Source organism: Orbicella franksi, chromosome 10, assembly GCF_964199315.1.
Source record: "Orbicella franksi chromosome 10, jaOrbFran1.1, whole genome shotgun sequence".
Classification (NCBI taxonomy): domain Eukaryota; kingdom Metazoa; phylum Cnidaria; class Anthozoa; order Scleractinia; family Merulinidae; genus Orbicella; species Orbicella franksi.
Window position 1 is genome coordinate 9,682,939 of NC_138154.1, and position 60,948 is coordinate 9,743,886.

Sequence of the window (60,948 nt, forward strand, 5' to 3'; positions counted from 1 at the left end):
TCTGAGGCTTATGTTAAGGCTTTTCAATATCAGGTACCAACTGTACATTATATACTACTATCAAATTATCTTAGATAGGAGTTTTTATGGACGATATAGAGTGAACCAGAAACCCTCTAGTACACCTCTGTTTCGACCGTATGTACTCAAGATTGTTTAGCAAGATTTTGGATTTTACTTCTCTTTTAATAAAAATAGATTTCATCTTATACGCCATTCACACCAACTAGACCAGTCTTTTTGAGAAGACAGAGGTCAAGTCACCTTGCTAACATATGTTATTCAAACAGGTTTTTGCCTTGTAAAGTTGTGGGGTGTGTATGGTCTGAGCAGCTAAATTTTAACCTTGTCTAGTTAAACCACTTTTAAACATGTTTAACGGGTTGACGTGAATGGGGTATTAGTTTACAAGACGTGTTAATAGGCATTAAGCTTCAGAATCTCCCTTGCTAGATTTTAATTCTTATTGATAGCCAAACTAAATATCTATGGAATTGCAGAAGATCTCAAATACTAAAAAAATGCTTAGGTGGGTTGAATTTTAAAAATATACCTGCGCTAATGAAGAACAAAACTTCAAATCATTTAAATTAAAAGAAGGGCGATAACTAGTCTTATGTAACTTCACGTATATTGGTCATAAGATCCTTTTATTCCATGGTGTACCTTGGCTGAAAATAAGTAAGAAACAGGGAAGAAAGGTAAGCAGTGATTGTATTATATTAAGTATAGTATTTCTTTCTTTGTAACTTGCAATTGCCTTTGCGATTGCATTTTAAAAAAGAGCTAGAGCAGTTTTCACTTGAGTGTCGAAAATTAATTGGTTTTTGTCACTACGATACGCTATTGGGGTAAAAATCTCGTGCCACTTTTTAATCCAATCAAATGTAAAACCAAAACCTTACTGGCACACGTTTTCCCGCGCGTCGGGTTAGCTACGTGCATTTTGTTCAAGTTTTGATTGGTCCGTTGGATTGTCTGTGTCCTTTGTGATTGGCCAGAGTTATTACTGTGGTTTTGGTCTTAGGTCGACACTCAATTGAAAACCGCTCTATTGGCTGTTTATTAAGTTCACTTGGTGTTGTAAGTTAGGTTACGATATTTCAAGTAATGGGTAATAGTGCTTCGCTAGTAAGCGATATTAGCATTTGTTAATTAATATCCGGGCTTATATCGTGTCCAGTTGTAAGTAGCTGTAGCTTGTAAGTAGTGTCCATATTGTATTGTAAGCATTGTAAAGTAATAAAAAAAAGTTTAAAAAAAGATAAAAAAGTTTGTCAAATATTAATTGATTAAACGTGATGTAGATAGACAGCGCTTGTTCGATGGTATTAAAGTTTATCAACAACTGCATTAGATGATATTAGTACTCAACCTCGTGTCAATGTGTTTGTATAGCTTTCTGATTGGCTAATTGTAAACGACCTCAACTTATGGGCGAAGAGGCTTGAGGGCGAGAGGAAGAAAACAGGACTAAGAGTGTTTTTTTTAAAATTTACTTTTTTTTTCACTGATCTTACCGAAAAGTGAGAACTTTAACAGGTTGATAACTTTATCATGAGCCCCTGACTCGGGCGATTGTGCAAGCACTCCTTGTGTTTGACATTAAATTTGCATTTACATTTACATTAACATGGGCGTAATGGACGAAATCAATGCTAATGGAGAAAATGGGCAAAAATAAGATAAGTGCGTGCCTCAAAACGTGAGGAAGAAAACAGGACTGAGTGTTGTTGTTTTTTTTTTAATTTACCTTTTTTCCACAAATCTTACCGAAAAGTGAGAACTTTAACAGGTTGATAACACCAGAGAGTACATTACTGCTATGAAAACCGGTCCACGATAGCACTTTCTCTTCCATATAAGGACTGAATTTCTCATGCAGTTTGAAACACCTGCCGATTTAAACAAATAAGCATTGGATATCTCAAATGAGACTGCGCTTGGATGATAAAAATATTGGAGCTAAATTAGAAAAAATAATCCTTATGAAAACGTCATGCTCGAATATTAAGCAGAACTTGTCGAGTATTAATTTCTCACCTCAAACCTCAGAAAAAAACAAATATGATATCAGAGGAAATGACCTCTTAAAACTGCCTAGGGCCAATACCACACTACGTAGGGCCTGAAATCGGCCAAAACCTTGGAACTCTCTGCCGGACTCTCCAAGAACTATTAAAACATACAAGGCTTTTAAAAATAGTATTAAAAAACAAGATCTGACAGGACCTAGATGGACATAGTGCGGTGTATATAAGTTAATTATTCTGTCGATTTATTAATTAATCTTAGGCTTGTACATATGTAAAGGAAGTTTTCACTGTTTTTTTTTTCCTTTTACAATATTTTAGCTTATTTTAGCCAATTTTTGTCACTCCATATTCAATATAGTTTAATATTTCTTTTCTAGTGATATACCTGTAAACTAGCTAGTAAACTTTTGTAGTGCACCACCATAGCTAAGCCTATATTCACATTAAACCAGTATTGTATTTTGTATTTTTATTTTTTAACGTAAAGCCAGCCACGGTTTATATTGGTGAATATCTAATTCTCAGAGTTTTTCCAGGAAGCAGAACTGTACGCGTAAATTGCAGGAAAAAATTCTGTACTTAGGAACCCGAAGAATCAGTTAAAACGGATAATACTTTACTTTGTCTCGGAAACTATTTACCAAAATTCACTTCGGCGAATCATTGTTTAAAAGGCCATTCGCATTGCAACCGTTCAAAAGAGTCGCATGAGATGTCATAATGATCTTAAGCTGTTTACTTAGCCATATTAGATTTGGAAACACCCAAGAAAAGATGAAAGACATTTCTCAACAAGAATTTTAGTAAGCAGAGGGAAAACTCGAGACCCAAGTGTGACACTTACAGTCCAATACTCTTTTCAGCAACCGAAATGTGAAATATCATTATTCATGGCAAAAAAATTTGCCTGCAAGAGTTCCTTCTTCTAATACTTTAAATATTGCTAGGTCGTAACAGTGATGATGTTCTGACCGGAAGTGTATCGAACCAAGAGACTATGGTTATATATTTAACAAATTGACGTCAGTTTTTCATGCGTCTGTCCTGTTATTAATCATGAATTTCGTTATAACATTGTCAAAGAAGCTGTGACTACTTTGACAATATTATGACGAAATTCATTGTCAATAACAGGACAGACGCATTAAAAACTGACATCAATTTGCTTTTTACGATAACAAATTGTTAAATTGTCCGCTCTCACTCGTTGACGCATCGCATAGATTATATATTCATGTGTGTGTCCGCTTATTGACAATAAAAATTAGCCAATGTGCGCGCGAGAATTTCTGCAGTTATCGTAAAAAGTCTCTTGATCGAACTTAAATCTCATTTGAATTTACGGACACCAGTTAACTGCACATTGTACTTTTAGGTTATTTTAATTATTTTATTATTTCCGAACTTTTTTGTACCTCTGTTTTAAAAATAAGCCCTCGTTTAAAACCTTTCATATGAAAACGAATTTGATTTACATGAAAATGAACCTATCAGGGGGGGAGGGGGCAGGGAAGGGGAAGGATTTGCAGTGGTAACCATCAAAATTAGAATCCCACGTTCGTTGAAAATAAAAGAACGCTCTGCGTCTTCGCGATGGGCCTCCAGTTAGGTAGACCATTATCTACAATAAAACCTACATATTTTTCAGGTATTCTTAAATTTTCCGTATCAGAATAGACTTCGTCACGAATGTATTGCCATCACACACACGAAATATGACAAGCATAGCACTGTTGCGCTTGGCTATCAACATGCCAAGAGCATGCAGTTTGTCAACACTTTCTTTCTTAAGTACATTTCCGTGCAGCATGCAGCTTATACATACTGGTAAAGGCCTCCCTTGACCTTTGACATGCCGAGTGTATTCTTCGGATTTACGGGTGGGCGTCATGACTGGAAGTACAGGTTAGCGTTTGTCTCGCAGGGATCGTGGTTACCGATGCCAGCAAAGTCTGGGTAATTATTTTTATTCCTTTTGGCAGTTCTGAGAAAAAGTTCCTGTGGCTATGAATGATCTATTGCGCCTTTCCTTACGTGCTATGCTAGCTCTACGTTCTAAATTCACCATATTGCCATTGTTTTCCGCAAAGGAAGCGTGAAAACACTATTCATCCTATCTCTTCGTGAAACACTAACAATACCTCTTTAACTTGGGTGTCAGCAGTCCATAACACGCGTAGAGTGTACAAATGTATCTCTTGCTTTTCTGCCGCCATGCCTTTTGCAAAACTCCTTTCTCGAGTCCAAGAGCTTAAAAAAGGGTAGTTCGAGACTGTCGCAGTTTAGAATTTTGTTTGTGGGAAATCAACTAAACTACAGTAATAGAGTGGCATTTACGTTTTTCTTTTTTCTGATGACTTTCCTATTGTTATGTCGTCGCGCGCGGTTGACCAGCGCTGAGACGGCTCAGATGATATTTGGCTTCAAGGACAATCATGTCAATTGTACTTAGCGTAGATATTAGATTCAAATGGCAAAACTCGTGATCAACAGATCAGCCGCAGGATCGGAGTCAACAACCATTGTACACGCCTCTCTTCAATCGACCTCAGTGGTCGGTTCCTTCCAAAAGAAACATACTGGAACATTTTTGCTGTCTGGAAAATACTTCCTGTACGTTTGCTGCTTCTTTGGCCGCGACAGTTTCCTTTTAGATATGTGATCCATATTGGTTATGTTTGGTTCTGTCGAATTCGACGAGATTTATGCCAAGTGACACGTTGAATTTCAAATGTCCGAGCAATTCCATTGTCTCCTTCAAATTTTCCCAAATCAACCAATTTCTTCCTTTACATGTTCAAGCTCGCCATTTTATCTTTCTAACAATGGTTTCTTTACCTATTTGCATCCAATTGCAGACACAAGTTAGAATGAGATGCCGCTCCTGCCATCCGAACCAAGAGAAAGTGTTGCTGAAATGTAGAGAAAGGGCAGCAAGCCTTGCCCTTTCTCTACATTTCAGCAATACTACGGAGAAAATGCAGACTTACGCAAATTAAGGCCTTCATTCATTTGATTCTAGAGAGCTTAAGCATCGGACGTTTTTCATTCACGGACGTCAACCGGAAGTTTGAATTTGGGCTTCGCAGTCAGTACGCATGTGCAAAGGTGTTTGACTTGAGGTCGCAGACGTGAAAGCGGGATGTTTGCCGTGCCTGTTGTTTTGCTCTGTGTATGCTTCATAAGAAGTAGTGTTCTAGAGGTACTTAAACAATGACTTTTTAAAATACTTTTCACCGTAGAAAATTCCGTGAAATAGGACAAAATGTGTCTTACTGTGCGTTTGGTCCAAGTTGCCTCGGGTTCTGTTACTTGATTTTGTTTTACTGTGAATTGGTTTTTGTATGTGGCCGTTTAGTTTATCTTGCTTTGTGTTTGTTTTTGCCGTTAGTCGTTTTCTTTCTTGTCGAGAGTTTTATGCCGTTGCCATGTTCCACGGTCAAGAAAGTGCATGAATTTTCACGCCATTATATAAGTTTATTTTAAGTGTTTAAATATGACCGATTATTTTATACAGCTACTACCTATAGTAAACACTCGCTTCTATTTTTTCTTTTCATGTAGTGGGCCCATGGAATGGTCTGAACAGCACGACATAGCACTAATGAAAGAAGTCAGAGTGCAGAATCCGTTTAAAGCAAAGAAGAAAACGAGCAACCGAGCACAAATATGGCTGTCGATCGGAGAGGCGCTAAGTGGATTAAAAGATCCGTTATTTAAGGATTCAATGACAAAACGATCAGTGCAAGATCGGTACGTTTTGTTGGCAGAGAAGTATTCAATAAGAATGAAGAGGGAAGCAAAAGCAAGTGGAACAAGCCCATCTTTTTCAGAACTGGATCAGCTAATAGAAGAGTATCTCGAGGTAGAAAAACTCGAGGAGGACCTCCGACAGAAAGCTATCACGTTCGGGGTGACGCGGGTGTCCAGCTTAAGTCAAAAATTTCGCGCCGAAAACGCCTTTGTCGATCCAGTCTTCCCCGGTATTCTGATGTCGGTGACATCAAAAACGTCCAATGCTTAAGCTCTCTACTATTAGCGGGAAACTTACCTGTACTTGAAGTTAAAATAAGGAGAAAAAATAGCTATTCCAGTGATACGTGCATTAAAAACATAAAAACGTAAGGTAAAAACGTGAATCAATTCTCGAAAAACAACCTGAACAATAACTTCGCGGAGGGTCTAATGAATAAAACTCTAATTATCGCTAACTATATGGAATTAGAAAATTGAGCTTGGCACTATATCAGGAATTGATCAATAAGGGAATGTACATTTTCCTACAAAGTTTGGTGCTTGACTGTATCAAAAATCGCACAATTCAAGAGCTATGTCGCCGGACTATGACAAAATCTTCTACTGTCAGACTATGAAACGGTTTTGAACATTCTACTAAATGCGCTAATTACGATGTAATGCTACTGAACATAACTAGTTGTGTTAGAAGCTCCAAGAATGTTCTAGGATATTAACTTATTGTATATAAGGACTCAGCTAACTAGCGTGGGTTGTTGTTGTCGGCAGAGACCAACTGGAGTAGCTATACCAAGAGATCTGGAATCGTAGAGAGCTATTAAGGAACTTCATTTAAAGTCGAGTGGATCGAGAGGAGATTTCTTTGGAGACAACGACGTTTTCTGAATTTGTGTCAGTGGTGACTGAAATTGTAGCAGTAGGCGTAAGTTAGTTTGATGGTAGATTGCATTGTTTAGAAGTTGCTTCTCTGTAACTAGGATTTCACTGCGTATCGCTAAATAAAGAAGTTGAGTTCGAAGAAGAGTTTCACAGTGTATCTTTTCTGTCGTTTGAATGATAACGTAACAATATACATTATGATTATTTTCTTTCTTTTACCCTTACTTTGAAATCTTATTTTCGCAATTTGGAAGGGTAGCCAACTTATAGCAGAGTATATAAGAATAGAATAAACCTACGAACTAAATATGAAGTCTGCTTCCTTACCTGAAGCTATATTGAACCTTATGACTATCGGAACCCATGTTGTTACAACTCTTTACTCAAAGGATGTCTAGCTATTGTTTTTCATTAGATTGTATCACCAAGCAGAGATATATATGTTCAAAGAGAAACAAGCGTCTGTAAAAAGCGCTCTTCTCTATCAAGCGTCCTTCCTTGACTACCAGAAGTAAATTAGAGTCCCGTACTGAAGGCCGCATGCCTCCTTTCGCCGAGTTTTTACTCGTAATCGATAGAAAAATGCTCAGCTAGTGTTGGGTTAAGACAAAAAATAGTAATAATAATGGCTCTTTGTGTTTTCGTGGATGTCCACGAAATGTTCATAAACCGTAAAGTCCTGTGTAAACAGTACGCCAGTTCAAATGGCTTTTCTTGTAGTTGAAATACTGAACCAAAGACTGGTAATTAAGACGGATTCCTCTCAAAGTTCGAGCGATGAGTGTAAAAATTATTTACTACAAATCTACTCACAGCACGGCAACTTTTGGAACGCTATCTAAAACTACTCACTTTAGTTCATTTCTCTCAGTGACCCCGCGATTAAATTCTCAAAAATTCTCGTGAAAGTTAATGTCAACCTCGTGAGAATGCTTAAAGCGTGTGTTATTGTGTTTTTGATTTAAATATAACGCAAAACGTCTGTTTTAAGTGAAATGCATATATGTGATAACTTCAAGTTCAATTTTCTCTCGCGGGGCCAGCTTGAGAGCTTAAGTCTCGATAAATTCTTCTTAACTGTATTCAAAATATTACCATGCCATGAGGATTTTTTGGTACCTTAATTTTGCCATTATCGCTCGAATGTTGTGCGGAAATCATTTTAATTAGCTGCGAATTTATGCTAAATGCATAAATTAGTGTCAAATGGCCATTTTTGCAAGGGGTCCTCGTAACTTGAGGGGAATAAAAGATTTTGACTTACTTTTTGCCACAGTCATTTACTCACCAAACCAAACATTTGTGCCAAGTTTGAGCGAAATCGGTGTTTGAGCTGTATCACCTCTTGCTTGGTTTTCCAATGGACACACTCTCAAATAGGGGAAGTTGTGGCTCAGAGCATCCCGTAGTTGTGGCCACGCGGAGCTTGAAACCTAGAAAATAAAATGCCAACGACTCAAAAACAGCATCAACATACAACATCAAAGGTCTACTTAACCTCACAGACTTTCTTATCGCACTCAGCAAAAGCTACCAGGTCCTTGCAGGTCTACACGATGAAGAACAGCAACAAAGTATGGAAGACATGAACAGAGCAGAAGCAGGCCTGGATGGACGCGCCTAAAGGGATCCTTGACCAAAAACAAAACCAGCAGCACAAAGAATGGGTCATCATAGAAACCCTGGGAAATATTGAAACCAAGAAGAAGCACAAGGCCACGATTAATAACAGCAGAACAAGAGTAGCCTTAAAGAAAGCACAGAGGTAGTATGATGAGATCAATCGGGAAATACAAAGAGATATCAAGCGCTACGGAAGGAAGTTCATGGACCACCTGGCAAGGAAAGCAGAAACAGCAACAGAGCAACAGAGCAAAGCAACAATATTGTACTCAACACTAAGAACTATTGAATATTAAAATAGATGGATTCCAAAGTAGGCTGGGGTAAAAATTTGATTTGTTTAAAAACTGCTAATTTCTCAAAAAAGCTCGGCCTAGATATTATCATTGCTTCAGACTTCGGCTCGTGGGCGGGTATTCTGTTTGCTGTGCACCATGATTGGAACTAAAATCTTCATCGATGCAGTCTGGTCGTTCTTCACTGATTTTGTTTCGACTCTTTTCCAGCGCTACTACCTCAGCGATCGACTCTCCAACGTTACAAACCTGATCGACTCCCTCTTCGACCTTGGATGCCAGCCCGGAGGATCCCTGACGAGCCTTCAAGTTTTTCCTTGCTAACTTCAGAATATTGCATTATGGAGGACTACGATGATTCTACTGAAGATATTGAGAGCGAAACAATCTAAAGCCATGGCGTTCCTTGGAAGAGCTTTCCCTCAGGTTGAATGTGGATAAACCACGTCCCACCAAATGGTTAGCTAAACTCCCTAGCCACTGTCTTGGCGAGCAACCCATCATACAGTGTACTCATAATTTCCTTCGCATTTTAAAACCGGACCCAGGGATGAGTATTCAACAGCAACAAACAGTTGTGCGACTAGAGTATCAGATATGTAACTTTCCATCAACAGTCAATGACCGGCTACAGAGAAATTTTTGTAACGGGCCCCATTGACACCTTCAAGCACTTTCTGAGCTACCTCATTTCTCGGGAGAATCTGCCTTCCCTAACCTAACAAGTCATTAGTAAGACTCGTGACTTTGAAGCTGGCCTGAAAACTGAATCAGCTATCAGTAAACAACAGCTTGAGGAATCAGCTCACCTGGTCACACCCCAGCGCCATAAATGAGGACGCACCTGACGTAGCACACAAGATCACACCCAGTGATGTTAAATCCAGAACTCGTCGTCACCCCTTCAAACAGCAAGGGCTCTCAGCTTCACAGTATTTGAGTCTTCTACCTGCTTGTGGTGCAGCCGCACACCACATGCTGCACGTCGTGACTGACCTGCAGCCAATGATATCTGCCACGGCATGATATCTGCCACGGGTAACAAAGTTGCCGAGCACTCAATGCCAATGCAGTGTCTGAGCTCGGCAAGGGCTTTGAGCCAAGCTCAAGGGCTTTTGAGCTCAACTCACTCGTCTGCATCAGAGCCCCGTTTCCGATTTCAAGTTGACTCTGTGTTCTTTACCCCAAACAATCACATAAGCGCTTGCGCCGATCAGTAATTTCGGCTCGGAACATCACTCTTTTTCAAAAAGAACTAAGGAGCACGCTTGTTGATTTATTGCTTCATTCTCGCAAGGTTTCATAGAATGGAAATGGTTTATCCCACTAGAAAGCAGAAATTCTGGATTTACTTCGAATCCTTTGGGATATCGCGTTGGACAGACCCATCACAACACAGGCTGAGAATAAATCTACTTTATATGTAATGCTTTTTCGCGGTAATATAGGTACTTTTGTTATTCGGTGAAAAGTTTAGAAAGTAATGCAAATTCCTTTACTTTCACAATTCTGACGGTTTTCGTTTTCCTTGGGTGAAAGTGCGAATGAGTTTTGGTTTCGTTTTTGTGTCTAAAACAGCTAAATTAATATCATGAAGGTTTTTAATTTCATTTATTTTATCCATTTATTATTTATTATTTCGAGAAAAGAAACGTGTTAGAGGACTCAAACATTGTTGGAAAGTTCAAACCTTCACCAAGAACTTATCCATCTTACAGGAGAACGTTTTGCATTTGAGCTTTCAAAACGTTAAATTCATGTCACATATAAATTGCCCACGAGCAGTGAAAGTGATTCATATCTTCACTGCGCCTTTCAATAACTTGTTGACTTTAAATTTTAGAGCTCAACCGACAAATGCATTTTTCTCTACCGTCAATCACGTTTTCGGCGGCTCCTCCCAGCTTCATAACCAAGTTGTAATGGCAATCCGCATAATCGGAGTACGGCCCTTCCAAATCCATACATACAACACTCCTGGGTTCCTCTGATATATATCAGTGGCCTTCGGGCTCCTGTCAGTGTTGCTTTGTGTTCAGTTCTTTCATACCGTTCATGGTTCAGAACCAGTATTCCTCTCGCAATATTTCAATTTGGTGGTTGGTTTAAGGTGACATGCAGCTTTGATATATTACCTCCGTGGACTTGCGGAAATGAACGAAGTTTTGATATATTCGGCTATGCGCATGGACCAAACCTTCGACGGTTTTTATTTATTTATTTAGTTAGTTTAATTTAGGTATTCTGACACTCAAAGCGGCGCCGGTGGACATTTACTCCTTTAGTTAACATTTTAAATTACAAATGGATCCCTTTCCCACGGTAATTTCTTGTCAAGAACGGATTCATAGCTTTTACTCGAATAGATAGCAGCATGGCTCTCTTTACACATTGGATAATTAACTAGATTTTCACAAAATTATCCCAGTCGCATAGCGACGGAGGCAGTTTTAACAATTTTGAAGCAATTGCTCTAGTTATGTAAAGCAAACTGATCGCATCCTTTGTAGCTTATTCTTCAGTATAGAGAGTAATATTATGAAAGGAAATGAACAGCACGCAGAGGTTAAGATTGGCTTGGCAACGTATCATCAGTCAAATACGCATTATTCGACTATTTTACATCACAGTGAAAAAAAATCCATCGATTTGAAGACATCTTACTTTCAAATCAATTTATACTTGATCAGAATCGCCACGTTTTTTAGCTGTTGTATATACCACACGCCGCGTTTTTCTCTTTGGCTTATTTTTTATTTTCATTTTTTTTTTATCTAAGAGGAAATAGTCTTCAATAATACGAGAGGATATACATCTTAAAAACTAAAAGTAAGTGCAAGTGTGGCCGATCGGATATTAGAGTCAAAGGACAATCATCCCAAAAGCCTGACGGTGAGGCCTGCGCTCTTTAACTTAGCAAGATACGATCATGTATTTTTTTAAATTTGTATTTGTATTTCTATTTGAGAATTTAGAAGCATTTCTAGTCAACACATTTTACTCTCACAGTGCTGCTTCATCACCGTATGTTATTTCTCCGCACATCTTTACTTATCATAATAAATTGACGTACACATCATAGACCTGTTGACGAATGCGAATACCGTTCCCTTTTCCCGTCGAGGAAAACACTGAAACAAACCGGAAAACTAATGGCTATATTTGCGCTTTCTTATTACACGTAGTGGCCAGTGGATGTGATGCTAACAATGAAGTTGACTAGTCACAGCATAATTTGGCTCATCCTGCTAGGTTTGGGGATCGCATTATTTTGGATGAATTATTTCACGTTGCCCCGTAGCAGGAACGATTTCTCTGCCATCGACCAGCGAAATGATTTAGGTAAGTTTTAAAAGAAACATAAACTGGTATTTCAGTGTTAGTGATGCTTTTAGTACACGCCATAATTTTCTCTCTCTTTCATGTTTATCTATGCCATTCTTTCTCAATGGAATTAAAATCGTGCGGCCTATCGCTGGCTAAACAAGATCCTTTGTTATTATGCACGAGTCTAAGTAAAACATGCAGAGGAGACAGAACTAAACGCGACCGGAAGAGTCCAGCGGCACAATGATGTTTGCCGCTAATTCATGGACTATTCTTCAACCCACGATTACATAAGAGAGCCATGGAGTTACGGGTTTCCCTGGCGGGAAAATCACTCAGGATCCAAGCCTGAGAATCAAGTTAGGTTTTTGCGTTTTTCCTGAAAAAGCGCATAGCCTTCGGATTCCTTAATTTTCAAAGAAAACTGGACGCATTTTTGCCGATGTCATTGCTAACAAATTGCCTGATCATCACCCGATTTAAAGTATAGAGAAGGCATCGAGCTAGAAAAATATCTTACAGGACACCACTTTCAAACAGCTTGTGCAAACGTCAGTACTTTTTTGAAACGTATGAGGCCATATTCCATTCTTTGAAAAAAAAAAAAATGTTTACTACACTTGCAACGAGCCAAAGTTTCTTGCGTCAGTTAGTCCTTTGTTAAAGAAGAAAAATTGATTATTTTTAAAGAAAACTGTTTTGGGAAATTCTTGATGGACAAACTCCGTAAACATTTCATTTGCATGTGCTTGGAATAAAATTATCTAAATGAGAACGTTTTCATTAAGGTTCGTAGCTGGTGTTATTTGAAGTGGAATGGTTATCTTTATTTAGGTTTATTGTAATGACCAGGTAAATTGCTAAGATATGTTGTACCTGACCATTTTTACTGGAATAATCTATTCTTAATTTATAATTTATTTATTGTTTTGTTATTAATGTAAAGTTTTATTTTCTTCGATGTAAAAGCACAGCTAACCTTACTTCTTATTGAAGGTTTCAGATGGACAATTTTAGCTCATACTAGACATCGCCTAGTAACACGATAATTAAAAAGAAAAGGTGTTACTCGCGGAACACCGTCTGTAAGTCGGTTTCATTAAAAGAACTTGGCAACACGTACGTTTCTACCGATGGCACCTATGTGTATGGATTCCTGTTATTGAAAAGTTCTACCGACTACTTAAATATTAAAATGTGGAAAAGGCGTAACCAGTAACGCCGCCTTTCTTCTTCAATAAGTAAGCCTGAGTTGTTGTTTGACAACGATTGCACAACAATCTTTATTTGAGTGTTGAGTCTATACATTGCTGTAACGTATATTTTCATTCAATTCTGAAAAGATCATTGCTGTAATTTTTATATTGCTCTCATTGTTTTATTTTGGCCAGACTCTATTGGAATCATAAAGAAAATGTGAAATGAAAAAGATTTCGACTCTGGTATTCGGTCGAAGGAAAATATGGTAATGCTTCTCGTGCGCAAGCGTAGTGCCGTTATGCGTGGGCTGTGTAAGTTCTTATGCAAGCCTAGATGTCAGTTTGATGCTTGATTGACAAGTGTCGACCGGGTCGGTATAAAAGAACGAGAGCAGAATCTTAAGTTGAGAAGTGTAATAGCTGTTGAAAGTAATGGAACACCAGGTGTAATAAAGAAGACGTTTTTAACAGAAAAGAACGCGTTTGTCCATATGTAAAGGAGATCGTTTCCCCCCGAAAATCTTCCTTTTACACCTTACGCCGTATTCCTCAATTGTTCGCATTTCATATACATGATTCATTCATTTTATTGGTCAAATATTTATTTCTGTCCATTAATTTGCTTATTTTTTTTTTCAAGGGAAACAGAAGCTGGAGCATCATTCTTTGTACGATAGCGTTGAAACATTCGTGTTGTTTGTTGGTCTTGGAAGAAGTGGCCACAGTCTTATAGCCGCCATTTTGGACTCTCATCCAGAGATAATCATTGCAAATGAGCTCCATATCCTGGCAAAGTTTAAAAGCTTTTATAAGGACCCAAATGAGGAAAGGTATAGTCGAAGACTCCGGATTTTTTCTGCCTTGCACTCACGTTCGCACAGTCAAACCATACAAGGAAACCGTTCCCCAAACAAAGGACATGGTTATTCCTACTATATTCCGGGAAGCTGGCAAGGAACATATAGAAATCAAATAAAGGTAAGTAAAGGTATAGAGCATGCATTTTATTACCTTTACAATTTTTCAACTAAAATTAGCAGAATTAAATAGTTTGGATAGTTTTAGTGGCTTCACTTTTAGAAGACTTGATCAAACCATGAAAATGGCTCAAAACTAATCAATGAAAGAAAAAAAAAGTCTTAAAAAAAATTAAAACAACAACAACAACTGGTGACCAGTAAAATATACATTTTGCCTATTGGGACAATAAAAGTCGATACTGGAAAAGCATTTGAATAAAAATACGGTTGTTATGGATATATAAAGAATTGAGCACATCGGTTGTATGACACGAGGCTGTGTGACTCAACAACAATATAACCGAAGCAATATGCTGTCCACTAGCTACAGGTAACCTCAAGACTCTTAAGAGCGTCATTTCTAGATTGATTGATTGATTGATTGATTGATTGATTGATTTACAATAACTGTCTAATTTCTCACGCGCTGATTAACTCATTTTTATCATCAATAAGACTACAGACGGATAAAATTTTACTTTATGCAAGCTTTCAAGTTCAAATTTTAGCTGTCAAACTGCCAACGTTTCACCAGTGAGATTTTATGGACTTTTTTAAGTAGCAATCAAAAGGCGAGAAAAGCTATTGACAATGTTGGCGTCATTTTGAATAAAATTAACTTATCTTTGTTTACGGCAAGTTTACGGCGTCTTTTCCCCTCATTTATTCCCGGCATTTGACTATTTTGGGGTCTTGTTATTGTAAAAAACAAATAGATGTCAGTTTTTTTATGCGTCTGCCCTCTTATTGATGATAAATTTGGCCATAATATTGTCAAAGTGGCTGTGGCTGTGGTTCTGCTGCCTCTTAGACAATTTTATGAAGCAATTTAGCATCCATTAAAGGACAGATGAATAAAAATTGATGTCAATTTGTTAAATGATGCATGGACATGGGGATAAGAAAGGCTGATATGATTTAAAAGAAGCAATATCGAAGAAGAAGCTTGAAGAAGCAAGAAGTAATCAATTTCAAGAAGAAATTATCCTTAAATTGAGTTATGACAATATATAACCAAAAAAAGAAGGGCTTTCTTTAACAATTATTCCACGAGCGCACGTTGGATATATAAACAACAGCCTCCATTTGGCGCGGAAATATGCTCGGATATTTGTCCGCGGACATTAGCTGTTTCGAGAAGCGAACAATTTTCCAAGAGCGTAGCTCGAGGAAAACTGTGAGCTTGGATGAACAGATAATGTCCAAGGGCAAATATCCGAGCAGAGTTTTGCGCCAAATGACGGCTATTGTGCTTATCATCTTTCAAACATTTTTCGCAATATGCGCAGTTTTGAATAGCTGGGGAATATTCGGTCAAGTGATGTTTTGGACCAATCACATGCGCACGAAAGTATTTGATGGATTATAAGGGATGATAGATAGCCAACGAGGCGCCTAGCGTTGAGTTGGCTATGATCATCTCATATCCAAGAAGCGCGAGTGGAAAAATTGTTTTATTAAAAATGACCCCAAATATTTAACAATTATTCCATGAGCGCGCGTTGGATATGAGATGGTATAACCAATCTCATATCCAACAAGCGCGAATGGAATAATTGTTTTATTAAATTTGGTGCTCTTGTATTCTTGGAAAGATAGCTTAATTCTATTGGATTTTAATTTTACAAAACGACCGGAAGTCGATGTGACAAAACCAACAACAAATGGGAAACCACATGACGTGCGCGGCGTTTGTAAAAGTAGTTGAATGAAAAATTTGAAAGCGAAGCAAGCGAATTTGCTGAATGAAATGACAATCACGTAAAATTTAAGGAAAGTCCATCAAATGAAGTAGATATAACCCTGGTCAGAAAGTTTGAAAAGCGTTCGAGTCATAGAGAAGAGCCGAATAACTGTGCACTTGCACATTGCCGTTGTAATAATGCCGCGGAAAACTTTGATCGCAATGTGACACAAACGTTGTGCCAAAATTAATCTCGACAAGACCCCTTTCAGGATTCCCTTGCTTTGACAGCCTTGGCATTTCGAGCTGTATGTGTGGAGCTCATTGTTGGCCAGATTTAGAGTCAAGGACAGAAACTATCTTAGCGTCAGATTCATCTTCAGAATCTCCGGTTTTTCGTGGCTGGTCAAGAACCGGGCTCGCTTCGGTTCAGCTCAAAACACTCAACTCCTTGAGGTGTTTTTCGCAAGGACAGAATTGTTGGCGCTAGCTGTCGTTGATTCTGTCGTTGTGGTCGGCCAAAAAAGAGACTGAGATGAAACTAGGTCGTCCTCTGTAGCTTTGCGGGATTTTTGCTCTCGGCCCATCCAAGCTTACTCAGTCGAACAGTTTCCTCATCTGCTCATTGGAAACTGGTTTCTTATGGACTACGCCGGCAATTATCCCTGTTTTCCTGCGGCCTTTTACAAATGCATATGCTCTAACAATTTATTTGCCTGATCAGAGATAATGGAAAACGGTTTGTTGTGCGGCGGCGTGCAAAGGAAATGATCAACCAGCGGCTCTAATGGATTTAATCAATGAACTTTTGCAATACGTGTCATCTTTCTTCCTCGCAGACGAGTAAAAACACTTCAACTTAACATTCAGTCCTTCTTTTGACCTTTCTTATATCGGTTTCGAAAATTTGGTGCCACCAGGACCAGCAAGCCATTCTGTTAAGGTAGACATTGTTTTTGTGACATAATCTTCATGAATGCGTAAAATCTCGCCGGTCATAGTTTGATTTTGCAACTTTAAAGGAAACTTAACGTATACGTACCGTTAAAAAAATCTTATCTCGAACTTTATGGCTTTTTTGTTGTTACTGGGACGGCATTGTCCATAATTTTCTGTATTTCCTGTGTAGATAGCTCACCGAATGTGCTTTTTTTCATCAATTTTTTTTGTCGACGAAACTTCGCTTCACGCGAAAAAGCTCATGCCGAGTGACATTTCCCGCTTTCATTTCCATATAAGGTCAAACGCAGGTATAATGGCTGGTAACCGAGATCCAGTGAACCAATCCGAGAGCTAGAATTTTCCAAACCGATATAAGAAATGTCAAAAGAAGAACTGAATGTTTGTCTAAAGTGTTGTTACACGTCTACGAGGAGGGAAGATGGCAATTATTACAAAAGTGCATCCACGAAATCTATAAGAACCGCCATTGATCATTTCCCTCGCACATCGCCGCAACACAAACCGTTTTCCATCAGGCCTCAGGAAAACAGGCATTATTGCCAGCGTAGTCCATAAGAAACCAATTTCCAATGAGCAGATGAGGAAACTGTTCGACTTAACCGAGCTCGGATCGGTCAAGAGCAAACATCCCGCAAAACTACAGAGGACGACCTAGTTTTATCTCGGTCTCTTGTTTGGCCAAGAGGACGAGCAATTCAACGACAGCTAGCGCTCTTGCGAAAAACGCCTCAAGGAGATGAGTGTTTTGACCTGAACCGAAGTAAGCCCGGTTCTTTACCAGCCACGAAAATCCATCAGGGTGGCCTCGGAGATTCTGAATATGAATCTGACGCTCAAACAGTTTCTGTCCCTGACTCTGGATCTGACCAAGAATGGGCTCCACACGTACAGCTCGAGATGCCAAGGCTTTCAAAGCAAGGGAATCCTGAGAGAGGTATTGTCGGGAATAATTTGGGCACAACTTCTGTGTCACATGGCGATCAAAGTTTTCCGTAGCATTATTACAACGGCAATGTGCAAGTGCACAGTTATTCGGCTCTTCTTCATGACTCGAATTTGAACGCTTTTCAAAGCTTCTCCTTTATTCAATCTCCCACATTTGATAGACGTTCCTTGAATTCTACTTAATTGTTATTTCATTCAGCAAATTCGCTTCCTTCGCTTTCAAATGTTTCATTTAACTAAATTTACAAACGGCGCGCATGTCATGTGATTTCCCGCTTGTTGCTTTTGCCACATCGACTTCCGGCCGCTTATTAAAATTAAAATCCAAGAAAATTAAGCTATAATTTCCAAGTATACAAGCGCACCGAATTTAATAAAACAATTATTCCTTTCGGGCTTGTTGGATATGAGATTGGTTATAGCCAACTTGGCCCTAAGGGCCCCGTTGGCTATTTACCAATCTCATATCCAACGCGCGCTAATGGAATAATTGTTAATTATCTCCTATTATAAACGTAGGTAATTGGAGACAAAAAAGGAGGTGGAACAGCTGGAATACTGGGAAAAAGAGAAGGCCTTCAAGACCTACAAGAACTACAAAAAACAGTGGTGGTTCCAGTTAAACTGATTCATGTTATCAGAAACCCGTTCGACAACATCGCTACAATGTGCACAAAATCTCCAGGGGTGCGAGATCAGCTAGCAAGAAACAAAGTAAGCCAATTATCGAATAGCTTGTTTGGTAAATTCAAAATTGTATATATATATTTTTTGTTTTTACATTACCCCTACCCCTATCCCCCCTTTATACTTTATACTATATAGCTAGGACCGAGCTGCACTAAGTGTAAACTTCATCACAACGGCCGCTTTCAAGCAGCTAGTAACAGCGTTGTCACAGCACTGGCCTCAACAGTGCTGTGACAGAATAGCCAACGCCAACAGCCAAACAAGTTTTTTTTTTCTTTTGTATGTTTGTTTGTTTATTTGTTTGTTTGTTTGTTTGTTTCTTTTGGCTTCTTTTCAAACAAGGAGCAAATGGACTTAGCTTTTGTACGCATGCTCAGGCCAGAATAAAGTGGCCGTACGTAATAAAGAGGTGACCATGTTAACGGAGTATACGTAAGGAAGATTTCACTGTTATTGTGACGACGTACGAACTGGGGATTTTCTACCTGGTTCTCACGTTTTATAAATCGGAAAGGAGACTGTCTTTTTGTATTTTTCCTGCACCCAAATGTGAGAAGCTCACTTGTGTTTACCTGACAAACTATATCCTATTTCACTTTTTCCAGGTACCCAATGCCAAGGCCTTAGACTTCTGCATCCAAAAATACTTCAACCATGTTCGGACAGTCCAAAAGCTTCACGAGATGTCCAAGTATCCAATCCTTGATGTTTACAGCCGCGACATGATAGCAAAGCCGAGGGAAACTCTGCATAAATTATGTGACTATCTTCATGTCACGTGTTATGACGAGTTTGTCAACTCAACGTTAAAGATTCTATATTCTAAGCCATCTAAAACCAGGTACTCAGTAGAGTGGACAGACGAACAGAAAAAGAGAGTTACTAATGAAATCAACAAACTTGAGTTTTTGAAACCTTACTTTTCATTTAACAGTGATTAGTACGAGCTGGGGTTCTCAATGGAGGTCATTTGTATGTAAAAACAAAATATGGGCATAGGAATAGCTAAGAATACTTAGGACACTGTAAGCCGAGTAATTATCAAAGTGACGTTTATTTCAAGCAGTGTCTAGAACAAATTTAACCGTGAACAAGAATGGATTAAAGGATAATAGAGTTAATCCCACGTATATCATAGTGGTTCCGTTTTTAGTTGATGCAACACCGTAAAAAATGCCCAATTATTGGCAAATAGGTTACAGCTCTTTGTGTGTAGGAAAAGACTGCCGTATCAACTTTGAAGCCCGTAAAAAACACCCTTCATTTTAGTTCTTAGGTTTAAAAACTCAAAAATTAATCAGGTGACCTCCATTTATCATTTAATTATTGAATTGTGATTTAGGTGTTAATAGTATTTTTGTGCCAAGGTTTAACAAATATATATGGGAGCGGATTCAGACCCTCCTTAATTGATTTGGGAATTTAAGATGAGTCTCAATCAAACTCTACAAAACGCAACACATATCAAGAAAGTGCCTTATTGGCCGAGCGATAGGGAGACAAATATGGCAAGGCCGCGGTTTAAGATTTCTCCGGAACATTCAAGGCCAATAAGTTGTCTTTTACATGGCTTTTTGTACTATTTCTGTAGCCGTGCTATCAGTCCATGGGTATGACGGGAGAACAATTTCCTAGATTTAGCAAATCAGAGCTCGCGTTATGTCGGCTGCAAACACAAGTTTTAAATTCACTCTATCAGACGCCCTTGCAGGGAACCGTGGTAGTTGTATTCAATATCTTGGACAGGGTGGTTGTTTTTATGAATACAAATACCATAATTATTCCCTGCAGGGCGGCTCATGGAGGCATTCATCTGGAAACTCGTATTCACGCACGCATTTTGTTTTGTTTTGTTTTTCAATTTCGCCAAGGAAAAAGAAACAAAACGCGATTCTGTGTTTACTTAAAGATTAAAGATGTAAGTAGTACATCCTATATAGCCGGCGCAGGCGTAAACGGGGAAGGAATTGGGAAGGCGAAAAATCTGAGGAAGTAGGGGAAGGAACGCCTGCTATAAAGACTAGACTTTAAATATAAAGCCCACCAATTTCCATGTAATCAGAGCCCAGAAACTTAAGCGCGCTTCTGAGCATAACCAGGGCGGAGAAAGGTCCTCTGTAGACTTATACAGCGTGAAATATATTAAATGCGCATCGACGAGTATTAAGAATCTGTTTGTCGACTCAAAATAAACATTTGCCAAAAAAAAAAAAAATGTAAACAGCACATGGACAGCTCTTAATAAACAGACATTAAAGGGAACGACTGATTTCTGCTGAACTTTCTTTGTGCTTGTCACTGTTTATCAAATATTTGCTTCTTGTTTGCTAAAACAATTAATAGTGCTCGAAATAAAATGGCAAACAAGAAAGATAATCGTTGAAAAATGACACACCCGACAAAGAACGCTCGCCTGCAACTGCTGCTGTTGACTTTCCTTCAATGCTAGTAAAAATAGAAGAATTGTCGTTACATATTTCCGACCAACATGAATGCCGCTTGGCAATTTCGTTTGTCTTCTGTGGTTTCCTTGCGAACGTAAATTATTTCAAAGAGATTTGAAAGGCACAGGCAAAATAAATAGTTAGTTTACAGAAACCTTCATGTGGTTTCCTTCGTGGCCCTTCCTTTTTTTTTAATTGCCCATTTTTGTGTGACAAGTGTTTATTAAAAAGTGTTGTCAACAGCCAATCATCTTCTGCAATAGTGTCGCAAGGTACCAATGGAGATTATTTACTGATAGCAAGGTTAATATGTTGTTTTGGTATACTGGTGCTGACAATAAAAGCGCGCGATAAAGCCCAAGTCCAAAGTGCGCAGAATTTTGATTTTGCACATGTGGACAACCCAAGCCACCTTACAAAAAAAAAAAAAAATCCACCAAATAAGTCTAATAACATTATCATCAAAAGAACTTGAGAATGATTACCTTAAGAATAAGGCCTGTTTGTGGGAACCACTTATCCTTCATCTCGTCTTGAACTGTGGCAACGTTTAGCAAAACAAAGGAGAAGAAAAACTTTTGACATAATCTTCAACCGCATAGGCCCTCGTTCAATATGTAAGAGATACTTTTACTGATTGCTTGAGTTGCGTGGTGACGAGGAGAATTGGATAAACTACTGTTTTGAAAATATCCTTTCCCGGGAGGAAACGTGTAGCACATACATATGTTATTGGCCGTAAAAGGAAAAACTGTGGCCGAAGTCTTGAAAATGCTGCCCACGGCCGGGCAAATGGTCGTTAGACCTGTTAAGTCTCCTTCCTCTTCCGAGTCGGGAGGGATTTCGTGATTTCTCCAATGTCATCAGATTCCATTTCACGCTCTTCTAGGCAGTCTGAAAGGATCTTGCAAAACGTTTCTTCAGCAAGTTGCAAGCGGCTATCAAATAGTCTTACGCCCCCCTTGTCTATTTCACAAAAGATGTCACTTTTCTTGCAAGATGTAAGTGCTGCTTCGCCATGAACTTTCGTCCATGACAACATATTCAGTGCCAAAGATATCAGTTTGTTCCATTTCGCTTGAAATGAATACGGAGAAAACATGGGATCTTCCTCCAATGGCATATATTCCAGTGTGTGATAGACGCACCTCATGACCGCTTTCATTTCCATCTTCGGGTTCAGGTATACCATCTAAGTCACTAACATCACCGTTACCTGTTGTAGATAACTGGTTATCTCTCCAGCTTCCCGATTTCTTAGAACTCCCGCTTCCCGCCCTTTCCTCTCCCGCCTCCCGTACCCCTCCCGCCCCCTAGGCTCCCTCCCAGGCTCCCTCCCCCCCTGTTCCCCCCCTCGAATCACTCGTAATCAGAATTTTCAACCGTAAATACATTGAACTCACTATCCCATTTCTGATTGGCCGAAAGCGTACAGTGAATTTTCGAAATCAGCGCCTGTGACGTCGTAACTGCAGATTATACAATAATCATGTCAAGGACACTCAAGGTCACGGGTAATCATGGCATATATGACCGCGGTGCACGATCTCTAAGGGTAATCATGTCAAGTTCGCCCGCTTTGTGGTGCTTGCCGTCAGTGAAGAAGCAAAAACATGACTTCTAGGCTTGCTTCGTTGACCGAGCAAGACATCGGAAAAATAGTTGAAGACAAGGACTCACAAAACACAAAAAGGCCGATGAAGGTGGCAAAGGAGCTGTTTGCTGATTACGCGAAAGAGAAAAAACTGAGAGAACCCGAGGAAAAGAAAGAGTTGGCACAAACTTTGAAAACATTTTATGTCGAAGCGAGAAAGAAAGATGGTTCGTTTTACTCCATGGGGAGTTTGGAAACCCTCAGATTTGGCTTGAACAGACATTTTAAATCAACAAGAGGGATTGATATTATTAATGACGTCGAGTTCAATGAGGCTAACAAAGTTTTTACAGCTCAATGTGTCCAACTAAAGAAAGATGGTCAAGCTAAAGTACAACACAAACCGCCGATACTCGATGATGACCTGAAGAAAACTGTATGAAAGCGGGGTTTTCAATTCAGACCATCCCAAGACGACTCAAGACGCTTCTGAACAAAGTATTCTTCGAAATCATGCTGTGCTTTTGCAGACGTGGTCGTCAAAATCTACCACAATTGAAAAAAGCTGCCTTCAAAGTCCACACTGATGCAACGGGAGCCAAATTTGTGTCAAAAGTCCGCCACGAGTTAACTAAAAATAACAGAGAAGACGATGAAGCTGAGGAAGGAGGAGTTATGTATGCTACTGAAGGCGTGTGGTGTCCTGTCGCTTCTTTCGAGAAATATTTGCAACATCTAAACCCGAAAAACGAGTTCTTATTTCAACGACCCAAAAAAGAAGTGAGCTCAGATGCCGTAGTCTGGCACGACAACATAGTAGTTGGCGAGCGCTCGTTGGGCGACATGATGAAGCGAATATCAAAGGAAGCAAACCTGTCAAGTATTTATAGAAACCATTCTATCCGAGCTACAGCCGTCGCTATTCTCGATAAATCAGAGTTTGAAGTTCGTCACATAATGACTGTCAGTGGACACAGAAATGAAAGTTCAATCAGGGCCTACAGCAAAACCAATCAAACCACCAAGAGGAGAATGTCAGAAACGTTAACCGCTGCCAGCGCTAGCAACTCTGCTCCCAATGAAGACTCTGCGAGGTTAGAAAGCCTAAGAGCTGAAAATATCAATTTGTCTCCCCTTTTAACTCTCTCACAGGAAGAGCACGTTATGCGAGATTTACACTTTCAGACAACTCACTCCTAAGTTTCCAAAATTTTCGCTTTTTATAACTGTAATGTTTTCTTTAGTTAGACTTATTTATTGCTATTTACTTTCTCAACCAGCTTTTATTCAATTTTTCACATATTGTCTATTAAATGCTTAGAGGTTTTTGTCAAGCGAATTATGTGCCGCTGATTTGTATGTGTTTACACGTTTAGAAATAAATTACCAGTTCCACTCACTGTCGTGACCATTTTTTTTTTCTTTTTCGTTCAATGTAAAATAAAACAATTATTAGATTCGGTTTTTGTGATATCCAGAACAATCAAGGTCTCGGTTACGGTTATCAGCCTGATGATAACCCCTACCTAATTGTTTAGTATTGGCGAGTAACCTAAGGAAACATACAAATATTTGTATGAAAGGAAAAACAGCAGTTAAGAGAGGACATTTATCCTTGGCAACTTAATAATTAAATAAGATTTTTTTTCCTTCAGGAGACAAATTACGCTTACATAGGTTTTTGACTTGTTTATTGCATCGAGAAATTTCGCCTCATTTCACCCAAGCTAGGATCCCCATATTGCATTTCAGTGATAATTGTATTATAAGCATGTGCTCGACTAGTCGGCCATGTTGATATCATTAAAATAGTTTATTAGTGAGATTCTTTCAAAGTTATTACATTGTGTCAGAACTTTGGAACCCAAATCATCATTGTTCCAGCCTGGTCGCTCTTCACTGATTTTGTTTCGACTCTTTTCAGCGCTACAACCTCAGCGATCGACTCTCCAACGCTACTAGCCTGATCGACTCCCTCTTCGACGTCATGGGTAAAGATCGACCCCCATTCGTTGCCAGCTCTGAGGATCGCCGTCGAGCCTTCAAGTTTTGGGTTAGGGTTAGGGTTAGGATGTCAAATCCAGAACTCCTCGTCGCCCCTTCAAACAGCAAGGGCTCTCAGCTTCATAGTCTCTTGCGTCTTCTACCTGCTTGTGATGCAGCCGCGCGCCACATGCTGCACGTCGTGACTCTCCTGCAGCCAATGATACCTGCCACAGCTGTGGCAAAAGGGATGACGGGTAACAAAGTTGCCGAGCATTCAATGCCAATGCAGTGTCTGAGCTCGGCAAGGGCTCGGCAAGGGCTCGGCAAGAATCAAGCGCTGCTTACGTCATTACTCATGGGGTAGCACAAGTTGAGTCTGCGTCCAGAGGCATCTTGGTAGACCTGGATCTTAGCTCAACTCACTCGTCTGCATCAGATCCACCATTTCCGATTTGAAGTTGACCCTGGGCTCTTTACCCCAAACAATCCCATAAGCACTTGCGCCGATCAATTCGCTCGGCCCAGACCATCACTCTTTTTCAAAAAGAACTAAGGAGCACGCTTCCTAGTTTAATGTTCCATTCTCTCTTGGTTTCCCTAGAATGGAAATGGTTCATCCCACTAGAACGTATCTTTTGCACAAATTCTGGATTTGCTTAGAATCCTTTGGGATATCCCGTTGGACAGACCCATCGCATAAGGTGAGAATAAATCTATTTTATACGTAATACTTTTTCGCGGTAGGCATTTTTGTTATTCGGTGGAAGGTTTAAAAAGTAATGCAAATTGCTTTACTTTTGCAGTTCTTGGGTTTTCGTTTTCCTCGAGTGAAAATGCGAATGAGTTTTGGTTTCGTGGTTGTTTTAAACGGCTAAATTAATATCATGAGGGTTTTTAATTTTATTTCTTTTATCCATTTATTATTTATCATTTCGAGAAAAGAAACGTGTTAGAGGACTCAAACATTGTTGGAAAGTTCAAACCTTCACAAAGAACTTATCTATGTTACAGGAGAACATTTTGCATTTGAGCTTTCAAAACGTTAAATTCATGTTACACATACATTGCTGACGTGCAGTGAATGTGATTCATATCCTTACTACGCCTCTCAATAACTTGTGAACTCTAAAATTCAAAGCTCAACCGACAAATGCATCTTCGCTAGCGTCAATCAAGTGTTCGGCGGCTCCTCCCAGTTTCATAAGCAAGTTGTGATGGCAGTCCGGATAATCGGGGTACGGCCCTCCCAAATCTATAGATACAACACTCAAGCCGTCCCTTGATATATATCTAGTATTTCTATAATGAATTTTAGTATCTTATCATGAATTTTAGTATTACTGAATTTTAGTATCTTATCATCCATTGTAATTTAATATATTTTCCTTATATTGGTTTCGTTATCGTTTTTCTCATTTTTATTGTGTAAGAGCATTGAGATATTTTAATGTAATGCGCTAGAAATAAATTATTATTATTATTATATCAGTGGCCTTCGGGTTCCTGTCGGTGTTGCTTTGTGTTCAGTTCTTTCATACCGTTCATGGTTGAGAACCAGTATTTCTCTCGTAATATTTGGTTGGTTGGTTTAAGGTTATGTGCAGCTTTGATATATTACCGCTGTGGACTTGTGGAAATGAAACTGTGATATATTCGGCTATGTGCATGGACCAAACCTTCGACGGTTTTTATTTATTTAGTTAGTTAATTTAATTTAGTTTTTCTGATACTCAAAGCCGTGCCGGTACCGGTGGACATTTACTCCTTTAGTTAACATTTTAAATTATAAATGAATCCCTTTCCCATGGTAATTTCTTTAAAAAGTGGATGAATTAGCAGGTTTTACTCGAATAGAGAGCAGCGTGGCTCTATTCATACATTGGACAATTAACTAGGTTTTCACAAAATTATCCCAGTCGCATAGCGACGGAGGCAGTTTTAACAACTTTGAAGCAATTGCTCTAGTTATGTAAAGCAAACTGATCGCATCCTTTGTAGCTTATTCTTCAGTATAGAGAGTAATATTATGAAAGGAAATGAACAGCACGCAGAGGTGAAGATTGGCTTAGCAACGTATCATCAGTCAAATAGGCATTATTCGACTATTTTACATCACAGTGAAAAAAATCCATCGATTTGAAGACATCTTACTTTCAAATCAATTTAAATTTGATCAGAATCGCCACGTTTCTTAGCTGTTGTATATAACACACGCCGCGTTTTTCTCTTTTGCTTATTTTTTTTTATTTATTTATTTTTTTATCTAAGAGGAAATAGTCTTTAAAATTACGAGAGGATATACATCTTAAAAACTAGAAGTAAGTGCAAGTGTGGCCGATCGGATATTAGAGTCAAAGGACAATCATCCCAAAAACCTGACGGTGAGGCCTGCGCTCTTTAACTTAACAATATACAATCATGTACTTTTTTTATTTGTATTTTTGTTTTTATTTGAGAATTTAGAAGCCTTTCTAGTCAACACACTTTACTCTCACAGTGCTGCTTCATCACCGTATGTTATTTCTCCGCACATCTTTCCTTATTATAATTAATTAACGTACACATTATAGGCCTGCTGACGAATGCAAATACCGTTCCCTTTTCACTTCGAAGAAAACACTGAAACAAACCGAAAAACTAATGGCAATATTTGTGATTTCTTATTCCACGTAGTGGCCAGTGGATGTGATGCTAACAATGAAGTTGAATAGTTACAGCATAATTTGGCTCACCTTGCTAGGTTTGGGGCTCGCATTATTTTTGATGAATTATTTCACGTGGCCCAAAAGCAGGAACGATTTCCCAAATGATTTAGGTAAGTTTTAGAAGAAACGTAAACTGCTATTTCAGTGTTAGTGATGTTTTTAGTACACGCCATAATTTTCTCTCTCTTTCATGTTTATCTATGCCATTCTTTCGCAATGGAATTAAAATTGTGCGGCCTATCGCTGGCTAAACAAGTTTCTTTGTTATTATGCACGAGTCTAAGTAAAACGTACAGAAGAGACAGAACTAAACGCGACCGGAAGAGTCCAGCGGTACAATGATGTTTGCTGCTAATTCATGGACTGTTCTCCAGCCCATGATTACATACCAGAGCCATGGAGTTACGGGTTTCTCTGGCGGGAAAAGCACTCAGGATCCTAGCATGGGTATCAAGTTAGGTCTTTGCGCCTTTCATGGAAAAGGGCATAGCCTTCAGATCCCTCAATGATCAAAGAAAACTGACGACATTTTTGCTGATGTCACTGATAACAAATTGCCTGAACAGCATCCGATTTTAAGTATAGACAAGGCATCGAGCTAGAAAAAACAAATTACAGGACACCATATTCAAACAGCTTGTGAAAACCTCAATACTTTTTTAAACTTATGAGGCCATATTCCATTCTTTAAAAAATAATAATAATGTTTACTAAACTTGCATCGAGCCAAATTTTCTTGTGTGAGTTAGTCCTGTGTTAAAGAACAAAAATTGATCATTTTTAAAGAAAACTGTTTCTGGAAATTCTTGATGGAAAAACTCAGTAAACATTTAATCTGCACTTGCTTAGAATAAAATTATCTAAATGAGAACGTTTTCATTAAGGTTCGTAGCTGGTGTTATTTGAAGTGGAATGATTATCTTTATTTAGGTTTATTGTAATGACCAGGTAAATTGCTAAGATATGTTGTACCTGACCATTTTTCCTGGAATAATTTATTGTTATGACGTTATGTTTTGTTCTTAATGTAAAGTTTTATTTTCTTCGATGTAAAAGCACAGCAAAACTAACTTCTTTAGCGAAGGTTTCAGATGGACAATTTTAGCTCATACTAAATATCTTCTGGTAGCACGGTAATTAAAAAGAAAAGGTGTTACTCGCAGAAAACCGTTTGGAAGTCGGTTTCATTAAAAGAACTTGGCAACACGTACGTTTGTACTGATGGCACCTATGTGTATGGATTCCTGGTATTGAAAATTTTTACCGACTACTGAAATATTAAAATGTGGAAAAGGCGTAACCAGTAGGGCCGCCTTTCTTCCTCAATAAGTAAGCCTGAGTTGCTGTTTGACAACGATTGTACAACAATCTTTATTTGAGTGTTGAGTCTATACATTGCTGTAACGTATATTTTCATTCAATTCTGAAAAGATCATTGCTGTAATTTTTATATTGCTCTCATTGTTTTATTTTGGCCAGACTCTATTGAAATCATAAAGAAAATGTGAAATGAAAAAGATTTCGACTCTGGTATTCGGTCGAAGGAAAATATGGTAATGCTTCTCGTGCGTAAGCGTAGTGTCGTTATGCGTGGGCTGTGTAAGTTCTTATGCAAGCCTAGATGTAAGTTTGATGCTTGATTGACAAGTGTCGACCAGGTCGGTATAAAAGAACGAGAGCAGAATCTTAAGTTGAGAAGTGTAATAGCTGTTGAAAGTAATGGAACACCAGGTGTAATAAAGAAGACGTTTTTAACAGAAAAGAACGCGTTTGTCCATATGTAAAGGAGATCGTTTTGCCCCCGAAAATCTTCCTTTTACACCTTACGCCGTATTCCTCAATTGTTCGCATTTCATATACATGATTCATTCATTTTATATATTGGTCAAATATTTATTTCTGTCTATTAATTTGCTTGTTTTCTTTTTCTCAAGGGAAACAGAAGCTGGAGCATCATTCTTTGTACGATAGCGTTGAAACATTCGTGTTGTTTGTTGGTCTTGGAAGAAGTGGCCACAGTCTTATAGCCGCCATTTTGGACTCTCATCCAGAGATAATCATTGCAAATGAGCTCCATATCCTGGCAAAGTTTAAAAGCTTTTATAAGGACCCAAATGAGGAAAGGTATAGTCGGAGACTCCGGATTTTTTCTGCCTTGCACTCACGTTCGCACAGTCAAACCATACAAGGAAACCGTTCCCCAAACAAAAGACATGGTTATTCCTACTATATTCCGGGAAGCTGGCAAGGAACATATAGAAATCAAATAAAGGTAAGGAAAGGTATAGAGCATGCATTTTATTATCTTTACGATTTTTCAACTTAAATTAGTAGAATTAAACAGTCTGGATAGTTTTAGTGGCTTCACTTTTAGAAGACTTGACCAAACCATCAAAATGGCTCAAAACTAATCAATGAAAGAAAAAAAAAGTCTTAAAAAAAATTAAAACAACAACAACAACTGGTGACCAGTAAAATATACATTTTACCTATTGGGGCACTAAAAGTCGATACTGGAAAAGCATTTGAATCAAAAAACGGTTGTTATGGATATATAAAGAATTGAGCACATTGGGTGTAGGAAACGAGGCTGTGTGACTCAACAACAATATAACCGAAGCATCATTTCTAGATTGATTGATTGATTGATTGATTGATTGATTTACAATAACTGTCTAATTTCTCGCGCGCTGATTAACTCATTTTTATCATCAATAAGACTACAGACGGATAAAATTTTACTTTATGCAAGCTTTCAAGTTCAAATTTTAGCTGTCAAACTGCCAACGTTTCAACCAATGAGATTTTATGGACTTTTTCAAGCAGCAATCAAACGGCGAGAAAAGCTATTGACAATGTTGGCGTAATTTTGAATAAAATTAACTATCTTTGTTTACGGCAAGTTTACGGCGTCTTTTCCCCTCATTTATTCCCGCCATTTGATTATTTTGGGGTCTTGTTATTGTAAAAAACAAATAGATGTCAGTTTTTTTATGCGTCTGCCCTCTTATTGATGATAAATTTGGCCATAATATTGTCAAAGTGGCTGTGGCTGTGGTTCTGCTGCCTCTTAGACAATGTTATGACGCAATTTAGCATCAATTAAAGGACAGATGAATAGAAAATGATGTCAATTTGTTAAATGATGCATGGACATGGGGATAAGAAAGGCTGATACGATTTAAAAGAAGCAATATCGAAGAAGAAGCTTGAAGAAGCAAGAAGTAATCAATTTCAAGAAGAAATTGTCCTTAAATTGAGTTATGACAATATATAACCAAAAAAAGAAGGGCTCTCTTTAACAATTATTCCACGAGCGCACGTTGGATATATAAACAACAGCCTCCATTTGGCGCGGAAATATGCTCGGATATTTGTCCGCGGACATTAGCTGTTTCGAGAAGCGAACAGTTTTCCAAGAGCGTAGCTCGAGGAAAACTGTGAGCTTGCATGAACAGATAATGTCCAAGGACAAATATCCGAGCAGATTTTTGCACCAAATGCAGGCTATTGTGCTTATCATCTTTCAAACATTTTTCGCAATATGCGCAGTTTTGAATAGCTGGGGAATATTCGGTCAAGTGATGTTTTGGACCAATCACGTGCGCACGAAAGTATTTGATGGATTATAAGGGATGATAGATAGCCAACGAGGCGCCTAGCGTTGAGTTGGCTATGATCATCTCATATCCAAGAAGCGCGAGTGGAAAAATTGTTTTATTAAAAATGACCCCAAATATTTAACAATTATTCCATGAGCGCGCGTTGGATATGAGATGGTATGACCAATCTCATATCCAACAAGCGCGAATGGAATAATTGTTTTATTAAATTCGGTACTTTTGTATTCTTGGAAATATAGCTTAATTTTCTTGGATTTTAATTTTACAAAACGACCGGAAGTCGATGTGACAAAACCAACAACAAGTGGGAAACCACATGACGTGCGCGGCGTTTGTAAAAGTAGTTGAATGAAAAATTTGAAAGCGAAGCAAGCGAATTTGCTGAATGAAATTACAGTCACGTAAAATTTAAGGAAAGTCTATCAAATGAAGGAGATATAAACTTGGTCAGAAAGTTTGAAAAGCGTTCGAGTCATGGAGAAGAGCCGAATAACAGTGTACTTGCACATTGCCGTTGTAATAATGCCGCGGAAAACTTTGATCGCAATGTGACACAAACGTTGTGCCAAAATTATTCTCGACAAGACCCCTTTCAGGATTCCCTTGCTTTGACAGCCTTGGCATTTCGAGCTGTATGTGTGGAGCTCATTGTTGGCCAGATTTAGAGTCAAGGACAGAAACTATCTTAGCGTCAGATTCATCTTCAGAATCTCCGGTTTTTCGTGGCTGGTCAAGAACCGGGCTCGCTTCGGTTCAGCTCAAAACACTCAACTCCTTGAGGTGTTTTTCTCAAGGACAGAATTGTTGGCGCTAGCTGTCGTTGATTCTGTCGTTGTGGTCGGCCAAAAAAGAGACTGAGATGAAACTAGGTCGTCCTCTGTAGCTTTGCGGGATTTTTGCTCTCGGCCCATCCAAGCTTGCTCAGTCGAACAGTTTCCTCATCTGCTCATTGGAAACTGGTTTCTTATGGACTACGCCGGCAATTATCCCTGTTTTCCTGCGGCCTTTTACAAATGCATATGCTCTAATAATTTATTTGCCTGATCAGAGATAATGGAAAACGGTTTGTTGTGCGGCGGCGTGCAAAGGAAATGATCAACCGGCGGCTCTAATGGATTTAATCAATGAACTTTTGCAATATGTGTCATCTTTCTTCCTCGCAGACGAGTAAAAACACTTCAACTTAACATTCAGTTCTTCTTTTGACCTTTCTTATATCGGTTTCGAAAATTTGGTGCCACCAGGACCAGCAAGCCATTCTGTTGAGGCAGACATTGTTTTTGTCACATAATCTTCATGAATGGGTAAAATCTCGCCGGTCATATTTTAATTTTGCAACTTTAAGGGAAACTTAACGTATACGTACCGTTAAATAATCTTATCTCGAACTTTGTGGCTTTTTTGTTGTTACTGGGACGGCATTGTCCATAATTTTCTGTATTTCTTGTGGAGATAGCTCACCGAATGTGCTTTTTTTCATCCATTTTTTTTGTCGACGAAACTTCGCTTCACGCGAAAAAGCTCATGCCGAGTGACATTTCCCGCTTTCATTTCCATATAAGGTCAAACGCAGGTATAATGGCTGGTAACCGAGACCCAGTGAGCCAATCAGAAAGCTAGAATTTTGCAAACCGATATAACAAAGGTCAAAAGAAGAACTGAATTTTTGTCTACGAGGAGGAGAGATGGCACGTATTACATCCACGAAATCCATAAGAACCGCCATTGATCATTTCCTTCGCACGCCGCCGCAACACAAACCGTTTTCCATCAGGCCTCAGGAAAACAGGCATTATTGCCGGCGTAGTCCATAACAAACCTATTTCCAATGAGCAGATGAGGAAACTGTTCGACTTAAGCGACGTCGGATCGGTCAAGAGCAAACATCCCGCAAAGCTACAGAGGACGACCTTGTTTTATCTCGGTCTCTTGTTTGGCCAAGAGGACGAGCAATTCAACGACAGCTAGCGCTCTTGCGAAAAACGCCTCAAGGAGATAAGTGTTTTGAGCTGAACCGAAGTAAGCCCGGTTCTTTACCAGCCACGAAAAACCATCACGGTGGCCTCGGAGATTCTGAATATGAATCTGACGCTCAAATAGTTTCTGTCCCTGACTCTGGATCTGACCAACAATGAGCTCCATACGTCAGGCTCGAAATGCCAAGGCTTTCAAAGCAAGGGAATCCTGAGAGAGGTATTGTCGGGAATAATTTTGGCACAACGTCGGTGTCACATGGAGATCAAAGTTTTCCGCAGCATTATTACAACGGCAATGTGCAAGTGCACAGTTATTCGGCTCTTCTTCATGACTCGAATTTGAATGCTTTTCAAAGCTTCTCCTTCATTCAATCTCCTACATTTGATAGACGTTCCTTGAATTCTACTTAATTGTTATTTCATTCAGCAAATTCGCTTCCTTCGCTTTCAAATGTTTCATTTAACTAAATTTACAAACGGCGCGCATGTCATGTGATTTCCCGCCTGTTGCTTTTGCCACATCGACTTCCGGCCGCTTATTAAAATCCAAGAAAATTAAGCTATAATTTCCAAGTATACAAACGCACCGAATTTAATAAAACAATTATTCCATTCGGGCTTGTTGGATATGAGATTGGTTATAGCCAACTTGGCCCTAAGGGCCCCGTTGGCTATTTACCAATCTCATATCCTGCAAGCCCGAATGGAATAATTGTTAATTATCTCCTACTATAAACGTAGGTAATTGGAGACAAAAAAGGAGGTGGAACAGCTGGAATACTGGGAAAACGAGAAGGCCTTCAAGTACTACAAGCACTACAAAAAACAGTGGTGGTTCCAGTTAAACTGATTCATGTTATCAGAAACCCGTTCGACAACATCGCTACAATGTGCACAAAATCTCCAGAGGTGCGATATCAGTTAGCAAGAAACAAAGTAAGCCAATTATCGAATAGCTTGTTTGGCAAATTCAAAATTGTATATATATATTTTTTGTTTTTACATTACCCCTACCCCTATCCCCCCTTTATACTTTATACTATATAGCTAGGACCGAGCTGCACTAAGTGTAACCTTCATCACAACGGCCGCTTTCACGCAGCTAGTAACAGCGTTGGTACAGCACTGGCCTCGTTAATCTTCAACAGTGCTGTGACAGAATAGCCAACGCCAACAGCCAAACAAGTGTTTTTTTTTTTTTTTCTTTTGTATGTTTGTTTGTTTCTTTTGGCTTCTTTTCAAACAAGGAGCAAATGGACTTAGCTTTTGTACGCATGTTCAGGCCAGGATAAAGTGGCCGTACGTGATAAAGAGGTGACCATGTTAACGGAGTATACGTAAGGAAGATTTCACTGTTATTGTGACGACGTACGAACTGGGGATTTTCTACCTGGTTCTTACGTTTTATAAATCAGAAAGGAGACTGCCTTTTTGCATTTTTCCTCCACCGAAATGTGAGAAGCTCACTTGTGTTTACCTGACAAACTATATCCTATTTCAATTTTTTCAGGTACCCAATGCCAAGGCCTTAGACTTCTGCATCCAAAGATACTTCAACCATACTCGGACAGTCCAAAAGCTTCACGAGATGTCCAAGTATCCAATCCTTGATGTTTACAGCCGCGACGTGATAGCAAAGCCGAGGGAAACTCTGCGTAAATTATGCGACTATCTTCATGTCACGTGTTATGACGAGTTTGTCACCTCAACGTTAAAGATTCTATATTCTAAGCCATCTAAAACCAGGTACTCAGTAGAGTGGACAGACGAACAGAAAAAGAGAGTTACTAATGAAATCCGCAAACTTAAGTTTTTGAAATCTTACTTTTCATTTGACAGTGATTAGTACGAGCTGGGGTTCTCAATGGAGCTCATTTCTATGTAAAAACAAAATATGGGCATAGGAATAGCTAAGAATACTTAGGACACTGTAAGCCGAGTAATTATCAAAGTGACGTTTATTTCAAGCAGTGTCTAGAGCAAATTTAACCGTGAACAAGAATGGATTAAAGGATAATAGAGTTAATCCCACGTATATCATAGTGGTTCCGTTTTTAGTTGATGCAACACCGTAAAAAATGCCCAATTATTGGCAAATAGGTTACAGCTCTTTGTGTGTAGGAAAAGACTACCGTATCAACTTTGAAGCCCGTTAAAAGCACCCTTCATTTTAGTTCTTAGGTTTAAAAACTCAAAAATTAATCAGGTGACCTCCATTTATCATTTAATTATTGAATTGTGATTTAGGTGTTAATAGTATTTTTGTGCCAAGGTTTAACAAATACATATGGGAGCAGATTCAGACCCTCCTTAACTGATTTGGGAATTTAAGATGACTTTCAATCAAACTTTACAAAACGCAACACATATCAAGAAAGTGCCTTATTGGCCGAGCGATAGGAGATAAATACGGCAAGGCCGCTGTTTAAAATTTCTCCGGAACATTCAAGGCCAATAAGTTGTCTTTTACATGGCTTTTTGTACTATTTCTGTAGCCGTGCTATCAGTCCATGGGTATGACGGGAGAACAATTTCCTAGATTTAGCCAATCAGAGCTCGCGTTATGTCGGCTGCAAACACAAGTCTTAAATTCCCTCTATCAGACGCCCTTGCAGGGAACCGTGGTAGTTGTATTGATTATCTTGCACAGGGTGGTTGTTTTTATGAATACAAATACCATAATTATTCCCTGCAGGGCGGCTCATAGAGGCATTCCTCTGGAAACTCGTATTCATGCACGCATTTTGTTTTGTTTTGTTTTGTTTTTCAATTTCGCCAAGGAAAAAGAAACAAAACGCGATTCTGTGTTTACTTAAAGATTAAAGATGTAAATAGTACATCCTAGATAGCCGGCCCAGGCGTAAACGGGGAAGGAATTGGGAAGGCGAAAAATCTGAGGAAGTAGGGGAAGGAACGCCTGCTATAAAAGCCAGACTTTAGATATAAAGCCCACCAATTTCCATGTAATCAGGGCCCAGAAACTTACGCGAGCTTCTGAGCATAACCAGGGCGGAGAAAGGTCCTCTGCAGATTTGTACAGCGTGAAATATATTAAATGCGCATCGACGAGTATTAAGAATCTGTTTGTCGACTCAAAATAAACATTTGCCAAAAAGAAAAAAAAAATGTAAACAGCATATGGACAGCTCTTGACCAAACAACGGCACGAGTCAAAAAATCGATTTTGCTCATTTTTTGCCCATAGATTGGCCCTAGCTAGTAAAAAACTGACCATAGTTAGTTTGTGCTAATGCAGCCTTTTTTGGGAGAAATTTGCGAAAAACGATTTCTCCCTGGTTGAGCTCAAAATCTGCTTCCTGTTATGTTAAATTTTCTGAAAGTTTGATTGCTTTGCACGTCGCACAACAGCTACTTGAGAATCTTTCAATGACCTTTATATTCAGCTCAGGTCTTCATGGTATGACTGAGCAAAAAATAAAATAAATCGAGGTTTCGTTTGAGCCCGAAATGAGATCGAGCAGAAACGCAAAATATTACAATGTGTTGCAAACGAATTATAGCACTAAAATATCGCCATATTTTTCTATGGGCTATAACTTCAAATGCCGTAAAAACACTTTCCACGGGTTAACTATACACCCATCTGTTTGAAAATCAAAAAACATCTCTGGGCAAATGGTTTTAAGTCGCCCGCCTTGGCCTGTGCTTCTCATAAATTTTTCCCTGAACCGCCGTGGGAATGTAAACAATTGCGTGACGCAGGCGGTCACCCTGAATACATAATTCGTTTCCAAGAAACCGCAGATGGCTATCTCAGAACATTTGGGTGAAAAAAGAAAAACATAATGGACCACTTTTAACTTTATATTTTGAAAGGCATCGCTTGGAAAATTCCGTTAATTAAAAACGCCAATTAAAAGCAATTTACTTGGAGTTCGGGTGTTACTGCTATGTCCTTTTAAGCTGTCGTTCCTTCTTTGATCGTGTTAATTACAAGAACGAGTTTTAGAACGAAAATCGTGCTAAGTTCATTTGTTAAGCGTAACGACAAGTTGATATTGTTGGTTTGTAGCCTTACGTGATCTGAAGGAACGCTACAGTGATTAAACTTGTATTTGTTGATTTCGACGGATCGATTTTCGGTTAAACCGTTTTATTTGTACCAGTACATGTAGTGCCTTTTCTCCTTCTAAAAAGTCGGAAAAAGTAAACTAAACAAACCCTAAACGTTTAAATCATAAATAAGAGGCCTCAACCGTGCCAGTGTGTCGGTAAGTTGTCAATTTGAACATTTACTGTGCTGGACGGATTGCTTTTCAGGTTACGCGAATGTTTCATTTCAAACAACTGAAATTCTCAATAATATTATCTTGACAGATATTTTTTTTCCTCAGTCTTAAAATTTATAGTTAGAGTTGGGCTAAACCCTAAACTGTTTTAGCGGCTAACCTATTTTTGACTAATTGCTTAATCAAATTATATACATATATTTCATTGAAATTCGCTGTTCCGTGACCGACTTCCGCGAACAAACAAGATGAATGTTCGCTGTTCATTTAAGACTACAATCCTGGTCAAAAGTGTTGGGACAGTTCACGGCAGATGACTTCACAGGCGGCTTCTCTTAAGACCAAAACCGCGCAAGCCCGCCTACCCCCCTCCCCCCTGTCAATGTTGATAAAAATCTTGAAGAAAAAAAAACCTTGGCGATAGCTTCAGAATAGCCACGTTTCAAGAATTGTTCGCCTCCTAGAACAGTATTCTCCAAATAAAGAGACGATAAGATAGATATTCACGTCTTATTCCCATAATAACGATTTTTTAGCAATCACGCTCGGTTCCAACACAACTGTCTAACCACTTTCTATTGTCCCTTTTTTCCTTTTTTCCCACGTCCGATCTAGTCTTCAGAATAGCTTCATTTTCTTGCAACTTTGCTAGGGGGAGGGGGTCAATCATACTTGCAATTATACTCGTGGGTTCTAGCGCGCAAAAAGGGGAAGTGTCCCAACAACTTATGGCATGGATTGTAGGTTTACACTAGAGGAAATTGTTCCGGATTCGTGATGAATCGGGAACGTTTTAGTGCCGGATTGATTTTGCCGTTTACACAAAAGTGGACGAATACGAAATAAAAGCTCCCCGGTTTGGTCGTGTCTCCGGAGATATTGAATCCAGAATTTAAAGTGTGAACTTTGAATCCGAAAACTTTTGAATCCGGAGAGTTTTGTCGTGTAAACGATTTTCTCTCGACCCGGATATTTTTTCGCCTGTGATCTTTTGAGTTTGCGGTGGAACGAAAATGGCGGATTACATGATCCAGTCGTAGTCGAGTCGTAGACACATTGATGGCCATTTGATGGCTGTCGCTGGCTGATTACTTCGTGCTGTTTCAGGTGTAGGTAATCACTTTTATAATAATGCCATGTTCCTCAGAAACCCAATTTATCGACGAAACAATATTGACGTCCTCCATACATTACTGCGCAGATGACGACGATGGCACGATCGAAAACCTCGACGGTTCTAGATATTAAGTAAAGACCAGAATAAATGCCTGGAGGGACCTGACATGACGGACAACAGTACCGTGGTCAGCGAGTTCAAAGAAAACTTCAGACTGTCTCAACCTACCCCTAGTCTTATTTTCGGAGGCATTTTGTTTCTCGTTGTCGAGGCAACAAACTGCTTGTTAACCCTTCCATCATGAATGTTCCCGGAGTTATCGTCGTGTGTAAACGGTTAAGAATCCGAATATCTTTTCACTGTAAACCCCTACTAATCCGAATACTTTAAAACTGATGAATCCGGAAACTTTTACGAATCCGGAAAAACTCCTTTTGTGTAAACCTAGTCCTAGATCGACCACTGTAATGTTTATTTGTCTACCAGTGTTATGATCTGCAAGTTTCAGTTAATTAATCAAACAACCAAAGTAGAAAAGATGGATTTTTTTCCCAGTATGATTGAAACTTAAACCCAAGTTCTTCCTCGGCTAATTCAATTCAAGAAATTCCGAGTTTTCTAGCTCAGGTTGAACATATTGGGTAGGTACAAATTTTCTACACAGCTTGAAGAGCTGAGATGCCGTCACGCAGTTAGTAGTTTATAGAATTTATGGTATTTCCACTTGACTGTATTTGTCAGTAAATGATTCGATTGCCATAAACCATAGAGGTTGGTTAAGTGTATCTCTAAAACTGCCACTGTATTGTAAATTATCAGTGAAATTAATAAAATAAACAAGTGTTAAAATCATTTCCCGGAGCACTGTAGTCACGTCCTTTATCGGGGATGTCGTGGGTGTTGCAATGCAAGTGAAAAAATATATATATTTATACTAACTTAAACAAACAAACAAAAAAAAACATTTTCCATTATTTTATCCACACAACGTTTCAAAAATTGCTCTCATCGGATTGTTGCAAACGAATATTTACTCGAGAGTGGCTATCCGCGTCACGCAATTGTTTACATTCCAACGGCGGATTTTGGGCAAAATCTATGAGAAACACAGGCCAAGGCGGGCGGCTTAAAACCATTTGCCCAGAGATGTTTTTTGATATCCTAACAGGTGGGTGTATATTTAACCCGTAGAAAGTGTTTTTATGGTATTTAAAGTTATAACCCGTAGAAAAATATGGCAAATTTTTTATACAATAATTCTCTTGCAACACATTGTGAAATTTTGCGTGTCAGTTTGATCTCTTTTCGGGCTCAAAACTTACTTTGATTTATTTTATTTTTTGCTCAGTCATACCATGAAGACCTGAACTGGATACAAAATCCATTAAAAGATTCTTAAGTAGCTGTTCTGCGGAGCGCGAAGCAATCAAATATTCGGAAAATTCAGCAAAACCGGAAGTAGATTTTGAGCCTACTAGTGAAGGACGCTTATAGGGGCCGTAACCAATCAGGAGGCAGGGATTATACAACGTGACCTTGATCTTCCCATACATTCTTCTAAAGTTTCAAATCCAAGATGGCGCATTGATGGGGCAAAAATGGCGCCCACCGGAAATGACGTCACGCGCATGCCCAAATAAGGCGCGAGCCAATGCATGAAATCGAGGACGTCACGTGCCTGGTCAAATAGGGCGCGAACCAATGAGAGATGGTTAGGGTGTGAATAAAAAGGTTTGTGTGAGTGTCGAGTTGGTATTGTTGTTTCGAGATCGACAAGAAGATGGCCTCGGAGGATAGCAAGAAGACGACGACGGTGGAGGTGGTGGAGATTCCCGCGGGAGACTTGCCGGACGAAATTCCGAGGAATGAATTTGCAGCGAGAGTGTTGAAGGCTGTGAAGGATAATCTTCTTGGAAAGATTATGAAAGACGCAGTTAGTGACAGTACGAATTACATCCTGAAGAAAGAGATGACGAAGCTGGCCGATGACGTGATTAGGTTCAGACAAGCCATGTCTACTAGGATGCTTAATGACGAGTCTCTGTCGGATAAGGACCCCGTGTGTTTGGAGAGGTTGCCAGCGAGTTTTGAGGCCGGATGGAAAGAGTGGAGGAGCGGTTGGGAAAACAGAGAAGAGTTGGCTTACCAAGCATTTTTAAAAATGATGACGTCACCACCACCAGAGTGAAAAAAACACAAGATTTTTAATGCCTGTAACAAAATTAATAAAGATCCTTTAACGAGAGAATGTACATGGTTTCTTGTGTGATTTTTTGCATCGTTTTGAGGGCTTGCACATCATTGGTTCCCTGGTGAACGAGGGATAACATCATTGTCTTGGGGGTGAGAAATTCTCCGTGAAGGCCTGAGGAGGATTCGAAAACGCGTCCGAAGGGCCATACATCGGAGAGGTCTCCTCTCAGGTACCATGGGTAGGGAAAATGTTGGGTGAGGAAGATGAGCATGACATCTTCGTCTGGGTGGAGTTCATCCAAATAGATTTTACAGGCCAAGGGTCTCTTTGGAAAAAAGAGAAAAAAATGAATGCCCCGGCCAGGAATCTAACCTAGGTTTCTGAGGCCACAACTCAACGTCTTAACCATTAGACCACCGAAGCGCTTACCTCTTTAGTACTTGTTTTTGGGGTTGTCATTGTAGGGTTCGCCGAAATTCACGGTTTTACAATGGGTGCAAACTCTTTGGGAGGGGCGTAGCCACCAATTGTTGAGGGCTTTACAGGTTCCGTGATAGAATTGGTTGCAACACGTGGTGAGAAAATAGTTGTCGAGCCCGTATTTGTGAGTGTATCCTTCACTACACCAAAGACATCTTGGATTAGGAAATGACATGAGTCTGAAATGGAACAAAAAAACATTTTTTTTTTATTTTTGACACTACACTTGTTAATTACAGGATGGGACGTGTGCACGATCCTAATGACCTGCGCCCTCTTTTTCTTCTTCATCATAAAAGAAAGATTTGACATGTTTGACTCTGTTCAACGCCTCTTCATAATGGTTTCCCAGAAAGACAGGTTCGTAACGGGCGGTCTCCTTATTGTGGTACATGCCATAGATGGCCCCGCAACAGGTTGCCCAGACGCACCCTAGTCCCCAGGCTTCTCTCAGCGGTCTACTGACTGTGTGGACGAATTTGTCGTGGGTCCCATATTTACCCAATTCTAGGAGCGGTTGGCGGCAGCAGGGTCTCGATTGCTTGCATACATAACAGCTGTTTTCCATTCTAAAAAATTAAAATAGTTGTTTGTAGGCGTTGAGAGCCCAGTCCACATCTATTACTAAATCGTTAATCTCATCTTCTTCAGCGAACCCCATCATCTCTTCTAGAAACAGAAAGGTTTTCTAGGTCACTGTATAATGGGGTCTCTCGATTCTCTTCTTCATCCTTCGTCCACTCTCGCACCCGCTTTCCCAAGGTAGTCAACTCTGCATTACAACGCTCTAACACTTCCATGCTATACTCACTTGAAATCCAACAGCAACAGCAATAGAAACAGCAACAGCCACAGTCTTTTGTCAGCGCTCATACAAGTTTCACGAAAACTCAGAGTGCCGTGAACGGTTCGACTCGCTTGTTTTATACGCTCGGTGAAACGGGGTCCAGTCTACTACCGTGAGGGGCGTGGTAGGGGATACCCCCTATCCCCTGTGTCTATAGGCACACGTGACTTAGGATTGATCTGTGAGTGGCTGGACGGATCTGCATAAAGCGAATCGGCGTCGTTCGCTCGCCACTCTGAGTTTTTGAAACTTGTATTGAGCGCTACCATGGCCTTGAGAGAGATTTATCTGCAGAACCATGTACCTAGAAAGCCTGACATATCGTATGAAGAAGCGATCGACACCATGGATGGCGACTGGGTATAGTTTTACGAGGAAAATGGGTTCCCCATACGAGATTTGTTGGCGGGTCGCCGTTCGGTCATACGTTTCAAGGAATCGAGTCAATTGGAGGTGATGATTCACCAGGTCCTCTTCTTTATGGAAGAGCAGCGTGAAAATTGGACCTGTAGCCAGTGCCGCTATAGACGCGCAGAGTGGGTGTTCGACAGAACTTTACACAATGCCATCATTGCAGTTCGAAGGAACATTGTTTGGAACCTGAAGGTGAAGCCGCCTATGGACAGAGTGACATTTCACCGAATGATGTTGTGCTACAATTTCGAACCGTTCCAGACTCACTGGACTCGCATACAGAAGAACACGGCAAGGCGATACATGAACGTTATAAACTTTTATTACGAAGTTTTCAATAAATGTGATCAGAACACAATGCGATCGATGATCGATGCAGAAGACAAACTGCAAAACTAGAAAAAAATGTGAATTAAAAATCAGAGTGTTTTTTTAAAAACTGTGTGTGTGTGTTTTTTTTTTTCATAAAAAAAATGGGCGGGACGAGGTTTCGATCCTCGGACCTCTGGGTTATGAGCCCAACACGCTTCCACTGCGCTACCTTGCCTTTTTTAGTTTGGTTTCTGTCCATCTATCTTCTGGACTTTGTCCGTTGATCAGTTTAGCTTCGGCGACCCCTCGTGGGGGTTCGTTGATCCATTGAAAGAACTTGCAGGTGCGCTCGGGGCACTTGAGATAGAGTCTGTCTGGGTTGGCAGCGGAGTGGGAGGTGGCTAAGACCAGGGACTTGTTGCATAGGCATCGGAAACGGGCTGGGTCGATGGTCTTGTAGCAGGGGTGGATCTGTTCGGTGACGCGTTGCAGGTAGGTGCTCACTTCACTAGCACCACATGTCACATAACACTTGGTGAAGAATCTGGAAGAGGAGCATCGGTAATACTCCCAGGTACTACCATCGGGGGTTTCCACACTCCCGAATTTCATTTGTACCCAACAGCGCGGGCAGGTGTGATCTTGTGTTTTCAGTTGGTCCAGGAACTGATCGGGGTCGAATTCCTGCAACACTTGTACTTCGGTGAATTCTCCTTTGTCGTCCACTTCGGGTGGCACTTCTCCTACTATGACGTTATCTTTCTTGAACTTGTCGAGTCCTATCAGTGACATGCATCCGACTTGAATGGCAGGTAGCTTTGAGTCTATGATTTTAAGGAAAGAGATGAGTTAGTATCCCAACAAGGTATTTTCTCGTAGCATTGTTTCTAGGATGTGTCTGGTTTTTCGCACGTTTTTGGGGGTCAGTCTTAGTCGTTTGACTGAAAAGGCGCTCCAGGGTTCCGAGAAGCCTTTGAGAGGTACGGTGGTCCAACTGACAGAGTCCGGTGTGATCTCTTTGAGGAGTACGCGTTCTTTGAAACGTAGTCTAGAACGAGGTTTTTTGAATAGCCATCTATCTAAGGTGGATTGTAGTAGTTTACCTTCTTCTTCTCTCTTGGGGATGTCCAGTTTCAGTTTCTTACGAGCCTCTTTCTTTTTGGATGATTTTCTTTTCTTATCGATTTTTGGGACCTCTTCGGGTTCGACGAGTGAATCCATGACGCCTGCGAATGACTCGTGATGGAATGCGTGGTTCGACTTTATAGACGGTTTTTTACGACCAATCGGAGAGGTGTCAGGTGATGGGATCATGCACTAGTCTTCATTCTGATTGGTTGTGTGAAAAAATGGCGCGTGATCAGTGAAAGTACGTGTACTGAGTGAAAGTGGAGGTACGGCGCGGGTATAAAAGGAGCACGCTTCTCGGGTTGAGAATCATTCTTGACTTGCTCGTGGTGCGGTGATGTCTCATAGGGTTTTGGATGAGAGAGACGTGGAAGAGATTATTGAAGATCTGAGACAAGAGTTGAATCGAGCTTCTAAGTTTTTGGAGAGACTCGAAGAAGGCGAAAGACCGTTACATGTTAAGATATTTGACTTGGAGTTACATCTTGTCTCCCCTTTGTACTATAGGCTTCAGAGGCACTTGATTGACTGGGGCGACCGAACGATCTATCCTCATTTGTCGGGTTTGGAGATCACGAAGAGAGCGGATCGAGAAGGAAAGAAGTTTAACGAGTTAGTCGGAGAGTGGCCAAGATGACTTACTACAGCAACTCTAACCAGATTCAGGAGCTAGTGAAGGAGATTGTGGATGAGAAGGTAAACCCTTTGGGATCTCTCGATACCATGTCGAACGTGAACGTGTACATTTTTGACAATCTCTTTGAACCGTTAGGGAAATTACCCGAAGGTTCCTGGTCCTTTGATCTCTTGATGAGACGCCGTCCTGACTGGGGTGGTATGATTTTGGAGTTGATGAAGAGGAATGAAGTGGTGTATCTGTTCTGTGGTGAGTGGTGTCGTGTGCTGTACAGAAAGGGCTATAACTATTTCAGTTTTATTCGTAGTCGGGATCCTGCCCTGGATGCAGAGCGTACCTGTTTGATTGTCACGAATAACATCACGTACATGATGCGTGAGGCCATCCGTGATCTGTTTGAACCCTTGCGGTTCGCTCGAGACGTGGCACGACGGGTGTTGGAGGCAGACGAGAGTCCCAATGTGAAGTCGTTACTGACTTTCAACAAGGGCGATCACAAGGAAACTTGTCTGAAGTTGGAAGAGTTGATCGGTAAGATCATGCGTCAACGTGATCTATGGAAGGATCGGTTTTTCTTTCGTGCCATTGACGCTGATGAGGATGAACTTTGTGGTGTCTGTAAAGAGAGTATGCGTCAGGCATTTTATGTGAAGGGGGATGAAGAGGAGGCCCTGAACTGGAGACCCGGTAAAGGGGATTGTTTTTGGAAAAATTTTAGATATTATGCCATGGATTCCTTCGAGGAAGACTATGATGAGGAGTATCGCCAAGATTGTAAGAACATGGAACTGCCTGACAACACGTCCGGATTCACATCCGAGGACGACGAAGTGTGTACTAATCAGTAGTCTTTCGCCTTCTTTTGATAGCCAATCAGATTTGTTTTTTCGTAAGAACCAATCAGGCACGACGTTTCTGTACCTATAAGAAAGTTGAAATAAAATTGGGTTGAATCATTTTTTACCATGTCTCAAGCATTGAGTTGGTTGATATCGAGAGTGTGTGCGACCATGACCGATCGATGGAGTTGGATCACCTTGTGTTCCAAGTGCACTAGAGTCTATGCGCGATACGGTGAAGGTGAACTCGTCCCCGACACTTTCAGTGATTCGCCCTTGGAGGTGTTTGACTATACCGACGTCGAACCCAACGTGATGCGTTTTGTCGCTTATATCTTGTGGTTGAAACAACAGCCCGATTCATTTAAGAAGTAACTCGATGTACGTGAACAACGTTTTGAGTTGTGGAGACAGTGCGTTTACAAACTTTGGCGATTATGAAGAAGAAAAGTCAAAAGAAGAAGAAGCTTTCGACCGGGACGTTACTGGGACGGTATCGGGATCCCTCCAGACCCGGTAGTCTGGGCGGTCTGACGCGATTCGCCAAGGCCAATAAGATCTCGGTACGACGTGCTCGCGAGGTCTTGCGACGGGATTTGGGGTACTCGTTGCACAAACCCAGACGTCGTCGGTTTCCCACGGTACCGGTCGTGGTGTTCGGAATCGACGAGCAGTGGACGGCCGACTTGATCGAGGTGATCAATATCGCCAAGTACAATCGAGGGTATCGTTATCTCTTGACGGTTGTGGACGTGTTTTCCAAGCACGCCTGGGTCCAACCCTTGAAGAGCAACAGGGGTAAAGCGGTGACGGAGGCCATGGCTAAGATCTTGAAAGGAGGTAGAAAACCCATCAATCTTCAGACGGACGACGGGAAGGAATTCTACAACAAGACGTTTCAGGATTTGATGAAGCAGAAAGGCATTCATCATTTTTCGACCCATGGGGATACGAAAGCCAGTGTGGTGGAACGGTTCAATCGGACCTTGAAAGAACGTTTGTACCGGTACTTCACCGTGCAGAATACGTTGAAGTTTGTACCCGTGTTACAAGATCTGGTCAAAGGGTACAATCGATCGTATCATCGCAGTATCAAGATGGCTCCCGATCAAGTGACTTTGACCAATAGCGAGGACGTGTGGGAGACTCTTTACGGAAAGAAAAAGGGAAAATTCAAGAAACCTCAACTCAAAGTCGGGGATCGTGTGAGACTGAACAAGAAGTTCAGACAGTTCAAGGAAGGGTATTTACCCGGTTGGACCGAAGAGGTGTTTGTGATACGTAGGGTGCGTTCGGGTAAGGTCCCCACGTATAAAGTGGAAGAATGGGATGGGACGTCGGTCGAAGGCACGTTTTACGCGCAAGATTTGCAAAAGGTGACCGTGGAAGACGACGATCTGTTCCGTATCGACAAGATCGTCAAACGAAAAGGGGATAAAGTCTTGGTGCGTTGGAAAGGTTGGCCAGTCAAGTACGACAGTTGGTTGGATAAAAAAGACGTGCTCGTGAAAAAGAAAAAAAAAGTGAAAGACGTGCAGTTGCTGAGCAATGCCAGTACGAGCGAGTTCCCGGACAACAAGGTCAACAGTTTCAAGAATCGTCTGCCTTACCCGCTCACGTTTGACGCCGACAAGGAATGGAAAGTGGGATTGGTGAGCGTTTCTTACCCGATTCCCCCGTCACGACCGCATCAAGTACCAGTCCATCAATCGCACGACTTTGACGATGACGATACGTTGCTTAGTATTGAGTGGACCATTGAAACGTTTCTCAGGCAATCCGATGGTTCGTGGCCTCCGGGGCGATACCGCGTACCATTTCACGTCACCGGCAAGGAACTGAACCGTGACCGACACAAAGTGACGAGTGGTAGATCTCTCATGCAATACCTCATCAATCGTTTCACGAAAGAATGTATCATTATATGGATCGCGCAGGTGAAAGTCTACGAGCGCCGGACGGAAAAAAATACTACCCCGTGTTTCGATGGGAGGGGAATGATTTGACTCTGGACAACACCGACACGTTCCTCGGCGAGTCCGGAGACAGACAACGTCCCAGAGTGTTTTTTGGTCCTAAACTGGTCAAGACTTTGGGTTTGATTAACGAGGAATCGTATTACTCCGTTCACTTGACTATGAATATGATCAAAATGTTCCAAAACGACACCGTCCCATCTGATTTCAAGAAAGACTGGGCCAACCATGACGCCACTCGCATTCATAACTTTTGGGATTTGGGCAGCAACGGGGTGTTACAGCTCAGTCCCTATTGCAACTGGCGCTTCAGTTACCTGGACGAGGAATACGCCAAGGTCTATCGTGGAGTCATCATCCATCCGGAGCTCCCTCCTCCTCGCAGTCCCATGTACTTGTATTCGAATGTAGGTCGTAACACGATCACTGGGAATCGAGTGACGGACCTATTGAGAGAAGTACCCCACGACCCTACCAAGACGACGTACGAACCGTCTCAGATTCAATATAAACCTGTGCGCAGCAATGTTTTGGATATAGTGGAGATGCAATTGGCCGAGAACGACGGGAAACTGGTGGACTTTGAATCGGGCGTGACCTCGGTGACATTACACTTTAAGGATGAATGAGTCTCCCGATGACTTTTACGTGCAGTTGATGAGCAACGCCAGTGCGAGGGAGTTCCCGGACAACAAGGCCAACAGTTTCAAGAATCGTTTGCCGAACCCGTTACAGTTGAGAGAATCGGGATGGAAAGTGGGTATCAGCGACCTCTCTTTTCCGTCTGCTGTTCGTAAGATGGACTTGAAAGATTCTATTCTGTTTGAAATCTGGTGGCTCGCGATGGCGGATCCAGACCTCGAAATATACTCTCATGTCGCTGGAGTGACAAGAGAAGTCGATTTGGAATTCACGCCGAGGACCGGTACCGAGTTACTGAACATGATACGAGATCGATACATGTGGAGGATGAGTTTACGAGCGCCGGTCGACGCGACGATGTACAAGAAAAAGAGCAAACCCGACGATCCCACCGAATTGCTGTACACGGTCATGCATCGGGCCGAGAATGGAGAATGCGTCCTCGACAACTCGAGAACGTGCACCACCCTCGACATCAACGGTAAACGCGTCTACCCCAAAATGTCCATTGGGATCGAATTGGCCAAGAAGATGAAACGGGTCAAGATTGGAACGTTGGATAACGGACAACAGGGTTACGTCTTGGGACCCAACTTAAGAAAAGAATTTCCCCAGGAAGTCGTGCCCACGGCATTAGACTTGATCAAACCCATACCTTCAGGGAACGAGATATTTTACAAGATCGACCCAGACGCATTACATTTGAGTTGTTACATCAATTGGGTTTTCACGGACCTGGATCGTAGTTACGAAGAAGCGTTTGGTCACGATCGTCGTTCTTTGTTCGTGTATTCGAATGTGGGACAAAGTATGGTGACGGGAAATCAGGTCACGGATCTGTTGAAACAAGTTCGTTACGATCCGGGTGTAGTCGACTTTCAACCGAGACACATCCTATATCTACCGGTGCGCACGGCCGTCCTGGACATTGTCGAGACGCAAGTGTCTGAGAACGACGGACAACTGGTGAACTTTGCTTCGGGTGTGACCACGATCACGTTGCATTTCAAAACAAGATGAGTGATTTTTACGTCAGCTTACCCAGTCACAGCAACAACAACGAGTTTCCGGAGAACAAGTCCAACAGTTTCAAGATCAGGCTACCCAATCCCATACGCCTGGAGGGAAATGGGTGGAAAGTGGGGATGTGTAGCATCGCTATGTCAGATGCTCATGTGACGCTTCCTTCCTTTACCGATTCTGAAGATAAAGTCACCTTGGCCTATACCGCATGGAGACGCGTTGAACCTCGAACTTCAAATGGGCATTCGTTTGGAGAAGCTTTATTCAGCACCGAAAATGTCAGAGAGGTTTTCAGCAACGTGAACGGAGTTGAATTCATGAAATCCATTCTCAGCTACTTCGAAAAGGAACGCATCTTCAAATACTCTGGACCGAGATCAAACTCAAGATATGTCACGAGTGATGGTAAAAGAACCTACGTCGCGCTCAAGTGGGAAGGTGAAGACCTGGTCACGGATAACAAAGACATCTTACGTTCCAGAACGGATACACCTGCATTACGATTTAACGTTGATCTGGCTTTGAAAATGGGATGGATCCTGGAGAAGGGAAATAGTTACGTGATTGGCCCAAACTTGCGAATCGAATTTTTCGATGATGTCATTCCAGACATTCAAAGCAATGGAGACCTATTTGATTCTGATGGAAATCGTGTTTTTTTTCAATGTCGTAAAAAACCCACTCAAAAATGCTGATTTTTTGAGACTCAGCATCTTTTGCAATTGGCGTTTTCTGAACCTGAACAAAGCTTTTGAAAGTGTGATTGGAAGCAGTTCGCGTTCCTTGTTCGTCTACTCCGACGTGGGAGGTGGAAGTGTGGTAGGAAATCAAGTCACGGATTTACTGAGAGAGGTCAACTGGATTCGAAGAGGTGCTGGTGTTCAGTACTTCGAACCCACTCACATTCAATATATTCCCGTGCGCAAGGAGGTGCTTGACATTATAGAGGTGCAAGTGGCCGAGACAACTGGAGAACTGGTGAAATTTGGGATTGGCCATACGATCGTGACGTTACACTTTAAGAAATCATGATCGGGGGAACTTTGATACGGTTTCATCCCGACGGATACCAAACGGGTTCAGGCATATTCGGTCAGGTTTGGAGAGGCATCAAGAAACGAGGTCCCGGCATTCTCAAGGACGTTCTGAAAGAGACGGCCATCGAGGGTCTGAAAGGTTTAAATTCGGGTGGCAAAGGAGGAAAGCCCAATTGGAAAGGTGCACTCGCCGGGTTAAAGCGAGGTGCCATACGAACCGGGAAACGTAAAGCGTCGCAAGAGATACAACGTGTGTTGGGTAGTAAAAGAAAAAGAAAAGACCTGTTTGGATCATGATTCCCATCTACTTGAGGCGCGTGAGACGTCTCCCTGGAGGAATACGTACGTATAAAGGCGGTTCGATATTCCAGACACGCTCAAAACGTCCAAACTATCGTTGGGTACAGTCCGCACTGAGATGTGTACGACGAAAAAGACGACGTAGACGACGATGACGGACCTGGTGGCTCATGCCAGGTCGGCGGGGGTTCGTAACCCCCGCCTGGACATGTTCCAGACCCCTCCCACGGATCTAAGCATGTCGTCTCGACGTGTGGTGAGAATCAACCCGTTTAATACGGGGATCAACCCTGTGACGTTCCAAGTCGATCCTCAAGAAGACTTTATCGACTTGAACGAGAGTTTCTTTGAAGTGGAATTGACCGTTAAGAAAACTGGCAATACGGATCTGCTGACAGCGGATGTCCTGGGACTCGTCAACAATCTGGCCAACACCCTCTTCAAACAGATCAATGTGAGATTGAATGGCACTCTCATCAGCCCTCAGACCGATACTTACCACTACAAAGCCTACATTGAGGCTCTGTTGAACCACGACCGAGACGACGGTGAAACGATCCTGACACCCAATGGTTGGTACAACTGTCGCGGTGTACCCGACGAAGGAGATGCTGATGAATTGACAGCCAATAAGCTGGATTTTGGTACTCCTCACGCTGATTTTACTGCTTTACCACAAGACCTAAAGAACCTAGTCCTGGGACGAGCCCAGTTTCTAGATGGAAAATCAGTGACTTTGAGGTTCAAACCTTACCTGGAAGTGTTTCATCTCAGCAAGTTACTGGTACCGGGCGTGCAGATCCAGATCGACATGTTTTTCAATGCCCCAGCTGCGTGGACCATCCGATGGCATGGTGCCAGTACTCTCAGACTGACTGAAGCCGACGTGAAAGTGAGATTGTTCCTGTCCCAAGTGAGAGTGACTCCCTCGGTGTACCGAGAAATCATGTCCAGCATGAAAGGTGGAAGAATGGCCACCTACCCCACGGTGAGAGGTGAAATTCGAACCTACTCTCATCCCAATGACAATCGTCATTTTGAGTGCAGCAATCCTTTCCACAATAAGCTTCCTAATCGGTTAGTGGTGGTGTTGATGAAACAAGCTGCCTTCAATGGATCCGTCACTGAGAGTCCGTTCAATTTTGGAAAATTCAATCTCGCTTCCATCAAACAATTGGTGAGAGGTGAAGAGTACCCCTACGAGACCTTGGAACTCCAACACGATGGGGACAGTAAAGATCAGAGAGGCTACTACAGATTCCTCCAGGGCTCAGGAGCTTTGTGCAGGGGAAAAGGAAACATGGTCAGAAAAGAGGACTGGGGGCACGGCAAGAGATGCAACATGTTTGTATTTGACAATGCAGCCAACGGATGTTTGGACAGTCCAGTGTTGAACCCCAGGCAGGAAGGTGAGCTGCGTCTGGTGATCGATTTTGGAGGCAACCCAGGAGAAAACCTGACCATCTTGTTGTACGGCGAATTCGAGAACTTGCTGGAGATCAACGAGAACCGAGTCGTCACGTACGACGTGTACCAATGAGAAAGAAATGGAGAAAGTAGCCTTGAATAATTTACAATTGGATCATTTGGCCCGAACGAATCCGTCACTCTGCTGTATTTTTTACGGAACGGTACCTTGCGATCGGCTTCCCAAGACACTACCTCAAGAAGGACCGACCGCTTGCATCGTGAACACGGACCCTCACGATAAACCGGGTATGCATCGGATCGCTTTGTGGGCCGACAAGGACAAGTGTGAGATCCTGGACAGTTACGGACTCCCGTTGGACGTATACGGAACCGCCGAGCCGCTCCAAGAATGGTTGGACCGTCATTTCAAGTACCATATTTTCAACGGCAAGAGTCTACAGTCACTCCTCAGTCAGAGTTGCGGCGACTACGCCCTGATGTTCCTGATCGACCGAGCCGAAGGTCGTGACATGAACGCGTTCTTGAGTCGTTTTAAGAAAAACGAGTTTGTAGAGAACGATCGTAAAGTAGGACAGATGTTAAAACGTTTGATCGTGGACGAGTTGGACTGGCGCAAGATTTGTAAAACCCGGTGTCACCAGGACACGTGCGGTTCCTCTAGAGGAGTGCGACATTTGTTAAAGTAAGCTGTTGGAATAAAAAAGTGTTCATTTTGAGAAAAGATGTTGCGTGGTGAGGTTAGATGGTTCCCTCGATTCCTAGAACTGTGTCGAGACAGGTATCTCGACTTGTCCTCGGATAATCCTCCTCGAAAGGTCCTGAAACTCATTTTGGATTGCGACAGTTATCGTCGAGTCCGATTCATACTTGATCAGGAAAAAGATCATTTACTTCGATACGACCTTTTCCACTTGCGTACGAGAGCCAGACTTCAAACAGACGCTTGCAGAGATTATAGGTGTTACCCTTACTGGCACGTTCTTCGCTACGGCAATGAGTCCTTCCGACATCACTTTGCGAGTGCATAAAAGGTGCAGTAAAAACTCACTTGGTCATTCACTTGCAATGAACGCCGAACTTCAAGAGCTCTACAGAGCCTTGATGAACAGTCCGCAGAGACTTCAAGACGAGTACAACGCGAAACACAGTGTCCTCAACACCGGTGAGTTACCGTCCCCGGTGACAACGCGCAGGAAACGCAAGAGAGCGACAGCCATGCCGACGCTTTCCAAGAAAGAAGATAGGAAAAGAAGAATGAAAAAGAGGCATTGGTACGAGGACAAGTTCGGAAATTTGAGTAAATTCGCGAAGAAACCTCGAAAGAGAGCGCCCTCCAAGAGAGCGCCCTCCAAGAGAGCGCCCGCCAAGAGTCGAGCCAAACCACCCATCTGTTTCAATCGTAGAACCACCCTCTTGAGTCTATTGAAACGCATCCAAGCCGTCAAGACACCATTGGCCAAGTTGTTTGGATAAAAACCGAGCGTCTCGATACCATTTACCATTTCAAGATCATGGAACGACGCCAAGCGTTTCAATTTCAGACCCCGTCGAGTTTGTTGATAGCGGGTCCGTCTGGCTGTGGCAAGACGGTGTTCACCACCAAACTGCTCTTGGAGAACGGCGACTTGTTCCAAGAACCACCGAAGAGTATTCATTACTGCTACGGATCGTGGCAAGATGGTTTCCAAAATCTCAAGAAGGGAGGGGTCAAGTTTCACGAAGGTATCCCCGACAGCGAACAGTTACCCCGATGGTTTCCTCGAGGGGGCGTTTTGGTGCTGGACGATCTGATGGACGAGGGTGGCAACGACAAGCGCGTGTTGGATCTCTTCACTAAACACTCGCATCATCGGAACATCACGGTGATTTACTTGTGTCAGGATCTATTTCCTAACGGAAAATTCGCCAAGACCATTTCCAGAAACACTCATTACATCGCGGCCTTCAAGAACCCGCGGGATCAGTTAGGGATACGAAATCTATTACTGCAATCGTTTCTCACGCGATGGCAGGACGTGTTGGATACGTTTCGAAAGGTCACGGATCGACCTTACGGTTACATGTTATTGGATCTTCATCCGGCCAGTCAGGACGATCAACGCGTGTTCAGCCGCGTGTTAAAAGACGAGGGATTCGTACGATGCCATCAGTTTGATGCAACGTCATGTTGAGGAGCGAAGTCGAGTGGTTTCCGCTGTTCATTCACCTGTGTAAAAATAGGCTCAACTACGTCATGAATCCCAATGAAACGGACTACGAGCCGATGAGACAGGTCACAGAATGCGATAGTTATCGTCAAGTACGATCCATCATAAATACATATTATGGTGAAGGTTTCGAGAGTTTGGTTCATACACAACAAGTACTCGCCAAGAAGAAGATAGAAAGAGAGAGGGGGAGAGAGAGAAATGAGTTCTGGTAATGACGAATTCAATTTTGAAGCTCTGGACGATTATTCGCCGTGGGGTTCGCCGGTTCCAACGGGGTCTCCGGTTCCGCCTGCAGCGGGTGTGGGTCTAAGCCTGAACACCCCTTCACCGCAGTCTTCACTGGCGACACCACCCCTGCGAGGGGCCTCGGTCGGGGTAGGCACCGCTGGCACGGGCACGCCACGTGCCAATGTCACGGCGGGTGTCGGTAGCGCTGGCTCGGGGGCATCACGCACCAACGTCACGACTGGAGTGGGTACGCCAAATTCGTTGCGTCGAATGGTAGGACGTTCACCCACAGTGACAGACGCCACACCTTTGGCACGAGCTACTCGAGGAGGGAAACGACCGAGACGCGTCCCTCGTCAAAACACGCCGACGTCCCCCAGTGATGCCCGGAGCTGCAGAAGAAGTAGCGCTATGCTAGTGGAAGAAGACGACGCAGAGGCGGAGGTGGAGGTGGAGGTGGAGGCGGAGGTGGAGGCGGAGGTGGCGGTGGAAGCGGAGGCGGAAGTAGTAGTGACTCCACACCTCCTTCGTCGGTGAGATCGAGTCTTTCTCGAGCTCGAAGAAGGCGAGGAACCCGTGTTCTCAACCAAGTCCAGATGCAGCAACAATTGGAAGAGATTTTGAGACAACAACAACAAACGGCCGCGGGTCGTCGCATTGCTGGTATCACGACCAATAATACGATCACGACTACCTATAAAAACGGACAACGTCCTACTGTGACTCGCAATTCGACCAGTGTGCGTAACTGAGAACAACAACATGTTGAGGAGTGAAGTCAAGTGGTTCTCCTACTTCTTGCATCTATGTCGATGCTCTCGCTCTTACTGGGATGATACCAGCATGGATCACGAAGACATGAAACGTATCGCGGACGAGTGCGATAGTTACAGACAAGTCCAGGAGATCCTGAACCAGTCCGTAGAAGTCGCTTTCAAGGACGAGATCTGGGAATACGAGCAACAAGCTAAAAGGATCGAACGTACCGAAAGAAAGTTAGAATACATTTGGGACTGGTTGAGGCGTTGTCATGAGCACGTCGGTCTGTCTATTGGATGAACCTTTTACCACCATGGTGGAATTGGACTCGCTGAAACGTTTGGACGGATTGTATGCTTTCTACCACAAGTATTGGTGGTGTCGAAGGCAGATGTTTGGTTACTACAAATTGTGTAACGCCATTCTCAACGGACTAGCGTTACTGGTCGTGGCCGCGAGCATCATTTTGGGATCCGTGTGGAAAGATGGGTACACGGTGGTAGGATTGACGGCTTTCGCCACCTTACTGAAAGGATGGAACGATTTCAAGAAGTATTCGTTCAAGATGGACATGGTCAAATTCGCTTACACGACTTACGAAAAGACGCTGACTGAACTTAGGAACTACGCTCTGGTTGGAGTGGAGGAATTGGATGGGTTTTTCACCAAGATGCAAACGTTAGACGACGTGGTGACGGATTTCACACCTCCCACCTACGACCGATACGTTCGAGACTACGAAAAACGATTCGTTCACGTTCCTCTATAAAAAGGACACGTGATCACCTTCAGGCGTCATTCAAGGTTGAAGTGTGTGCCAGTCGTCATCAGAACCGACATGTTGAGGAGGCGAAGGAGACGGCGAGTGCCCTCGCGTATTGGAATACGTGGAAGGAGAAGAGGAAGGATCCAAAAGGGAAAAGGTGTTGGTAAACTGGTAGGCACCGTAGCCAAGACAGTTTTGAATGTTCTCGAAAGCTTGTGAATAAAAGAGCGTGACGAGCCAACCGGACGTTAGACGTGAACGATGAAGCGGTTGCGACGACAACGTCGTTTCTTGACGAGCGTCCTGAAAGAAGCCAATCGAAAAAAACGTCAACAGATGTTGCATCACGCCGACAGAGATCAGATCAACGCCATCAGCGAGATGGTCTTCAATTTGCTGAAAAAGAGGATCCCCATCAACGCGTTGACTTATGGGAAACTGAAAAGACATAAAAAGGTTTTGCGAGAAGTGGGTAAACGTAGAAACTCCCTCAAGCGTCGAAGAGAACACCTCCTGAGTCAAAACGGAGCAGGGTTCTGGAGCGGATTACACGGTTGTTTTCGAGCATGTTGTGTACGGTGAAAGGACGCGACGAAGACGGTTACCCGCTGGAGGGTATCGACGTCGTACCCAATTTCCCGCCGAGAGATAAAAACCAAGAAGAGTCCAATACCATTCCTAAACTCGTGCAGTTGTTACAAGATGCCAATCGACGCCAAGCCCAATGGAAAGACTCGTCCGAGTACTGGAAAAAGAGGTACCACGCCTTGTATCAAGTGTACATGGCTTTAAAATTCGGTGACTTTTGCCAAACCTGTCAAACGAAACGAGATACCACGCCGCCCGGTGGGTGCATAGAATTGTGCAAGGAGTGCGGTAAAGGCAAGCAAACCGTTCAAAGTCTTCAACTACAGTTGGAAAAGAAAGAAGAAGCCAAACGGTACTGGCAAAACTGTTACGAGACGGCCTTGAGAGAATTGTCCGAGTTTCCTGATACGACCCTGAGTCAGCAGGTATGAACGAAGTCATGATGGTGCCCGTTCAAGAATTCAATCGTTTGCAAGATTATTACAAGGGTCAGATCACCCAGAGTGCCTTGTTGAACAAAGCGGGACGTTTGGCCGCCGAAGAACATGTCATCTTGAATGACAGTCGTATCCCCGACAGCATGGCCGTCAAGATGACCAAACACATAGCAAACGAAGAAATTAAACTGGTGAAACGTATACGGCCGGGTACACGCGGCACCCCCACGTACCAAGGGACGGCAGAACCCAAAGGCATGGCCGACGCACCCGTCGAAAGTCTGTTGAAACAGATCATCAAGGGACTCAACAAACAACCCGCAGCACGAGCCCCCGTTATCATCAAACAACAACCCGCCACACCTTCCACGTCAGGTCTCAAAAAGGAGTTTAAAACTACCAAACCATCCACAAGCAAGAAGCCACCCATTCCGCCCAAACCATCCACGTTAGGTAAAAAGGGGAATAGTTCGAAAAAGAAAGCCTTGTCCGAATCGCAAAAGAGTTTCTTGAGAGACATCGGTGTCTCCGAAAAATACATAGACGACGACGGTGGTTACAGTCCCAAAGGCAAGACAAAGACGTACAAGAAGGCCAAGAAGACAGTCGCAGAAAAGTTACAAGAAGGGTGGGAAGATTTCGAACCCTGGAGAAAAGGACTGAGCTATGACTCTGTCTGAGAAGAAAATCATGCAAGACAAGAAACCTTGGAAAATTGTAAAACAAGTTTTTTATTTTTGTTTTTGTAATCATTAAAAAATTACACTTTTGTTGTTTCAAAAAAGTGTCTTGTTTTTTATTCAAGACTCACACGCCATGCCATCGTGGTACAGAGTATCCGAAACACTCGATCTCACCATCAGTCGTTTGATCCTTATTTGGTCCCCGAACGTTGACGAAGACACGAATAACAACCTAAAACTAAGTCTGGGGATGAAATTGTACAGTCTATAAGGGGTGTTGAAATAAAACATTCGATACACCTCCATGCGTATATGATCGTACGAAATGATATGGAAGGACATGAACACCGTGTCGTGAATGTACAGGGGACTTCGTCCCTCTGAGGTTCGCACAAAGTCCTCCAACTCGCGATAGTAACGGAACCACACCGTGACCGGAATGGGATAACGCAAGTGATTCCACGAACGCGTCAAGGAATTGTGCGTCTGAAAGGGTCTTCCCGTGTCTCTGAAATGCCAAATGTCCTCCTGAATTCTTCTACGTTGTTCATACACTGCGAATAAAAATAAAAAAAACATCGTCAGGTCCACAGTCCGTCCTCGTGGTAAAGCGATGGACCGCCCGGAAAGGGTAATAGATGTACATAACGAATAACAATATTCCTCAGTCCCTCTACGCGCCTAAAGAAGAGTCTGAACCTTTGAATTCGAATCAATTTATACGTCGCATAAGGAGTATTGTATATGAACAGACGGTACAAAATAGACCTGATCTCTCGGGTCGGTTCTACGGGGAGACGCACACAACCATGAATGTACATGATTCGATTCGGAAACAGAGTCACGAAATTACTGAGCATGACATAATAACGACTCCAAATGTCCGGGTCCAAGTCATACGGCAATTCATGCCACAGATACGATCCCTCGTGATGACTGCGCGTAGGTCTATCCTCACTACGGTATCGAGCCAACTCTCGCTCAAATCTAACTAAGCCATTCGCACCTGACGGTAACACGAACGGGTCAATATCATCATCATCATCATCATCCTCGAGTTCCTCTTCGGTTTCCAACACGATCTCAGGCTGATCCTCGTTGATCACGCGTCGGCAGTTGCCGCAGGTTCGAACCTGTCTCTCCATCTCCTGGTAGCAACGTCGATGCATGAACACACCGCGGCAAGGAGTACGTTGACATATCGCCAGAGAATCAATGTGGATATCTCTCCGACAAATAAAACAAACTTGTCGAAGCGGCGTTTCTTCGGGTATCTGACCCCGAAGGCGACGACTACGTCTCGGTGGTTCATCGTCGGGTGATCGCGCACGACGACGACGTAATCGTCTCGGTTCTTCTTCTTCGGGTGACAGACGTCGAAAGCGGCGGCTGCGTCTAGGTTCAGTCGACATGACCAAACTGAAAAACGCCGAATGCGTTCACCTCGCTTTATGTCAATCATACACCAATCAAACGAAAAAAGCCGAAGTCACGTGTACAGGTAGACTCAGGGGATAGGGAGTATCCCCCTACCACGCCCCCCACATGGTCGGAGACTGGACCCCGTTTCACCGAGCGTATAAAACAAGCGAGTCGAACCGTTCACGGCACTCTGAGTTTTTTCTGAAACTTGTATCATGGCTGAGATCACTGACGAGGAGATGAACCGACAGATGGACCAACATGAAGAAGAGGAAGCACTGAGTATCTGAAAAATGGATAATATAACGTGTACCCTATGCGAGCAAGCCATACTTAGAACCGAAACCTGCGCTAGGACCAAGTGTTGTCGTTACTACGTTCACTACGATTGCTACACCCAGGCACTCGGTAATCATATGAACAAGGGGGTGATCAAAGAGAAGTTGTACTGCCAGATCTGTCACTCGTTGTGTATGCTAAGTGCGCTCGTGCCCATCTTGGACGAATGGAACTGAGACTAGTAACTCCTCCCATAGAGATTTACCTTCGTTTGGACTTGAGATTTTGTTTCGTTGTGTTTTGCGGTTACAAATTCGGACGACATCTTTGTCACGCCTTGTTCATCACCTTCTTTTCATAGAGTTACTGGGATTGGTTGCCACCAGAAATCCAAGTTTACATCATCTCACTCGCTGAGTCACAACTCGCCTTCGAGGAGAAAATGGAATTTGAAAGACAAATGAAAATGAGCGATTGGATTGCCAGACCGAGACCGGTCGTGATCCGCGATGTATTTCTCTCAAACCTGAATGATTTATTCAGTGCATACGATTCGTTTGATCCTAGAGCCGGTGGGATTGGCTGCCCCTTGAGATACAGACCTACATTTTTCACCTTAGAGAGTCCCAGTCTCTCATCGAGAGACGTGAACGTGAATCGTGGAGAGACCTTTGTAACGAGATACGGACCTTCGGAAAGGTCCAAGCAGAATGGGGACTAGGCGCCGTCAAAGTCAAGCTAGATACATGTCTGCTAGATTATTGTTCCAAAGGAAGAATTCCAGGACTAGAAAATAAGCACATGGTCGTGTATGGATTCTACAGAGACGAACAAAACAATAAGAAAGAAATATATTTAGGGTACGGGTTTAATCATGCCTATCACAGAATAGCGGACGTTAAGAGACTTTCTATCTTTTAGAGTTACTGGGATCTACTACCTCCTGAAATACAGCGTTACGTGATTCGACTGGCTACGAGGCAAATCCTACTCGAGCGTAGAAGAAACAAAAAGTTACGACGTCTTCGCAAGGAAATATTAGCCTACGCAAAACTGAAAGAAGAATGGGGCATAGGACACATATTTTAAAATATACGGATGTTACATCGACATTGACGATAAACCTCAAAAAACGTATTTAGCCGAGTCTTACAAAGATGCCAAGAGATGCGCCCTCGTAGAAAAAGGTTTCATTTACCCTGTCAGTGAATACTACACCAAGTATGCTCATAATAGGTGGTTAAGAAAATATCGTCCTCACTCTCTTACAGAGTCACTGGGATAAGCTACCGGAAGAAGTACAGTGTTACATACTTCACCTTGCTACCTGGCAACACATACTCGATCGCAGGAACAATGAACAATTGATTCAACTTCACGAAGAAATTTTAGATTACAATATACTGAAAAGACAATGGGGTTACGGTCACATAGAAATACGAACGAGTAAATGTAGACTAAACGTGTGTAAAATGATTTATGAAACACAAACCCCTTATCACACGGCTGTCTATGGTCATTTTGTCAACATGCGTAACGAGAAAATGAAAATCTATTTAGGATTTAGTTTTAAAAAAGCGTTCCTTGATGTAAATGATAAAAAATCGTTCTTGTCACAAACTTTCCTTGGCAACCTGGCAGTAAAAACCAACCAATAAAAACTTGTGTTTTTCTTGATAAAAAAGCGATGTTTGTGTCATTGTCTCATTCAAATTGTACTCATGTCTTCACAGAACAGAGGGACCCACGACGAAGCGTTCTTCGACGAGGACGATGATGATGACTGGATCTTTGATCCGGCTCTCGACCAAGTGATGACCCAAACCGGTGGTGGTAGTACAAGACCACTCCTAGAATTCGAATTAAGACCCGTAGGCGCTCGCCGTAACTGGCGAAATGTCCTCAACGAACAAAGATTCGAAGCCACGCTCAGACAACATAGAGATGTTACTCCCAGGGACAATCTAGGTCAAGAATTGACTCATGCCCTTCAACGATCCATCGAGCAACAAATCGATCAGGATCCTACCCTGACTCCCAACTCCGCGGTCCATTTCACCATGCAGTCTAGTGCCTTCACACACGCCTTTCAATCCACCACTTTCACCGTGCGCGAATTCGAAGAAGGGAGTGAAAGACTAGACACTTCCCTCCAGTCTCTAGCGGCCAAACTCAACTCCAACGAAGAATTCACCCCCGACGAC

General features: G+C 41.9%; 4 protein-coding genes and 1 pseudogene across 4 annotated transcripts in view; all 5 read left to right on the plus strand.

Moving 5' to 3' along the window:
- Positions 1–40, plus strand: part of LOC145501037 (protein O-mannose kinase-like) — a 3,571-nt gene extending 3,531 nt beyond the window's left edge. Inside the window, exon 2 of the mRNA XM_081480599.1 lies at positions 1–40. This exon is cut by the window's left edge and continues 741 nt beyond it. The gene's annotated coding sequence lies outside the window, so the exon portion shown is untranslated.
- A 13,706-nt stretch (positions 41–13,746) lies between these two features.
- LOC145501615 (uncharacterized) lies at positions 13,747–18,841 on the plus strand (the record flags this gene model as incomplete). The annotated part of the gene is made up of 2 exons (XM_081481049.1): positions 13,747–14,094; positions 18,247–18,841. Coding segments are annotated over 2 exons (654 nt in total), but the record flags the coding sequence as incomplete, so codon positions are not given.
- A 26,524-nt stretch (positions 18,842–45,365) lies between these two features.
- LOC145501294 (uncharacterized) lies at positions 45,366–47,664 on the plus strand (annotated as a pseudogene).
- Positions 47,665–52,883: 5,219 nt separating this feature from the next.
- LOC145501295 (uncharacterized) lies at positions 52,884–53,553 on the plus strand. Its single transcript, XM_081480782.1, has one exon. It carries the CDS (start codon positions 52,884–52,886, stop codon positions 53,541–53,543), a length of 660 nt encoding a protein of 219 aa, XP_081336908.1. The 3' UTR covers positions 53,544–53,553.
- Positions 53,554–54,662: 1,109 nt separating this feature from the next.
- Positions 54,663–55,339, plus strand: LOC145501296 (uncharacterized). The gene has a single exon (XM_081480783.1). The coding sequence runs from the start codon at positions 54,841–54,843 to the stop codon at positions 55,336–55,338; it is 498 nt and encodes a 165-aa protein (XP_081336909.1). The 5' UTR covers positions 54,663–54,840; the 3' UTR covers position 55,339.
- The last annotated feature ends 5,609 nt before the right edge of the window (positions 55,340–60,948 follow it).

Excerpts from the sequence above, each read along its gene's own strand:
- LOC145501295 (XM_081480782.1), top strand. The coding sequence starts at position 52,884 with ATGGAACGACGCCAAGCGTTTCAATTTCAGACCCCGTCGAGTTTGTTG.
- LOC145501296 (XM_081480783.1), top strand. The coding sequence starts at position 54,841 with ATGAGCACGTCGGTCTGTCTATTGGATGAACCTTTTACCACCATGGTG.